Source organism: Cupressus sempervirens, chromosome 3 (assembly GCF_028749045.1).
Source record: "Cupressus sempervirens isolate cs-2001-9-10 chromosome 3, ASM2874904v1, whole genome shotgun sequence".
NCBI classification, from domain to species: Eukaryota; Viridiplantae; Streptophyta; class Pinopsida; order Cupressales; family Cupressaceae; genus Cupressus; species Cupressus sempervirens.
This window is the reverse complement of record NC_143120.1, coordinates 576,740,874-576,812,962: the sequence shown is the minus strand read 5'-3', so window position 1 is coordinate 576,812,962 and position 72,089 is coordinate 576,740,874. Positions and strand designations below refer to the sequence as shown.

At 35.2% G+C, this 72,089-nt stretch overlaps 1 protein-coding gene across 1 annotated transcript; it reads right to left on the bottom strand.

Moving 5' to 3' along the window:
• Positions 1-11,879: 11,879 nt before the first annotated feature.
• On the bottom strand, positions 11,880-69,402 carry LOC149567736 (protein-lysine N-methyltransferase EFM3-like). Its single transcript, XM_089820998.1, has 4 exons — positions 68,705-69,402; positions 45,914-46,387; positions 43,836-43,934; positions 11,880-12,261 (listed from the first exon to the last, which is right to left on the bottom strand). The coding sequence occupies exons 1-4, from the start codon at positions 69,071-69,073 to the stop codon at positions 11,980-11,982; spliced, it is 1,224 nt and encodes a 407-aa protein (XP_089677124.1). The 5' UTR covers positions 69,074-69,402; the 3' UTR covers positions 11,880-11,979.
• Positions 69,403-72,089: the final 2,687 nt, after the last annotated feature.

The following is a 72,089-nucleotide window of genomic DNA, read 5'->3' as shown; positions in this document are numbered from 1 at the left end:
AGGAATACATATCAAACTATGTGCAAATGATAGAAAGTATAAGCATCTCAAAGACTTGGAAGGGGTAGAAAAGAGGCTTGAGCTTGTGAAGGCTGATATTCTTAACTATGGCAGTTTGATAATGACTATGAGAGGGTGAAAAGGAGTTTTTCACACAACTTGCCCTATGACTGAAGATCTGGTACGTATGTTTATTCAACTAATTATAAAGTTTTGTAAGAGGAGATTTAATGTGTGGGCAAAGGTACTTTTACAGGTACAAGTGGTGGAAGGAGCTATGAATGGCACTCTGAATGTATTGAAGGCCTCCAAAGAAGTGGGAGTGAAGCATGTGATACTTAAGTCCAAAATTAGAGTTTTTTACATAAACCCTAACATAAATCAACAAGACATAGTTGATGAAAATTGTTGGAGTGATCTTGATTACTACTTTTAGACCAGGACAAACTAATTTTTATGACTCAAATTTTCATGGAAATATTTGTAAACTATTTATCCAACATTGTTAAAAAAAATTATCTTTCTCTTTTGGTGCTCAAAATTGGTATTTCTATGCAAAGACTGTGGCTAAGAAATTAGCCTGGGCATATACAGAAGAGGTGGGTTTGGATTTGATCGGGAGTAATCTCTATATTGTATTGGGTCATCTCCTCCAGCCAACTATGAATGCCACCATTGTTCATGTTTTGAAATATTTAACTAGTGAGATAATGTTATTATTACTATCTTCATAAATTCATTTCTGCTTTCTCCTTTCCCATCGATGGAAATGAGATCACTAACTATTTTTCTTTCAATTCTTCTAGGGTCGGCCAAGATGTATGTCAATGCAACTTACGTTTATGTGGATGTGAGAGATGTAGAGAGAGAACATATATTGCTCTATGAAACACCCTCTGCCTCTAGTCGATATTTGTGTGTAGAGAGAAGCCTTTACAGAGGAGAGTTCATGGATATGTTAGCAAAAACGTTCCCAAAATACCCACTTCCTACCAAGTATGGATTTTATGAATTTTAACTTATTATTGCATACTTCTTATTAATTCTGAAGAATTATGAAATGAGTTACAATTTCACATTGATTGAGTAATGTTAGAATTAATTCACCTTCATTGTAGGAGCTCAAATGAGGAGAATCCAAGAAAAGTGGCATATATGTTTAGCAATCAAAAACTAAAGAAATTGGGGTTTTCATTCACACCTATAGAAGATTGTGTGGGGTACCTTTGAATTCGTTGCCCTAGCTCTTCGCCACCCTAGCTCCATAAATTTGCCACCCTAGCTCTTCACCCTATCTCTACATATAACAAATGAGAAAATATTGTTCTTTGTTTTTGTTTATAGTCACACAGGCATTGCAATTACAAAGACACTATCAGTATTACAACGATGTCGAGAACATTTGCAAAAAAGCATAAAAAATACACAAATTGCACTCCCGTTGCAAATTGTCTTTGTAATTTGCACCCACATGTTGTAGTGCCAGCTTAAATTCAACTTTAATAACCAATAATGTGAATAGTGCCAAGAGAAAACAGGCATAGTGACCCAATGATTTGTTGACTAGGGAAAACCTCGATCAGAGGTGTATAGGGGGGAATGTGAAGCAACGAAGTAAACCTAAGTTCATCACATTACCAAACACCTCAAAAGGGGAATAAAGCAAAGTGATTCTTTCAAATCCAATTCTAAGGTGATTAGATCCAAGGAAATTAATGTCAAACAAATGGTGAAGGGTTACTAATGCAAACGAAATTCTAATGTATATAGAATTAGAGAAAGAATACAACGAGTCCTTAAAACTCTAGTGTAGAAAGAGCTATAAAATGAAATTAAAGCTCTAGATTTAGGAAATAGATGTTATAAAATAAAGAAGGTAATTAGAGAACTCATCTTAAGAGTGAAAAACTTCGAATCTATTTTTTTTTTTTTTACATAACTCCAATCGACAAATAATTAGAGCTCTAAACTAAAATTTGTGAGATCTCTAAAACCCAAAAATCATTTGGTTGTTTGGAAGGGTCAACTTTCTGAACAGGGACAACTTTAGGTAGTAGGCATGTAGTACATCCCTACTCTACACTCTACAATCTTTGAATTCAAAACAATTTCTGAATCTTTGAATATTAACAAAAAGGGTGTCCAAATCCACAACATGATCTTCCTTCCAAAATCTACAACCTATGACAAAAATGTTTTTTTAATGGGAGTTTTCCTTGGTCAAACCTCGGGTTAGGAATTAACCTTGAAATTAAAATAATTGAAATGGTAGAAATATAAAGTAAATGCATGAATTATACTTACAATGGTAGAATCTCTCAAAAAAAATGTAATGTGCTTACTCTACCAATTGAATTAGATCAAGAGGATGAGAATATTGAAGAATTATGCAAGCAAGAACCTTCTCTTGATGAAAAGTTGCACTATCAGCAAGAAAGGAAGCTAGATCTTGAAAAGTTATGGTATGAATATGAAAGATGGTATTGGAAACTACACTTGGAACAGTTTTATGTTAAAACATTGATGTCAAACCTTACTGGTAAGACATTTGCTGATAGTGTAGAAATCCATATACTTTGATTGATGAAGATGATTTGAAAAGAGAAGATAACAAGATGAACTAGTAAGGTCATTGAGTGAAGAGAAGTGTGATGGAATTACAAAAGGACTTGATTGGTTAGTATTTGACAAGATAATGTGTTATTTGATGATTGTATTAAGTGAAAAAGACAAATGAGTTAGAGTATAGATGAGATGTTTGATGAAAGACAAGATGTTGTGTAAAAAACTAAGCTTGACCGAGTGATAGGTTACTAGGTCAATAAAGAAGTTGAAGTAGAAGATTAAGGAACTTAAGTAATAGCTAAGAAAAATAGTATTAGTTGAGTGATGATAATGACTGAGCAAGATGAATAAAAAATTGTAGTACGACTGAGCAAAGTGAAGGTTGAGCAAGCCAATGTAAGTTGAGTGAGACAATAGTGACTGAGCTATCCAGTGATGACTGAGCTGAATAACATAGTGATGATCGAGTGGTAGCAAAATAATAGTTTGTGGAAGAGTCAAGACTTGAGGCCGACATTGTTGAATTTATGGATTAGTCAAAATACATAAGAGATAAGGATTGATGAGTTGGCATATGCATAAATTGAATTTGTTAAGCGATTTAAGGTGTGGATTCAATGATAAGTTTCTATAAGTTTCAAGAAAGAAGAAGGGGAAAATGATGAATAGATTCAATGAATTTGATCAAACCCTAAGATCTGCAGTTATGTTTAAACAATAAAAGATCAAACCCGTCTATTTAAGGAAGCATGAGAGATGTTTTAAAATTGGTTGTTGGACTAGAAAATTTGTGAAGAACAAAGTTGCAAGAGGAAAAGTGAGAAGTTGATAGCAAGATTACTTGAAGTGTTTATAAACAAATTAGATACGAAGAACGATGAAGTCTAGTCAATGAACCGAATGGAGATCTGAACTTGCAAAGTGAGTTGTATTTTATTAGATCAACCTATTTATTACTTTCTAACCATTGTGGTAGTAAAATCCTTTAATCAAGGTTGACCTAATAGTCATATTTTAAATCTTTTAACCAAGGTGACATTCTAATGGGATGTTTTAAATACATCTAACAAGGCCACTCCTAGCAGGGTGATTAAATCCTTTAATAGGGTCACACCTAATAGTGTGTTTTATAACCTTTAATAAGGTTGGCTCTTAATGGAGACCACTTCAAAAGAGTGAAAAGTGGTAGCATGTTGGTGGTTTTTTCCCAAATTGGGTTTCCATGTTAAATCCTAGTGTCATACTTTTGTCAATGTTGTTTTCATGTTTCATGCTATTTACTACTATATATTTTTATTATTTGACATATATGAAATAGAGAGCTAAGTGATGAGATGAATAAGCTGGATTACGGATTAATTTATATATTAGTCGAGTGGATTTATGAGTTTGATCTGGACCTAAGGATAACTAATTCACACCCCCCCCCCCCCCCCCCCCCCCACCATTCCCTACTCCACTCAATTATTCTAATCATTCTAACAGATGGATGAAGCCCCCAAATGAACTTCTTGAAGCTCCTTGAAAGAACCTTGAAAAAAAGAGATATCTCCAAAGACTTACAAAAGATCTCCTTGAATGTACTTGAAAATGAGTTGAATGTTTGATCACTTGAATGGTTGAATACTTGAAGACATGAGTGCTTGAAGGCTTAAATACTTGAAAGAGAGAGAGTGTGTTATAAGAGATATGGGATGTCCAAAATGGGTAAATGGATGGATTTATAAAGGGCTTGAAATAAATTTTCATTTGCAGGCTGACTGTACCTTGAAATTAACTTCTTGGATGAATCTGGATATACGATGCAAGAAGTGGACCCAAAATAGGTCCCAAGTAGGGATGGACTACATCCCTAATTGGGCATTGTAGGGGTGCACTACCTCCCTTCAGGCCCCAAAATACTTGAGATTTCTTTAGGGTCCTCAAATAGGTCTCAATCTTCAAAAATCAAATGCAATATTTGAGAGAAATCTATTACAATGTATGACACAAAGCAGGGTTACTTCAAGGTGAAACCCCAAGCTACCCTTGCTAAGAGTAACACACAAAAGCTTAATCAAATACACAAAAGGGAACATGAGGCCATATGCAACAATTAAATACATCTAATTATTCAACTTCGTATATAAAACTAGCAACATGTCCGACTATGAGGCCTTTTGGGTTGTGGCCTTATACAAAAGAAGAATTACAACTTACAGTCTCATCTCACATCTTCTATCTTCTAGATCTAAAATTTGATATCTGAATCTATCTTCCTACATAAGATCAAAATATAGCTAGTTAAGCCACAAGTCAACTAGTCAAGCCTTTAATACATAATAGGTCTAGTCTTGGAAGAGTAAACCAAAACCCAAGAAAATGACAACATAAAACCACACACACTTAATGATAGGTCTAAAAAGGGGTTAGGAGTTGGCTATCAACTGCACAAGATGCCACATCATCACCAAATGTTATGTGAACTGAAACTACATGCCTCATTGAATAAAAACTACAGGAAATAGAACTCAAGAGATACAAACAATAGACTCATTTAAAAATAAAAAATAAAAACCCTAGTTTTTAAGAAGTAAAAACTCAACAGATACATGCAACCAATGGATGAATGAATATGATTTACACTCATTTTTCCTTTCTGTATAAACAAGCTTTTAGAGCTAGCTTAATAAACTATATTTAAAAACTAAAAAATGGATACTATGCTTCCAAAGGCAAAGTTGCAAATTGTAGTAGGATTTAAACTCTAGACATATCCATTGGGAGGGGAGGTAGGGTTAACCCATTGTAGTGGTCATGGAAAAGTTTCAAGGAACCTCTTAGGCAATAAAGCTCAAGCAGCCTATTCAAGGGTATCATAAGGCCCTAGTCAAATTTTTTCTCGAGATTTCCACATTCTTACTTCTGAAATCCATTTTCTTGTTTCACATATCAATAATCTTAATTATTTTATTAATGTAAGAGATAATACATAAATAATGAACAATGATATTGTAAAAAAATCATTGTTTATAGCTCTTGTTCTAGGAAGTCTAAAGCATGAACTTGCCCCCAATTCACTATTTGAAATTTTTAGAGGCTTGAACAATGAAAAAAATCACTACCAACTAGTCAATCTAGAATTTCCTACCATAAATCTTTTAAAAAGATTGCTACTCAATTTTTCATTTAATTTTTTTTTGAAACATTGTGTATAAAAATTTGTCAAGTGGTTCATAGTCTAGAAAGCAAGAACTTGAATTAAAAATTATGTTGTATGTGGATAGGGAAGAGTTATGTTTACCAAGGGCCAAAAGTCTTGACAATAACAGGCATCAACAAAATTTTACTTGTTAAAAAGCTTCCAGTTGTTTGAAATGTCAAAATGTTATCCTCCTTGTATGCCAAAAACTAGATATCTGGCTCAATGAGACAACATAGCAAATCCTAAAACTGGACAAAATAAGGAAAGTTCACATTAATTATGGCTCAAAATGTTGCAAAGAATTGGCATAAATAAAGATGCACACAAGTCAATTATAATTAATTTGTTATTGGACCATCGCCTTCATATTTATTTATTTTTCTATTTTTCTATTCAGAAATATATAAACCCCAACAAATTAAGTGCAAACCAATTAGAAAATTGCAAATAACACATTAAAATTGATTTATAAAATCTAACCATCAAAAGTTTGGACAATTCGATTAGTTTTACTAAAAATAAAACTAAATAAAGAACAAATGAAAACATAAGTTTCATAACTTATATAAATTGCCTCATATATGACAAACTAATAAATCAACTTTTAGAATTATAAAAGAACTATTCCAATTATAAAGAAATGGTCAAAGTTTGAAACAAAATGCACATCAATATCATTTTGAGATATTATTAACTTTGAATAGTTTTTTAATCTCAAGTTTTTGTCTTCAGAATTTACCCTTTCTTAGCAAAACTACTCTCTTAACAAGGACCACTTAGTGGCTAAGTACTTCCCTCTAGTTATGTAGTTATGTAGGTAAGTATAGTTATTAGAATTATTTTAATGAATATTGAATATAGTATCATTATAATCCAATTGGTAATATGTTAACAAACTCTACTTATATAGATAAAGTGTCTATCAATCTACATATCACTAAGTGTATATTAATGTTAATTATATTTTTAAAATGAGATTCAAATTCTTTATATTAGAAACATGGAAAAAAAAATTTAATTGAATGACATTTAATTCTATTTATATATAATATATCTTAATATTCTATATCATATGCATTATTACATTATTAAATATTTATATATAACAAATAAATTATAATTATTATATAATTACTTTTTAAAATATCAATTAAAATATTGGCATACTTTGAAGACAGGTGCGATGTTGGTAAAGAGGGGTCTGTTTTGGATATGTAAAGGAGGTTCTCAGGCTTTGTTTTGGTCTGATGCTTGAGATGAATTCCCTTCCATTTTATCCATATACCCTCATCTTCAGCCTCTTTGTGACTCTTTTCTTGCCGCTGGATGGGATAAAGTGGCTCATTACAAGACTCCTTATCAATTGGGACCTGTTGTTGGTTACAGATGGAAGCATTCTTCTGATTGGCCTCTTGGAGGTACAGACATGGATCGTCAAGAGCTTTCTCAAATTTTGGCCTCTAGAGAGTGTTCTTCTTTGCTTGGTCCAGATGTTTTGGCTTGGGGCGATACCTTGTCTAGTAAATATCATGTCTCTGTGGGGTATCAGGAGATAACTAGACAATTATTTGGGGATGTTGAGGTCCCTTGGTGGAAGCAAGTTTGGAATAAAGTTTCTTGGTCCAAGTGCAATTTTTTCATGTGGCTAGTGGCTCACAACCATTGTCTTACCTGGGATAATCTTTGTAAACGTTGATTTCAGGGCCCCTCTTATTGTGTTTTGTGTGGTAATGGAGAGGAGTCTGTCTCCCACCTGTTCTTCCATTGCTCCTATTCTACTCAGATATGGCACCTTTGGTGGCGCGCTTGGGGTTTCTCTTGTCGGCATGCTTCCTCTTTGCCTGAGTTCTGGGCTTGCTTGGGTACTGCTCCCTCCAAGTCTTCTTTTCTCCATGCTGCTTGGATTGCTGGCCCATCTTTCATGCTTTGGCATATCCGGTTGGAGAGGAATCGTCGCATATTCCAAGATGTTCGGCTTGGTGTTTTGCATCTTTGGTGGAAAATATCACATTCTCTTTAGGAAACTATTCTTGTGAAGTGTGAGCTTGATGGGGGTATGGATCCGGTTGATCTTGCTATCTGTAATCGCCTCAATTTTCATTTGCAGGATGGGGCTACAGCTCATAGGTTTCCTTCTATGTCCAAGCAACTTCATCATCAGAGGAAGGGTCGGGTTAACTGGGATGGGCACTGGACTCCTCCTCCCTGTGGAGTTCTGAAAATTAACACTGATGGTTCTTCCCGTGGGAATCCTGGTCCGGCTGGTATTGGCAGAGTGGCTCGATGTAGTTCTGGGGATGTTAAATTTTTCTTCTCAGTTCATAAGGATGATTATACTAACAATCTCATGGAAGCTCAGGCTATTTTATATGTTGTGGAACAGTGTTGCTTGCGGGGATGGAGTAAGATTATCTGTGAGTCTGATTCCCAGGTAGTGGTGAACATGCTTTCTTCGCAAGAGCTTGAGGATGTTAGTTGGCAGCTGGCTACTGTTTTTAAGCAAATTCTTTTCTTCTCTTCCTCTTTTCAGTTCATTAGGTTCACGTATATTCCTCGTGAATGGAATAGAATTGCTGATTGTTTAGCCAAATGGGCATCTAGTCATGATCCGGGTTGGAATATTAGGGATAGGAGGCAACTGTCCTTTGAGATGGTGCAAGAATTTGATGATCTTGTTGCTCAGGATCGAGCTCCTTGTTGAGCTCTCCTTGTTGTATTCCTTTTTGTCTTAATAAATTTTTACCCCTCTTTTTGCACCAAAAATATCAATTAAAATATATATTAGAATTAATTATATAGTTAAAACTAAACATTGATCATTATCTTAATTCATTATGCCTCTTTCATTCGGGTTCTTTTTATTTAGTGACATTTAATTGGTTAATTTTTTCACATTGTGTACAATGAATATATATAAATAGATGGATAATAATGACATTATAAATGAGGGATGATATGGTAAATTTTTTTATTTAGGATAAAAAAATTAGTTGAAAAAAATAATGGCGATAACAATGGAGTATGGCGTAACACTTAAAGTATTATTTTATAAAAATCATATTTCAACAACACACGATTCCGCATATAAGACATCAAATCATTCAACCAATTGGATCATAGAAAAATAATAAATAAAAATTAAAAAAGTTAAAAAATGGTCATGCAGCTTTTAAGCACGTGATATGTATTTAAAATAATCAATTGAAACGAATTTTAATTGGTACATTAAAACCTATTTAATAACTAGTTAATTTGAGAAATTCAAAAAATGTCACAATAGTACTTAGTCTATAGACAAGTACTAATAAGAAAAATAATGTCCTTTTAGATGTAGGTATACCTCTCATCACTAAAAGATTTTTTTTGAAAGAAACTAGAAAAAATATCAAACACTTACCTATTATTTCTCCCTAACACACCCCTAATACTACCTTCGATGAAAGTCATGAACCCCACTTTTAAGGAAGAATGGAAGCTCAACTAGTCCAACCATTTAAAAATAGACCTGTAAAACTCTTATAAAACTCCTAATTTTAATAATGTTACATATCAATTCAATTAAAATATTATTCTTTTCTCATCTCCATATGACTTTTTTAAGTTTATATTACTAAGACGACTTTAAAATGTCAAATAATTTTGGTTAGAGAAAATTACCATTACCATTATCATTATCCGATAAGTGTATGTATTATTAGTCCATGGAACACACTGGCTGAGGCTATACGTTCCAAGTGATCCTTTTGGGGGTCATCTAAAACGCAACCCATTTTAGATTTATGTACAAATAAATGACTTGAGCCATTCCAAAGCATAGATTAGGTCCTCTTAATATGGAGAGATAAAGTATCACTCATAAGCAATTACCAGACAAACATAACAGATTCATGGAGAACATAGGTGCAGGAAGGGTAACGTCCACGTCGATTTCCTTCCTGGTAATGGTGATGATGCTTGCGAGTCATGGTGGTGATAAGGACGGAGACGTGGAGAGAAAATACAAGTCCCCGAGACGTGAAGGGATCTTAAAAAAATTAAAACAAATTTATAATATTTTCAAAGTTTGTATCTGTTTTATTAGTTCTCTTGTATCACCAACCATTTTCTTTATATTTGTAAAACCTTCATTTTTCTTCTAACCATACTTGTGTATTTTTTAAGTTTTAAAATTTTCAAAATTATTTATCGACACAGTGATTTTTTTGAGAAGATGCACATAATTTTTGGGGTTTCTTTTTCCTCTGTTTTATAGGGTTCTTCACTCTTTACAATTGAAACTAATTGAAAATTACAATCATAAATCTTTTATTTTACTATATATACAAATTTTATATTTTAAAAAATAAGCATTTCAGAACAATGCTTTATTGTACAACTTTTTTTTGTTTTAACTTACAATTATAATAATTTTTGTTAGTGTGATTAGATTAGCCATACATTTGAATTAAAAATATTGTTATCTTGTATCTTCATTATTTTCTTTTAATTTTTAATTTTTATTCTCTTTTATTTTAGATCTATTATTACTCTTTATTAGTAAATCCCCTAAGAATTTACCCTACTATTTTCTCTAGAATCATAATTGCAATGAATTAGAGTTAGTGTTACATCTTACCAAGTTAAATCTCTCTTTAACTAAAGTGATCCAAAATTTGAATCTTACAATAATAATCAGAGAAACATGTACATATATATACTTCCAACTATTAGTGGCAGATGATCACATCATTATTCATATAATATCAATAATATTATACAAGTGCATTTGGGTTTAGAGGGAGAAGCATGATAGGTTCACCCAAAGCCATATCATAATAAGCCCAAGAACAAAGTGAATGCCACAGACCTCTTGGCCCTAGTGGGCAATCAATATGAAAATCCATTAAGGTGCCTAAAGTGAGTTGCCTTTACCTTAAGTCCCTATCAATGCCTCATCTCCCTACAGACAAGTGCCATCATTATAGAGTCGGGTGGAGTTCGTAAGTTTAATTTTTGTTTCTTTTATCTAAGCCTAAGAGTGGATGACGCAAGAGTCCTAATAGTCCTACGAACTAGTTATGTGGACATCTCTAGGGTGGGCTTACAATAAATCATAGGACATTAAAATAAATTAGTCAAGCTTTGGATTCAATGATAATTGAGTGATTGCATATGCAAGTGGCTTGCTTCAAGATGGTAGTCAGTCTTCTTAGCATAAAGGGGCTAGGCTTAAAGGTTATATCTTTTTGTTGCAGCGTGTTTTAACTAAGCTACATATACAATGAAATATGCCTATATAACTTTACTTTAAAATAGCTTATATAAATTTGGAAAATTTGAAAGATACATTTTTTTTTTTGGCAAAAAAAATTTTTTGGCAAATTGATGTTCTAACTCCTTGCACTTGTTAACTTAGCTCTTTTCAATGACAAAATGTACTTTTAGAAACAATAATAAGTCAAGTATAATTATGAATATTAATATTAAATGATATATTCATAATTGAATATTCTAGTAAATAATTTTGGATGTATTGTTATAAGTTGCAACTAGAAACAAACAAAAATAGTTTAAGAATTGTACCTAATCTTGCTAGCACATATATTATATCTTATGTTGAGTTAATAGCAAACACAATTAACTTTTTGATTGAAGAAGGTAAACAACTCAACAAGAAGAGGGATAAAAGAGAGCTGAAAATGAGAATAATGTGTATTCATGTGAGGATGATGTATTCGAAGAGAATGACTTAAGCATGGAAAGGAATGCATTCAAAGCAAGCATGTCAAGACAAGCCACTTTTACCACCAAGACATATCTCAAACCAAGAAAACAATCGTAGAGAGGGGTTTTTTTTACATTGATTTCCTGTATGACTTCCCTATGGCAGCCTTGAAGGGAATAGCCACTCCATTTGGTTCATATGTTCATTTAAATGTAAACTTCAAAAAATCTACAAATAGTATTTACTTTATTTTCAATTTTCAATATTTCAATGTTGACCAATGTTTGTTAGATAGCTCTTATTTTCTTGTCCATTCAAGGGTCAGAGACCTTTCAAAACTTATGTTTACCTTAACCAAAACTTTTTTCTTGAAATATCTGTTTTTAATCTGACGTAGCAATTCTCCACAATGTAAAGAAATACCAGTTTAATCTCAAGGTTAAATATTTAACAAATGAAAGATACACTGGATATTCCAAATATGCGTGGACCTTATTTTAAAAAATAACATCCATTAAATTTGTTTTCAACAAATAGACTTTTGTGTTATGTATAGAGTCACTATTCCCCCCTCATAGTGCTCCATATCATACATTGTACAATCTTCATCAAGGGAACCATCTCCATCTAGTGTGCATGATGCAAGCTTACACTTATTCCACTCTTGCTGATCCACCACTTCTACTTTTGTTGACATGCCTAATCTGTCTACTTCTTTCAAAAATAGATCTAGTATTTCTTTTTCTCGAACTGGAGTTACAAGGAGAGCCTTACCATCATATGTTGATAGACGATGCTGAATTATTTGCTGGTTTATAAGAAAGAAAGCATGGCATAAACATGTAAATAGCAAACGGTAGATTTTTCTAAAAGAAAGCATACAAAAGAAATAGATTCTAAAAAACAATTAGAAGATACACAAACTTTCTATTAATATTGAATTAACATAAAATAGTTTTCAGCATAAATTATAAGAGCTTTGGAGATTGCACATCTCATTAGCTTAAGGCACGATGTTTCATTGGTTCAAGTCTATTACTTTAAACGCAGTTATTGGTTGCTGGTTACAAACTAATCATCTCCCACAAACATATGGACTAATTAATGAGGACAGCATTTTGTAATTCTGAAGATAATAGACTTATTTGTATGTCAAGATTTATCAGACTTAAAATGTGCTTTGATACGTAAAATGTATTTTTTATTAAGACAGACACTTTTAATAATTGTGAATCGGATTGGATTTCGAAAGGACCCCAGAATGTTGTAAAAAACCCAACAATAAACTTCATGAGTTCTCAAATTTAGATGCATTGAAGTCCGAACACTGAGATATGACATCAGGTATTTCTTTGTATGTTAAAGCTTTTATGTGTAATACTACTCTCCGAGTAATTGCACTTAACAATAACTAAGTTGTACCTATGCTTGTGTCCCCAGAATGTATAGCTTTAAAATGAATCAACTGAAAACCACGAGTAGACAACAGAGATCTTTCTTCTGTGTTTCACTAAAACAGTTAATGAAAGATAATGAATATTGAATAGTAATTTTCTTGGATAGTTGTAAGTTTCAATTGCATTCCTGGATCTATATATATGGCAATGTATTGTAAGAATGTAACAGAACAAGAATGCAATCAAATAATTTGAGGTTGATATATTCTTTGTATTGTATATTATGCATTTTCCAGTTTTATTACTGGTTTTGTAATTCTTCAATGATAATTCCCTTGGTGGGGGAAACCTATAAGATGGGGACGGTGGTGAGAGAAAGATCTCAAACATTATCATGAGTATTGTTTACACGGCCAAAGGCTACTCTGTATTTCAACCTTTCTACTCCTTGCTCAAATTATGTATCGTGATCTCTGGAAGAATCTACAACGTTCAATTCTGAAAAGTCATATATAGGCACGACATGAATTAAAAATGGTCCTTCTAATCATATGTTTATGTTTTCTAAATATCTTTATAGATATAGAGTGTAAACAAGTCCTTTTTTTTTTTTCAAATATTTTCATCGATACAGTATTACAGAGCATTTGCATGCTCCCACTACTATGATGTATAATGCTATTTTTTAATATGTGGCGTTCACTGATAATCAAAGACAACAAAAGGAACTCCAAAAGTAAAATAAAGTTGGTAATGATGGGATGGCTTAATGCTGATTAGAAGAATACAAGTTAAAACCATCGAAGTACAAAATATTTAAATATGTGAAATGCAAGCTGTAAAAGAAATACAGTTGAGCATAAGAGATGCCAACTAAAGAGAGGGTACTAAAAGAATCCTTAAAGAAAAATTTCAAACTAAGTGTAGAATATAGAGTCAATTAGTAGCTCTCTTTTTTCCAAGCTTATGAATTTTACGAGTACAGCCAATTGGTTACTATGTATAAGCTCATTACTGATTGAGCACTATCCTGTTTTAGCATGGCTACCTGGACTCTTGCAGCATGAATCATTCAAAATCTAAAATCGGAAGAAACAAGTCTAGAGATTGTAATATAAGAGGTATGCATGATGAAACTAGAGCTAAAAATATATGAAGTATTAACAACAATGAAATTTTGGTCAACAATTCAGCAACTTGCATAAATTAGGGTAGAAAGACACCTTTTGTCTTTAAAATATTAGTAACTCCTAAAGAACTCATGTAAGTCTCTCAACAAAGAAACTGGCCATGGATGCTATAAAAAAGGGCAATTTGAAATTATATGTTCCTTAGGCTTGGGATTAACCCTTCAAACTCCTCAACAATATTGCTGTCTCTGAAGATATAATTTGTTTCTACATAGCTGATGCAAATATACATAAATTTGTGGTGGAGTAACCAAGCTCTATGGTACCTGCATCCTGTTGTGTAGTTTATGGGAGGGTTTGTCAAAAAGGGCATACAGTAATAGCAGTGAAGACGTTTCATTGTTTGGGATGCATTCAGCTTGATGCATGTCACCTTTAAGGATGTTTAGCAGAACTCTATTTTTAATAAAAGATTATTATAGCAGTATAAAAAGGGAGAATAGTACAATGCCCATTTTCAAGCAAGAATAAAGCCCTAAAGAGGGGAGAACCTTCTCAAGAGGGGAGGAAAGCTACTAGGCTGAAGGAATAGAGCATATGATGGTTACTGAATATAAAAGTTATTAACTTGTTTCATGAACATAGCATCATCATGCTTATCAGACACAAAACACCAGGCTTTTCTCTGAGAAAGAATCATTTCATATTTCATTGGCTTGAGTATGGAGACAGTTTGACATAGTGGAGGTGGATGCAGAGCCCCGACCCATTCCTTAATATGGCACAGTTGATTCTACTGTGGAGCAGATCCCATAAGTTTTAGTCAAAATAAATGGGATTGTCATTCTTCCACTTGTCGGACAATATTTGTTTGGCATTGGAAGTATTCAGCAGTGTGGTTTTTGGCATTTACTTGCTGACTATGTTGATGGATTACCTTAGCTAGCTATGCTTGACTTTTTCATTTGACCTTGTCTTCTCAATTTTTTCCAGTACAATTTTGTAGATGGAGGAAATTTTGACCAAGGAGCTGAATACATTTCATTTGATGTTGGAGGTATAAAACACTTTCAATTTTCTTTTTCATATTGTATATGAGAAAAGAGGAACACTGCTGAAATAGTGCGTTGTCAATGGCTTTGGAATCTAATCTTTGAGAAACACCCTGATACTGTCATTGATGGCAGTCAGTGCACGTGTACAGTAGAGATTTTTTTTTCTAATTTTGGCATTAGAGTCACAACAATGGAAGATTATGGGTAAGGTGAGAGCATACAGAGATTAGAACGAGGATAGAAAAATTACATTAAAATATCGGTGGCTAGCCATCCTATTTGGAAACATTGTGTAGATGTAAAAGTCACTGGAAAATTGTGGAATCTGCTCAAGCCAAAATGGTTGATTGCATGTGGATCTGATCAAACCTCAATAGGCTAACAACTGAATGCCAAAATGGAAAACAATGAATGCAATGGATATAATGGTTAACCAACCACGAACTCACAACTAAAGTGGGATCCAAAACGAAGGGTCTAGACTCTACAATCATCAACAATATAAAATAGTACAAGTGGTAAATCATCTAGTATACTGTATTACAGTGTTAGAAGGGAAACTTATTTAATTTCAATAATTAATCCCAAATAATTTCCTAACAATTATTCAACTTTCAAGAAGGCATTTTTTCAAACAGTTGGGTGTAAAACTAAACTTTCAAATATTTAAACAAATTAGGAACAAGCCTCTATTCGTTAATTAATAGTGAAATTATCACATATCATTGTTGCTTCATGTTATAATAATTGGTTTTAATCCAGATAATAATGAAAACTATACCTAGTCCATTATGGAATTAAAATTGTCCATTCCCAATATGGTACAACATGGTAAGAATGACTTGTTAGAGAAATAATGGGTCTGGAATAATCATAATGGCAAATCACAACCTTGCTCTCTAATTAACATCAATTATTAACTTTGCCAACCAATCATATTCCATTTAACTTAAAAGTGGGCTTTTAAAACCCCTTTGTCACCCTGGTGGCAACAACTCAATTTTCACTATATATATACTTGATAGTGTTTAGCGTCCATAGTTAGGGTCATCTCTAGACCTTGACCTAAGCCTCAAGGGTTCACTCTTGATGACCCTACTACGGAAATTAAAGTTAAATGGATGGTTCAACTACATGCCACACCACTTCTACAAGTGCAAGGTTAGGTACAAGTTTGAAAGTATGTCAATGAGGAAATTTCAAGACTAGGACATCGTTAACACAACGAGGTATCAAGTACAAGAAAATTCATGAACAAATTCAATAAGAAAGTTTCTAAGGGTAGAGAAGACAACGTGAAGGTGAAACAACTTGAAAATAGGAACCATCACAATGGAGATTTGATAATGTTGAGATATTTTCTCGTCATCAAGAGGTATTTATTAAGCCTGTACGATAAGTGTGTTGAGGTTGCACCCATTTCATCAACTACTTAGATCATGCCAAGTCTCTCAGTAGAAGACGTCAACAATATTATGTCTAGATTCATTGAATTTTCCAAAAGGCGAAAAGCCAAAGAAAATTAGTTTCTAAAGGAAGATTTGTTGCAAGCCCATCTGGCATTTTATTATTGGGTCATTGATTGGTGGTTTCTTCTATGAGCTTAGACCTAAAAAAATTTCTTATTGACCCTCTAAAGCAAGGTACTTTTTCTATTGGCCCATAAGATGACGCTTAATTGTAACTGGGCAAGCATTTTTGTAGCTGTTAGGTAGATTAGGACTTTGTTGGCAAGATCTTCACCCTTGATTTTGAGCCAACCTTGGCCACTAATTATAATTGAACAACTTTATAAGGCTTATAATGAGATTAGAATTAAGATTAGATTAGCTAAGAGAGACTTGGAGAAATTGTTGCCATAATACTACCAAAATTATTCCTTCTTCCTTGTTGGTTTTCATGGTGAATTTGATGGCATTTGTAGTATTGCATGGTTTCTAAATTTCCTTAGATTAGGATTTTATTTAATGTTGAGTAGAAGTAGATAAATGGAAGATATTGTCGAATGGTGATTAGTAGTGAAGTTAGTGTCCATATCTTTTGGTGCTTGCGGATTGTAAGTAACAATGCAAGGTTAGTTTGGGCCTAGATTGCAAGTAGCTAAATTCTGTTGGAAATATCATTTAGATTGTGTCGTCATAGGGTATTTGAATGAGCATTGACAAAGTGAAAACCATTTCTGCATCCATTTAAGACAACATCCTCATATGCCTCGTTAACATGGTGAACCAAAGACTGGTTAGAGGCTCACCCTATCATCAACATTCTCTTACATTTTTTGAGTTAGATTGGTTGAAAATAGTTGAAGTGATTATATCCATTGAATGGACAACTTAAGTCCCTTTGTGGTACCCATCATATCACATTATTATATCTGAGTGAAAGTCTGCAATAAGAGGAACCTTGGAGTTGATTCATTTGATCACACAATCCAAATACATTGGTTAACATATAAGCATCCTTATTCAAGAGAACTGGAAATTTGATATTTCATCCTAGGTTATGCAGTCAATGTTGGAGAAGTTCCCAAAAGGAGATGTCCAATCTAGCAAAACAAGAAACACTATAGAAGAAATAACAACACAAAGCAATAATAAAGACATCTCATAAGGAAACAAAACTTCAATCATCATCAAGTTAGCCTACAAATGCAGAATATAGATTTAGGCTATAAGCCTTCTTACATTCCTAGCATACAAGCCTGATTATTTATTAAATTAGATGCTAGTCTACCAACTATACTCTATCTTCTTCCTTTACTAGCACTGCCTAAAACAAGGACTACTACTCTACTTATATTAAAAAATTGCCATCCACAAGTCGACTTATCCAATCAACAATCTCCAAGAAAACGGAGAAGTATTACAAACATATAGGTCAGGACCTAAATACATAAGAACACCCTCAAATAGATACATCATGTTGTGTGAACACACAAAAGGTTTGGCTACATGTATAAAAACATAGAACACTGCACCAATTAGTATTGCATGTCATGAAACTCCATCACAAGCTAGATCTCACCACCTTCGCTGTTAGAATAGGAAACCAAATATAAGACCAAGTGCATCATAAGATAACTTCATCTGAAAACCTCAGAACAAGTTGTGAAGCTAAATATAGGATCTCCATGATGCCTAGACCATGCCAAAATGATCACGTAAGATAACGACCCAACTGGGACAATTACTACTTAAAACAACATGAAATTTTCCAATTGGAACAATAAACAAACATTTTAAAAGGAAATAGTTTTGGGTGATACAAGATTGCCAATGATCCAAGGATGCTCTTGCATCACTGGAATATTAATTATTTGATTTTGCATGTTGTGGTGGCATAAAACTCACATCAACAATACCTAAGATCTACCAAAATATGTCCATTATACTCATTAGATCCAAAAATATTCCGATGAGAGTTATTGCCTCCATTAGTGCCTACAATCAATTTCAGAGGATTATGTTATTGATATTCGTTATTTAGGTGATGTTGCTATAGGAGCCAATGGTGTGCGACAACGATATTGTATAGTTTCACCCTTGGAATCGAGGTGGAGAGTGGTGTGCTTTTTGCTCTGGGATTGCTTGTTAGGGAGAGAGGATTGTAGTGTGCCCATTTTTAGCAAGTTCCTATAGTTGACTTGGTTAGTTCATCATCACGACCCACGTGAGCTAGCAATGGGATTTGATGGTTTTAGTTGTGGAGTTATTAGGCTTTACAATGGCCTATGGCAAGTTTTGGCTCTGTTTTGAGGGACTTGATATTTCTAGTAAGTCAATAGTTGGTTCAAATGAGCTCAGTTGAGTTAGCGGAGTAGAGTCATGCTCTCAATTTTTTTTTTGGCTTTCGGTTTGGGCTCCAAGATTCTTTGAGGTAGCAGCTATTTTTAGTAAGTCACCTTGTCAAGTTCATTCATCATTTTTCTTCATCAAGATCACTCCAGTGTTGTCAGATTTTGATTTTGATGCTTCTTCAGTCATTTTTACAAGAAAGATGAATTATTATAATCATAGTTTATAATAAATGTGATATCTCGCTAATATCGCAAGATCTTGCGAGCAAAACTGCCAGCCAATATAATCACCAAATAAATCGCCAACAATATTTTGAAAAAATCACACGTATTTGGGATGAAAAATCACGGTTTTTATGATTTTTGGGTCAAACAATCGTTAAGTCAACTTGAAAAACAATAAAGCTTTCTAAAAAATGTTTAGAGTTTTTTCATTTTCCCACAGGCTATGACAGCTAACAAAAGGGCTGCGATGGCTACTGAAGAAAGGTGTGATTACTAAGGACTATTAAGGCACATAGATTCAGACTGTTGAGAAAACGTAAAAGCACATATTCAGACACAGGAACTATTTTGACGATATGCCTCAAAGATGTCATCACATGGAGTGTTGATTGTAGGATAAACACATAATGGTTTTGCTCTTCAATAGGTTACAAAAAAGATTTCTGAAAATTTAATGTAAATTTGTCTAAGTATGCCAAATTTCATCCCCAATGAATGACTTCGAAAGTCAACGCATAGTAGTCAAATCTCCTCATATACACATCACTATTATGCTCCTATGTACACATCAACATCACTACATATTTTTTTGTAGAGCTATAAGTTGTAAATTTATATAACTATAAGTTGTGAATTGATGATCATGAGTTTATAGATAAGTTTATAATATACAAATTTTAATTTATTTGAACTGGTTTTGTAAATTTATAATACTGTATAATACAGAATACTATATAATAAGATTTATAATACTATATATTAATACTAAAGTAGTATAGTATTGTATATTTATAAATTCATCATAGAGAGTTATAAATTACTATAAACTAATAACTATATGTCTAATAAATTATAATATTGTATATTTATTCTCAGTGCTACCATGCATATGCCTTGTTTATTAACAACATTTATAAGTTTATAGTTTTTATAATTTATAAATTCAATATAGAGAACAAATATATGTATTTATAGTCTTCATAATTATTTACTAATATATATCTCTAAAATTATATATTTTCAAATGTTCGATAAAAGTGTCGATTTATTGTTGAGTTTTTGGCGATTCTGAGTTTTTCAAAAAAATTGAGCTAGCTGAGATATTGTCAAAACCAAGTTTTTCAACTATGATTATTATTATTCAACTAAATATGCTCAGGTTTCTATTTTTGTTGGTATTCTATGTTGGTCACCTTAGTATCACAACTCGTTGGAACCAAGTTGAAAAGTTTTAAATCTTGAGGAAAAGAAACATTGACCTCGCATGTCAGAATATCATGATATGGTTGAAAAGGTCATTTTTGGGAGTCAAAAGGAAATTAATGAATTATATTATGGGCCAAGTATAAAAAAAAAAGCCTTTTAAGTGAAAGGTGTGCAGTTAAAGCTAAGTTGCACAATGGAGATTATAAATATGGCTCCCATTATGAGAATTCATCATCCATTTGTCTATTGCTTTTATTATTTCTTGGAGAGGGTTTTGACTTAGTTTGGTGAATTCAATCCATTGTTGAAGTATAATGGATTTGTTCTAAGATTCTTGGTATGAATTTGAAAGGCTTGAGTGTTCCTTTAGAATATTCTACCAAAGCTTATGAGAACAGTATGACCGGGTGCTTATTCTCATAAGTATCACCAATATGAGACACCGACCCACATAAACCGCATGGCTGGCTATCAATAAAATTTGTGTCCCATAGAATAGTAGGGCCCTTCCTCTCACAACCGAACCTTCCTAATAATCAATGGGAATGGCCCTATGCAAATATAATTGCCCGGATACCCAGAAAGTTAGCATTTAACTGCAAGTATTTAGATGCCCAAGCAACAGTGATTACAGACACCTAGAATGCAAGAGAAATAATACCCAACAAGAAGAAATATGGGCGCAGTATGCTCAATCTTAATGATGTCAAAATGCAAGAACCCTTGGTGTTCAAGCTGTAAATCTAACACTCCAATTCTGATGCAAATCAAACAAATTGGGATACTTAGAATTACCACATTCTTTAGCACCAAACTCCAATTTGCATCTAAACCCTCACCCAACAATAGAACTAATTGTGCACAAATTAATACTAAATTCTTCATCAAGCCAATCACTTCTTAGCCACAGTAGACATGCATAAACAGTCGTTGTATAATATATTTGAGTGTTTGACAATTCTGATTTTGGAGATGGCATTGTTTGTTATTCATGGCTTGTTGTTTCATAGTTTCAATCACCGTTGGGCAGCCAACAATATTGGCAATTTTTTGGTGAAGGCAACATTCAAACTCTAGGGCAGTGAATTAGTTGAGCCTCTGGGTTATAATCCAGAGCAACTTATACCATTGTAAGTCTAGTCGTGGGTCAAGTGTTGTGCGGGTTATTACAATGGTATCAGAGCAATGTTGTCCCAGGACCAACCGAAATAAATCTATTGGCCTGGGTTTTTCTGCACTATGAAGTCAGAGTTTTAGCAGTGTATTAATGTCCTCATTATTAGCAGGTTCCTGAAGTTGGCCTGGTCTCGGTTGTAGAGTTATTCTTATAGAGAGCATGACCCAACTCTTTGGACCTCATGCATTCGAGAGAAACAAGCTCCTTGAAAAAGCTGGTTTATGTTTGAAGTATATTAGGGACCAGTACAGAAAAAATTTACGGGATAACCCCAGGTACGAGCGTCCGCCCTATGTTCCTGAGGCTGAGTGGCAGGCTCTGATTTTGGATGGAAAGTATAAAGCTAACAAGAAAAATAATATTACACCAGTGGAGAGTACAGCAAGGTATGTGATACTGTTGAGAATCTAATTATGTACTAATTAACCTCTATATTTATAGTATCTAACATATTTCAAACTTTTCATAGATTGCCTAACACATCAAAGGAAACAAAGGCAAGACTAGAAAAGCACGGGACACACAAGCTCGGCTCTGGTGGTTTTTTGAAACTTCAAGCAAGAGTTGTAAGTATTAGTAAATGAAAAATTGTATCAATTTTTTTATATAATGTGATGGGAAATGCTAGGATAGACTAGCTTGTCTATGCTCCTAATACTCAACTTGGATCTCAATGTTCCTCCACACCAATATATGATGCAGAGTAACATGCTTTGGAAGCACTGGTGTAAGATAAAACTCCTAGGCTTAGTTTTCCACTTCCACCAAGAGATTTCTCTTATCTCCTAGTATCCTATGCTTCTATAGGATCTCCTAATAGGATTAGATCATTAACTAAATCCTATTTACTCTTTACTACAAGAGTCACACCTTGAAAACTCCACCTTGGATGATCCACACCTTAATTTTGGTTCTCTTTCTCACTTTCACTTAGATGGATCTAAGTGCCAAATCCACTAAAACATCACAAATTTCAAACTTCATTGTGGGGACCTTCTTCACATTGAATTCATTCATATTCCATCCCATTTTACTGATTTGGGAAGGTTCTTGGCTCTTAGGTTTATCATATTCAAGATTTCATCCAAACCCTTAACACATAACATGAAAAAGTCTTCAAAATGACTATAGAACACGTCTCAACCACTGTATCAACACGTTTTAGGCTTCAAGTATGACTGTTCCTTCAAAAACCGAAATATCACTTCAAAAATAGAGTTTTCCAGCCACTTCATTAACTCAAACTTTTTACAATATGCAACCAATGCTTGGAGATTCAAGACATCACTCCATTAGGTGTCTTCTCCACCATTCTAGGGCCTATTTGGTCGAAAATAACCTCCCACAATCAACGGAATCCAAGGCTATCCATGTTGCATGGAATATTTGCAATAAGTGCAAAATGTTGTTATGACAATATTCTTACAACACTTGGCAACTTTGATAGATGCCCTAACTCCTAACATTAAGAATTTAAATAACAACTAACAAAGGCTATTTGTGTGACCTTAGTCTTAGTGACTAATTCACCTAGCCAACATAAAACAAGACCTTCTAAGGTCCTCAACCAAATTACACTAACTTCTTGACGTGGCTAGAGTCAAGTACAAGCCAAAATTGACTAACTAGTAGAGGTTAGCCTAGGTGCTCCTGCACCAAGCACCAACAAACTCCTAGCACCTTGGAACAACTAAGCAATTCAAGTTATCACCCCAATCCTCTGTTCTCCACAAGAACATTCAAGGCTTGATTCACCTTCAAACAAGGAACTAATCTGCTGTTACAATGTCTGCTCCTTTAATTCATGGACCCAACTCATCACATAAGGCTGCATACTAGTTACTTCTCCCTTGTACCATTCAAGGCCTCATACATCCAACCTTGACACCAAGTGTTTTGGACAACTCCAACCCTCTAACATAAATGAAAACCAAAACAAACATCAACACAACCCAAAACAAATCAGGTCTAAGGCAAACTTGCTGTTACCAGTGACAAGGCAGATTGCAGCACTTGACCTTTATTCTACACACCCAACCAAGAGTGAAATTGGATCCTCTAGGACTCCCAAAGACCAAAGACAGTTTAGAACAACTCCAACATGACCAAAATAAGGTGTAACAAGGGTTGGAAACCCTGCTAACTATTTACCATTTCCTTTTGATATTTTAACTACCCTCCATTGGTTGATGAAACAATGCAAGTAAAATTCACCGTACCACGCAAAAATGCAGGGCTCAAAGTTCAAGAGATGCCTCATAGAAGAGGATAAGAGAATTGGCTTCCAACAAGGCTATAGAGCCGTGGCTGAACGGCTATGAGCTGAAATCAGTGTGGAAGGTTCTAATAATGATACATCTGAGCCACAGGTAAATAAGCTAAATGAAATTTATTTCAAATTGAATACTTTACCAATTAGTCTATTTGATGTTAAGTTCCAATATAAAGTGAGTATATCTGTTTTAAGCAAGCAATGATAACAATGCGTAGGATGTTGGAATGCAGCCTGACAATCCTTCTACACAATCTATGGATGGTGAAGGTTCGCATGATGTGCATCCCAATGGTGGAGGTATACATTTGCTATTAAATTTTTTATATGTAATTGCAATTGGTGTTTGGATTAACGTAAAATTTTGTATAGCAGCTGTAGAGGATCGAGGGGTCAATGTTCATGACCGTGTTGACGTTGAGTCCAGACAAAATGATGTGGTCAGATCAGGTAAAGAGCGCCACAGTTATGTTATTTAAAATAATTAAATACTTGTAACAATTATAATAAATTATTTTTAATTTAACTCTTTTATTTGTTATTGCAGAGGACCCCCTTTTGCAACAGCATAGGAATTTGAGATCATCAAGAACAGAGAACAGAACAACTGATGAGGGGGGAATTGATGATGACACTGATGCTCCTCTTAGAGCTTACATAGAAAAAAGAAATAGAAAGAAAAAAAAGAAATGATTGTCATCTACATACCTTAATTGATAATGACTGAATTTTATGTCTCAATGAATTTAATTATGTGCTAATGAATGTTCATGAATTATGTGTTAATGCAGAATATTGATGAATGTTGCATGTTAACGAATCTAATGTGTTAATGAATGTTATCATGTGATATTGATTGAATGTTACATTTTATTAATGGTTGAAAGAATGAATGAATGTTAGATGTTAACGGGGAATGTAAAGTGATGTTAGGGGGAGGGGGCTGGGGCCAAATGAGCTTCCACCTTCACGTGGTTGGCCCTATTTAGTAGAGAATATTAAACTATTCTCAAAACAAAGTGAAGTTCAATAAGATACTAAATATTTCTCTATTTTGTCCTATGTTTAGACTGTTGTCCTATGCATCTAAGGCTTCATGCTTTGACAAGCTAGAGAAAGCTTACAGCTAATTGAGTATAAAGATGCCCTGAACAAATAATATACCAATTTTCAATGGAACCAAAGAAATATCAGCCAGGCCGTGGGTTCATAAATAAGAATCTTTCTTGGCACTCAAGCCTATAGAAGAGAAGGCAATACAATTTTCTACCATGCTCTTGATGTTGAAGTCACACCTCCTTCTGAACAATACAATAAGAACTTCAGGAATCAAAAATCAGATGATGAATCAGATGTGAAGGCTCCTAATCAGCCTAAAGTCACATCTCCTAAGTTAGGAAAAGAATCAAGTAATGAGTTAAGAAGAATGAATCTTTGTTTTCATTGCAAAGAAAATTGGAAACCAGACATAGGTCTCTTGGTAAGGGTAAGGCATACCTTATTGAGGTGAATTCTGATGCCGGCAGCGATGAGGATAAATGGGTGGTTTTATTGGCTTCATTGTCATGGAAAACCTTTGGTCATTGAGTTTCTCCTAGATTCCAAGTGAATTTAGACATTCCTATTATTTGATGGTAAATATATGTAGACATAGCAGATAATAAGTCAAGTTAGTTCAATTCATATGTATCTACAAATGACCTTTTTGATGAAATGATTGCTCCTCTAAATGTCTCTTCACTTGTTGAGAAGTGGTGGCGAGCCCATGATTTGTGACAAGACTAGACAAAAGGAATTTCTGTGCCAATTTGGAGAACTTCTTGGAAGCTGTCAAGGATGAATGATATCTTAAAGATGCCTATGATGATTGCTACATTCAATGGTGCAACTGCAATTAGAACATTACTAGCTGACCTGTGTGTGAAGTTGGGCGCATTTGAGTTAGAGCAGTTGGTAGTTCTCAAATGTTCCAGCTGCTTGTTCCCATTCATTCGATTAAAATTAAAGCTATGCTATAGATTATCATTGAGGAGTCGACACTTTTGGGCAAACAAGACAAATTTACTCATGCCAAATATTGGTAAGTGGTGTAAAAAGTACAAATCTAACTGCCACTCCAATGCATAGTGCTATGTACAAAAGACCGATTCATGCATATGTAGAAGCAAAGGGTTTCCATTAGCTAGAGGTGGAGAATTTAAATCCTAAAGCTACTTGTCTCCATACAACAACCACAACATTTAAACCAAGAAAGAGGAAAAACTGAAGCCTCACTTGAAAAAGGAAGAATGAGAAAAAACCAAGTTAGGAAGTGAATGGGAGGAAGATTTTCAGAATCTAACCTTAATAGACCACCAAAAATAGTGGTAACAAGATACAAGGAGAGAAAATAGTTTTTGACACTTGGAAGGAATAGAAGCAGTTAATTTTTTGAGTCCTCCTTTTGTCACAAATGAAATGAGTACATGGATTGATGATGATTATGAGATTGTTCTTACTGCATCTCAACGTCATACATTGAGGATGACATAGTAGGGATTGAATCTAGGGGTCATCATTCAGATTATGTGAAGCTGCTTGGAGATAAGGATGTTGATCAAAATTATCCTTCACCTTTTAAAAAGTACATGACATTGACTAGCATGTCAGTGTTTGTGCATGAGAAGAGTAATATTTCTAATGTCAGTCAATCGAAAAATACATTGTGTGTCAAATCTAATCACCTCGAGGATGATAGACAAAGAGATGTGATAGTGAAGGATAGGAACAAGTAGGTGAGAAAATGCTTTGATGAAACTATGGCAAGCGAAGAACTAGGGAAATTAAGGGATCGTGCTGAAGATGTTGAAAGAGCTCTATGATATCTAGGCATGCCTAGACGATAGCTTCACAAGAAAGAGAGAAGTTGCAGAAAATTAAATAGGAGAGATTGTTCAGACTAAGTATTGTAATTCAAATATTGCTTCAAGAACTTCACTCACATTTACCTTGTCAAAAATCTCAACATATAGCATTGAAGTCCTTTAAGGATGAGGTAACAAGACAGTAAGCAAGAATAGATCAACAGCTATATATCGTAGGACCTTGGATTGATATAAGTGAAAAAATGATAAGTTGATAGATGTTCATGAAAACATAAAAAACAAAAAATCAAGGTGTAGGAACAAAACACTTCAAGGAACCAAAAGAAAAAGGAAGAAATGATAAAGTGGACAACCTAGCTGAGACCTATGACCTAAAACGTTGTCTAGAGAAATCAGACAAGGAAAGTTTGGAAGAAGAGAGATTTGACTTCAGAAACAAGTATAACTTTCAGCTTGTTAATAATCCCTTATTTGAGGTTAGAGCTAATGTTTGATGTTCCCTTATATGACTCCTAAGGGTCTGTGACTAAATCCTTATATTTTAAATCACAATAAACTTCTTTCTATTATTACTTATACTCAATTATTTATTTTGCCACAAATAAATGTTAGGTATTAATAACAATATTTTTTCGGGGTAGATATATCAATGCAATTGTGCATGTATCTTGATGTTATGTACAAGTAATATCACCCATGCTTCTGATATATTCTTTAATTCATTGCTAGAGAGATGCAACAGATCTTTGGTAAAGAATATAGACGAACAATATGCAAATGTCTTTTTAAGTAGTTCTGATATCTTCAATCAAACTTTGATAACCAAAAACACTTCCAATAATGATGGAAATGACTTTGTGAAAATTCCCAATCCAATCAATATCAAAGACTAAACAAGGATTATATATATTGAAGTTGGAAGTATAGTGATAGTCAACTAAATGACCTAATGTCATAGATCCTGACGATCTAATGTTGATTACTGATCTGCAATAAGTATCATTAGAATTTCTGTAGAGCAATTTGCAAGACCAAGTAATCACTGTTACAGATTTATCATAATGTAAAAGTGATATGTACCATACTGGTATGAAGTTATTCACTGTTTCTGATATCTGCCTTATTGAAATGTGATATGATTGATTCTGTTTGGTTTTTAAAGACGTTGGATATTTATTTGATCTCTGTCTGATATAATATCTTTGTAATGGTGATGACCCAATGATGGGTGCTCTGTACTGTTGCAATTTCTGATGTAACTCTTGTTACTTATGGGATATATATGTCACTATTCCTGATCTTAATCGTTGTACTCATGGGATCTGGCTTTCTAATGTCTAGTGGATTACTACCACTTATGTCTGTATAGAATATAAAGTAATCTTCTATCTGAATAATGTCCTTGGACTGGTTATTAATGCCTTTTTAATATCATTTGAAGAATTGCAACTCTTCATTGCATCTTTTAGTATTTGGCTCCTCTGTCATTATTGCACCCTTTTGGATAACTAATCTGTGATTAGTATTTGTGATCAGCATGATATAATTTAAAGAGAAAACACTTACATTTTAGTATCAAGCTTGTTTTTTGAATGAATGGAGAAAAACTAGCGACATATCCATTTCAGCTTTGTGTTTTTTACTGTTAGTATTTGATTATTAGAACATAACTGTACATCCTTGTGAATTGGAGTTTCAGTAAAGATTTAATATTATTTGGATTTCTTTCTTATTGTAGCAAAGGTTATGGAGGCCCTGAACATTCCAAGAGGTGTCCGGCGTGTGCTTTTTTGAACACTTAATACTGACAGGTATTTTAAGTTTTAATAATATGGATCTGTATAATTCTAGAATTAATACAATCTTATTGCAGGTTGATAGATTTTCTTAACAAGTTTTCAAAGTGTTTTCTGTAAAGTCATTGTTCACTCCAGTTCGATCATCCTGACTTTTAGCTACAGGTGCCTTGCCTTTGGTCAAGCATAAAGCTTTCCTTAGGCCCATGTAATATGGTCGGTAATTTGTTGGGTTTCTCCTTACCAATGAAAACTTTGATGTGACACTTACTGTATGCTTTTGCCATGCATAACATGAATAAAAAACTAGCAATACTACATTGATGTGCAATGGGTACACTGAAGAGGTAGAAAATCAAATAGAAAAAATACATTGTTCTATGTTTTGCATGTATTTATGTAATACATGATTACTAGGCACCATTACGAATATCCTCCTTATTTGTCCAATGAGAAAGGACTCTAATTGAAAAATTTAGGAGCATATCTCATGATTTCTGTCTTCCTCTTGCTACCTCTCCCTATCTCCATCTCTGCTTTAGCTCTCTCTACTTATTTTATAACCTATTTATCCCTCTATCCCTATCACCCTCTTTCTATATCTCCTTATATCTTTCTCTCTCATTCACCATCTATATATCTCTTTATTGTCCCTTCTCCTTATTCCTCCATATCTCTTTATCTGTTCCTCTCTATCTTTCCCACTTTATCTCCTTGAACATCTCAGCTTTTAGAGAAGCAAAAAGCTTTTGCTAGTCAGGATCAAGTGAAGCGAAGGCACTGCAGATTGAGAGCATGTGGGCACGAGTAGAAGAAATGGAGAAGGTTGCCAGGGGTACCAGTGGTGTCCTCAAGGAAATGCAGCAGAAGCTTGAAGATATGGAACAGGAAACATCAAGACAAAGACAACGTGCAACAGAAAATGAGCAGGAGCTCTGCAAAGTTAGGCATGATTTTGAGGTTCTAAGGTCTAGTATTGATAATTTAGTTGGTGCACGGGAGTCTCTCTTGTCCTCTGAGAAGCGAATCTAAGAAATGGAGAAAATTTTGGAGGGTAAGCCTGCTCATCATCTGTTATATATGTTTTATTTGGGCCAACTATCATGCTTTTTTGAAGCTGACTTTTGACTGATCTAAATTTACTAGGTACAGGTTTTCATTGAATGTTCTCATTTTTAAAGAAATCTTAATGTTTTCTTATTGTATTTTATTCGCCGTCATCATTTTATCAAATGTCAAATAAGCTATATCTTCGTAGGGTAGACATCATGCAATACAAATGAGAATGTGTAGTAGGAATTTAGAATTTAATGATATGTACAAGCCATCAACCAATTCTAAATACCATGTTATTGCTTTCTATTTTAATATAAAATGGTATGTTCAAAAGAAATAGAATTATAGTGAGGAGCACTACTCTTGATTGATTTAAAGCAGTGTTTACAATGAATATGGTCCATATAGTTTTTTAGTCACGAAAGTTAGCCACATTTTTAAGATATCAAAATATGTAAATATAGGTCATGGAAGATATTAATTTATTAAAAGAACACTAAGCATTCATTTTTACATGTGAAACAACATTTATTTTCTCTAGATTTTCATTACCCGGATTTATCAAAAGTTCTAGGTCAAAAAAATTCATGGAGGGGAAATAGACTTTGCTGATTATTTATTTATGAAATTCAGGCATGATTGAGTGAATGCTGCAAGTCTATCCAACAACACCAGAATATGAGATATTGATCTTGTACAGAATGAGATGCATGATGTAGAATTACATTTTTATACATTTGCTAAACAATTATTTACTCAAATGCCAGGTTAATTTCATTTCTCAGGTTGAACTAACATATTTTTGTTTTTATAATTTCAGTTTTATGCATGTACTTATTAAAATTAGTAAAAGGCTATTGAAATATCCCAGAAATCGCACTTTTTTTTGAGAATTACAAGCTTATATTATTTGCCCATTCTTTTTTCATTATGCCAGGCCGGCTCAATTCTGTATTACAACATTACATTTGTTATATGCCCAGCTAAATTTTTGAAGCAGTTGAATTTCATCTCTTTAGCCATTTTGTTTCTTAAATGATTAATCTGGATTGCTCTGCATCCTAACATATTACATATGATAAGAGGAAGCTTTGTGAAAGCTTTATATACTAATAGAAGTCAAGTCACAGAGTTTGCTGTATATTCTAGTTCAACACTGGAAACAATTTTTGTGACTGGTAACAATATTCACTTTGTTTTCACCAATCAGAATCATCCACAAATAGAATGACGCACTACATGATAAACAAAATAAAAAGATGTTAGAAAATGATTGATTATGGTGTTCTTGTTCATGATGGCTGGAGCACACATTCTGGTCATTATTTCTGCTTTTTTGAGTCACTTAAACCTTTCAAAATTATTTTTATGCTGGGAACTCTAGGTTATAGTCTTAGAAAAGTATTTTATTCATTAACAATTGCTTCAATCTGGCTTGTAGGTGAAGTGCACACAATGTTCTTATTGCTCAAATAAATTTGATCCTTTCTTAGATTTGAGCCTAGAGATCATTCGAGCAGATTCCTTGTTGAAAGCATTATCCCATTACACGGCAGTGGAGCAGTTAGATGGGGGTGTGAAAAGATATCAATGTGAACGATGCAAAGTAAAAGTGAAGGCTCTAGAATGACTCAAAATTGATAAAGCACCACATGTTCTTGCAATTCATCTCAAACGCTTAAGTGTAGTTGGATTTGGAGGAAAAATTGACAAAAAAGTAGACTTTGGTTGTACGTTGGATCTCAAACCATTTGTTAGCAGTTCACATGTAAGTAGCCCTTACAATATTATTTGCCAGTGGATCACATTTTCAGTGGAATCTAATAACATAGTTTTTGTAATATCTACTGGTTTTATAATAAATTTTGCACATTTGAACGATATTCTAGTTTCTTTGTCTATTGATCAATCACAGGAGGGCAATTTTAAGTACACTCTTTATGGTGTTCTTGTTCATGATGGCTGAAGCACACATTCTAGTCATTATTTCTACTTTATTCGTTCATCCACAGGCATCTGGCATGCTTTAGATGATAATCGGGTATACATTTGCTACAGTTGTGAAGACATGTTTAATTTTGTGGAGCAAGCTCATTATAATTTGTGTATAACAGAATACACAAAAGAACTACAATTTTATGTAGAACCTTTTCTTTATATGGTAACACTAATTATACTGAAGTTGCTTAGACTGATTGAAGTTATTCTTATGACATTTTGTACTCTAGGTCTATTCAGTCAGTGAGAAAAGTGTGCTTTCCCAGAAAGCTTACATGCTATTCTATATACGAGATAAGAAAACTAGCATTCAAACAGCAGGTCGGTCTGAATCTCAGTATAATGGCTCTAAACTAAAGAAGAGGGTGTCATTGAACATTGGACATCCAAAGGAAAACCACTTACAAGATTCATATGCCCCCCAGGTGACAGAAAACATGCATTCTTTCCAAACGACAGCAATCTCTTTTAGTGTTGCAAGTGTAAACAAGATACCCCAACAGGTAGAAAATTTGTCAAATGTCAATTTCATTTCAGAAAGTCTAGACAAGAACACAAGTTCTGGCCAGTCATGCAGTAAATCCAGATCATCAGTAGATCATGATGCTACATTACAGATGGTGCCTCCAAGAACCAATGGTATTCAAACAAATAATGTCTTCTAGTCAAGTCATACCATAAGTAATGGATGCACGTCGAATGGGTCTAGTAATAATGTTAAGAAGCAGGAATCTAAAATAAAGGGAACTGATTCTGTGGGTAATTTTAATATTATGGTTGTTAGACATTCTCGAAACTGTGATGTGAGCAATGATAATGAGAACTATATTGGTAGAAATTTTGAAGCTTATTAAAAAATTAATGGTAACAGATCATGAGAATGTCAAACATTCTACAAATGGTTTGACAGGTATTATTACTCGGCATCATGCTACTAAACTTCCAAAAAATGATTCAAATGGTAAACTTGTAGCTGGTGAGAATCTAGAGAATGGTAGTGTGGTCTACAATTCTATAGATAATGAGAGTGAGGCTGCTAAGCTCCTATCCCTGGAAGATGGTTCCTTATTTCAGGTGCTTGTTTTTTGTATTGATGCTGCAGTGTATATGTTTGTTTTTGAGAAAATTGCTTTTAGTCCTAATGAATCTTTATATGTTCCTTTTGGCAGGGAGACAAAAATGGTACTTTGCTCTGTAAGGGAAGGGAAATGAATGGGTCATGTGTAAAAGCTATGCATCCACATAGGTTGCAGAAATATAGTCAAGAAACTAAATGTATTTCCAGCCAAAAGTACCACATTGCTAATGCTTGTGACCGAAGCAGCAGGCTGAATATGCTTGCAGCGGGGTCGCTGTGGCGGCGACGGCAGTTGGCGTCGCCGCCACAGCGGCCCTGTCGCAATGCTTGCCGTAGACGTCGCAATTGTGATGTCCACAGGACCATTGCGATGGCCCTTGCATCGCAGCCATTGCGGCGCTGTCGCCATGCTAGCGGCATACGTCGCAATTGCGACGTCCAACCCATGCATTGCGATGTGGCCGCTGTGGCGGCGACGCCAACTGTCATCGCCAGATGCCGACCCCCGTCGCAATTTCCCATGGACGTCACAATTGCGACGTTTAGGGCAAGTATTGGGACGGCCGCCGCCACAGCAACCCTGTCGCCAAATGCCGTCACTTCCCCATCGCAAACCTCGTGGCAGACGTCGCAATTGCGACGTACGCTGTAAGCATTGCGACGGGATTCTTGCCATAGTAAAGTGGTTTCATAGTGACGAATGGGAGTCACCATTGCGATGGCAGAGGACAGATGTCGTAATTTGCGACTAAAAAACGTCTATTACTGTCACAGTGGCGACACATTGCGGTCGTAATTGCGACACTTGGCTGTTGCAAATCGATGCCAAATGTATTAGTGCATAAACAGTCGCTGTATAATATATTTGAGTGTTTGACAATTCTGATTTTGGAGATGGCATTGTTTGTTATTCATGGCTTGTTGTTTCATAGTTTCAATCACCGTTGGGCAGCCAACAATATTGGCAATTTTTTGGTGAAGGCAACATTCAAACATTTTTTGGTGAATTAGTTGAGCATCTAGGTTATAATCCAGAGCAACTTATACCATTGTAAAAGTCTAGTCGTGGGTCAAGTGTTGTGCGGGTTATTACAATGGTATCAAAGCAATGTTGTCCCAGGACCAACTGAAATAAATCTGTTGGCCTGGGTTTTTCTGCACTATGAAGTCAAAGTTTTAGCAGTGTATTAATGTCCTCATTATTAGCAGGTTCCTGAAGTTGGCCTGGTCAGTTCATCATCACGACCCTCGTGAGCTGACAGTGGATTTGCGGGTCTCGGTTGTAGAGTTATTAGGCTTTTCAATGGTCTATGGCAAGTTTTGGCTCCGTTTTGAGGGACTTAATATTTCTAGTGAGTCAATAGTTGGTTCATGTGAGCCCAATTCAGTTAGAGGAGTTGAGTGATGTTCTCAATTTTTATTTCTAGCTTCTGGTTCAGTTCCAGGAATCTTGGAGGGAGCATCTATATTTAGTAAGTCACTATGTCAAGTTCATTCATCAATTTTCTTCATCAGGGTCACTCCTGTTGTTAGATTTTGATTCTGATGCTTCTTCAATCATTTTCACAAAACGGGTGAATTATTATTATTATTCACTAAATATGTTGAGGTTGCTATTTTTGCTAGTATTGTATGTTGGCCACCTTAGTGTCATAGCTTGTTGGAACCGGGTTGAAAAGTTTTATATCTTGGGCACAAAAAACAATGATCTTGCGTGTCAGAATATCATGATATGGTTGAAAAGGTTGTTTTTGGGAGCCAAAAGGAAATTAATAAATTATATTATGTGCCTAAGTACAAAGCAAAAAGACTTTTAAGTAGAAGGTTTGTAGTTGAAGCTAAGTTGCACAATGGAGATTATAAATATGGCTCCCATTAGGAGAATTGATGATCCAATTTGTCTATTTTCTTTTTCATTGTTTCTTGAGAGGATTTTCAAGTTGTGAATTTAATCGCCTTGCTAAGGTATAAGGATTTGATCTGAAGGTTATCCTGGCACTTCCTCTTTCTATATTTACTGTAGCTCAGGAGCGACTATTCCTCGAGGGAAATTGACAATACATCTCTTGTGTTTTATCATTTTCAAATTATCTGCACAGTAGGTGACTTCCTTACTGTTCTGCCTGTGGCTGGGAGACCGATTTGAGTGGGAAATTTAATGTTTGTGATTTGTGGACTAGGAGCACCATTCTTACTGCTGTTGATGTGGTTTCACATTGCAATTTGGCTTGTAATTATCTGCAGTTAACGCTCTATCACTCTTCTGTTAGATGTTAATCAAATCTGCATATTCAGGCATTTATCTGGAGAGTTTGAATTGCATATAGAGAGGGCTGTTTATCCACTTGGGGCTGAGGCGTTTACTACTGTGTTTATCACACATTGAAGGCACTTTGAATTCAGATTTAGGCGCCCAAATTCATCAGCTGTTGGGCAATTATAATTCAGGCATATTGTCATAACTACAAGCCTGCTAATGGCTGCAAATTGGCATGCATATTAAGGACACCTGCAGCAAGCCAGTCATAGCTGGGAATTTCAGGTTTTATATTTCTTGTTAAGACTCTTGAAATTATATAAATAAAGTTGCAATGGAATCTCATTTCTGAACTGGCTGCTAGTCATTTGCTCAATATTCAGAATTGCCATTTTTCATTTTTCAAACAATTTAAAGAAACCCCCCAAAAAAACTTGAAATCGGAAAGAGCTGGTTTTGGTTCATTTCAGTGTATCAAGTTTGCTTGTCAAGTGTTAGTGTATCAAGTTTGCTTGCCAAGTGTTTGACGAAATGTCAAACAATTGAATAGTTAGGAAATTGGAATTAGACAAGACTACAGCTGGTTGGGATTATTACATTTGAATGTGTACTTTTGCAATTAAGTTTTGTTTTTCACTGTTTATTGGTTAATTTGGAGCCAAGAAGTTTATAGAAGCATCAATGGCATGCTATGTTGAAAAAAAAATGATTGAAAAAATGATTGGAAATTTCTTTTTAGATTGTTGGACCTGCTAAAGTCATCCATCGTATCAATTTGGTTTGTTTAAAATATCTTAACAAACTAGATATAATGTTCCTTATATATTTAAATGACTCAATTCAAATTATTGATTAAGTGGTCCCAAATTTTAAAATATCCTATAGACCCTTTAATTAATTAATTGAATTATAAAATAAAAATTAATAAGACTAATGTCAGCCTATTTATAACTCTTTTAGGGAACTTCCTGGAGCCCTTCATAAGGCCGTGATTGACATCGTATGAAAGCATTGCGAGTTCAAGTTTCTTGTATTTACAATTCCAATTGGAATTTTGTGTTCGTCATTTCGAAGATGCAAGACCCTTTCTAATCTGGCATTCTTAGTTTCAGTGAGAGTCACTCCTCACCTTATTCTGCCTGTTGGGCTGAAGTTTTGAAGTCTTCACTAGAAGGCAAGTTTGTATAAGGATATTCATACTATATAAAGTACAATTACTCTGTTGATGACAACTCATTACTATTATATTCCTATGTTGATTCATTGTTCTACACAATACTATTGGCAATACTATTTTGTGCAATTGTGATATTCCAACAAAGATCAAACTTGACGCAATGCGATCAATCATGAAAGCCTTTTAGTCTTCACAGAAAAAGATATTTGTGCATGAAGAAGTGACGGGTTCTACACAAACTAACCGTATAGGTGGAGTCCACTATACAATTGGGCACTATACAGGTGGCCCCATACAGAGGGGCAATTTGTTGTATGGTGTGACTATGTGGTTGTCCAATATATTTTGCACAGGCATTGTCATTTTTGTACAAGTGAGAATTGAGGAGCATGGCTACTATTGCACAAGTGAGGAGTTGTTAGACGAGCAGAGGTGGTGGACAAACTAGTTGTATGAGGTTGTACAGGTGCAGAGAAACTACTGTATACATGTGGAGGAGGTGATCAATCCCAACCACTGGTGAAAGGTGTGCAATGTTGCTTCCTAGCCTGGCATGCATCACAAACTCCAAGCTGTTGAGTCTGACTCTCTGGCAAACCGAGGATGGGCTCTTCCCAAGCAAGCTAAGAGAGATAATGCACATTTAAGTGTCTGTATCGCTGATGCCAAAGTGTGCTAACAAAAGACTGTCTAGTAGCCATAGCTAAGTCCCAAGAATTACTAGTATCAGTAAGGCAGAAAAGACCATGATCCTCAAGACCCATTGCAACAATAGACTGAGTCTACCTATCAGTGATGGTACATTGATATGAACTAAAGGTGACATCCAAGTGTGGAGGCTATCGCAGTGACTAACTGACTGAGAGTAGATTTAGTTTCATCCCTGGAACATAGTACACATCAAGGAAAATGAGATTCCTCCCGACAAACTGAATCTGAATGTTGTCTTTAACGACAATAGTGTACTCTTCTCTGCCACCTAAAATCACAGAATCTGAATAAGGCTGGTAGTCAATGAACCAATCTCGGTGGTGGATGATGTGACAAGAGGCACTTGAATCAATGTACCAAGCAGACAGCTTCACATGATCTGCAAGTCTTTTAGCCATGAAGGCGTAAAAGGAAGATTTTGTCTGCTTAGTGTGCTCTACACTGTTTGCTTTGGGCTGCGAACTTGATTGCTTAGATTGCGCAGCTAAGCATTTCTGACATTCAACCTTCATGACCAAACTTGTGGCAATAGTTGCATTGAATGTTCTTCTTTTGGGAGCCTTCTGAAGCTGGAGCAAAGGACTTCTACTAAGAAAACTACTGAGACTTGTCTTTATCCTTCTAAAAGGATTTAGCAACAAATGTTTGCTCTGTAGAGGTGGAGTTGGGACTGCCACCGAATTGTTGTTTTGACCGATCTTGCTAAAGCAAAAGTGTGCAGAGATCGGTGAACTTCAAATCAACACCAGAAGACATGATGTTGAGTCTCAATAAAATGCTCGTAGGACTTTGGTAAACTCCAGAAAGTGATAACCACAATGTTCTCTTCCTCCATCTTGTGACCAATGGCAAGCAACTAATTACAAATTTCCTAAATCCTATTCAGATGAGCCTAGAGCAATATTCGTTCATCCATGATAAGAAAACAGAGTGTTCTTCAAGAAGAAAGCTCTGCTTATGTCAGAAGTCTCATGAAGGTTTTTGAGGTGTGCCCATATCTAGGCAGTTGTCTTGTCAGATGGAATCTGAGAAAGTTGATCATCAGCTACAGCTAATTTGAGAAACATCACCACCTCGCGATTATTCCCATGTATCTTGATCAGTACCAAGGGCAGTCGGACGCTGTGTAACACCTAGAACAATTTGATTGGTATTCCGATATTCAAAAATTGCTATGATTTGCTACTTCCAAGTGTCACAATTCTGACCATTGAATTTCGAATTGCTCTCAAGCAGAATATTAGTCAAGGAAGCCATAGCACGTTTTTCAAGGAAAAGGCGTGAAAATTTGTGAAGGCGTGTTCTTCAAGAAAAAAAATGGAAGACCTAGAAAATTTGAAGGGATACCAAGAAGAGAGCTTGAAAAACCCAGAAAGTATATGTTGCTAGTTTTTGGATCCATTGGCTCAAAAACTAAGGCACCCAAAAAAACTGATGACAACCCAGTTGAGCTCTCGAAAAACCCACCAAGAATATGTAAAAATATTTTGGATATGGTACAGAAAATTAGGGTTTCAAGCAAAACCCTAGCCGGCTGCAAAAAAACTCCAAATAACGGCGGATTTGGACAAAATAATTGCAAAACTGGACCAGAAAAATGGTGGATTCAATAGGCGACCATTGTTGGATGAAGGTCGCAGCAGCATGCAGAGAAAAAACAAGAAAAAAATGCAGCATTCGCCCTCCAGATCTGAGGAAAAAATTGCGAATTTTGCAGACCGCAATTTTCAGGGAAAAAAAAAGACACGATTTGGACGCGATTTTGTCAAAAAAACATGAATCCTCAAACAAAACCCTAGTTCGAAAGTCTCAGGGCTTTGATTTTACGAAGCAAGTATCATAGAATAATTACGAAAATAGGGTTTGATAATTTCGGAAAAGAACTTATGATTTTCGAAAATATTTAAAATATTGGCTTTGATACCATTTACGAAGTAATTGGTAAAATACTTGCTTGATATTAACAGAGACCAAGAGGTCAATATATACAAAAGAATAAAATGATGATCATAAAGAATAGAAATATTTTATTCTAGCTAAAAGAGAGCTAACAGAAAACTACAGCTAACTAATATTAGAAACATTCTAATATTTACAATAGATTACAAACAGATAACCATTAACTAATAATAGAAGCTTATCTATTATCCTTATCGTAATAGCATGGTGGAGCAACTTCCTTGAGGTTGATAGGGGACCCAAGCATTTGGTCATAGCATGCAGATGCAGTTTGCTTGAGGGAAAGCGATCTCTGGGAAGGGAGGACTATAATGTCCCCTTTTTCTAGCCATTATTCTTTGATGTGTTGTTAGTCCTTTTCATCATGGTCTGGTGACCTTACCAAGACTTTGCAGGGATCAGTGTGACTTTTAAGATAGACTTGCAATTTCAGGCAAATCAGAGTCGAGATAGCAGGGTTTCCAAATACTTACCATTTGTAGTAAGTCAATAGGGGTCAGTATCTGTGATTTTGCACTATCGGATTTGGAGCGTCTTGCCGAAAGTGTTCCAATAAAACTATAAACTATTACGCAGTTTTTTGAGTTCAACATGATATTTATTTTAATGCTAGAAAATTCAATAATCTATTTATTATGCCACTTTATTATTTAAAAGGGATACATTAATTAAAAGTGGAATAAGGCACAAAAAGATATAAAGAGACCAGTAGAAGAAAATGACGAGACACGGAGATGGCTACAAAGGACCTTTAGGGACTCATTCTCTTCGTGCTTGGATATTGGTTTGGATTTGAGATTTCTTCTCCTGAAGAATTGGAAGTGCAGCTTCAACCAGCTTGAGGACGGAAACCCTCTAGCCAAAGAAGGTGGACGAAAGCCCATTGTCAATGAAGACATCATATCAGGTGTCTCACTTCTGTTTGAACTTCATTTCTTATTCTCCAAGCTGAGTGTTATTTTCTCTATGTATGATTGCAGCTGAATGTTAATCTGCTGAAGATTTTATTGTAATATTCATTTTGGAAATTCATGTTGTTGTTAGTTATTATATACTGCTGGAAATTGGAATTGAACAATATTTTTGAAGACTCATTTGCTGAAATTTATTGCATGAATTAATTGTTTACATTTTTGAAACATGTGTGAGAAATTTGGGAAAAATTCTGGACCGGATATTACACATAGGCCTACATTATTTTATAATTTTATTATTTAGGCCCCCTTTATTTAATAATTAAGTCCTAATATTATTTATATTTGAGTACCACTTAATTAATTAACTTAATCAAAACTCTTTATAAAAGTTGGGGATTACACTAAGGTTATCAATACTATAAAAGATTTCAGTCACATTTGAAATATCCCAAATGGATATTTGCTCTGCTGCTGCTATAACATATAATTATATAAATTATATTTTTCTATAGATCTTTCTTTGATTTTATAGAGCTAGACAAAAGTTGCAGAAGAAGGTTGTTTCTTTTTGTATTTTTCAAAATATAGGTATTACAATGAATAAATAACAATAACTGATAAAATAGAAGTGATAGAAATCATATGCAGCAATACATACTAATTTGGAAATGATTCTAAAACCATACTAGTAGAATTTGATTTATTTCATAATAGTAAATACAGATATACTTCGGACAAGGTTGACACTAGCTGAAGATGGGAACCAACTACAACGAAACAAGTTCAAATGATAAAGCCCAAGCTGCTGCAATAAAACAACTCCAGTCTGCTGCAAATAAACACTCTAGAATTCGTCATGCGAGCTGCTATAAGGAAACGCCAAGTTGAACCAAAGTGGCCGCCTTCCCTATAAATCCACTGCCTACAAAGTGTGACTGCAATACTAGAAATCAATCCCCTATCGTGATCAAACTATATGCATAAGAACCTTCAACTCTGATCTTGTTGAGGGTTGCGTCCCAACAAATCTGCTCTCAGCACTAGGGTTTGCATCCTAGGTGAGCAATGCTCTTCCAGAGCAATGGCGTCCAAAATAGGTTGACAAAATGATAAAAAGATAATCACCTTTAGTTTGCCTTCTCCTTATATCCCCTCTCCAAGGCAATTTGAACCCTAAAAGAACCCTAAAGTGGAATTCTTTTGAACTTTATAATATAACATTATTTTCCCCAATAAAGGCGTTCAAATAGAAAAAATCATTACTTTATTAATGACAAATAGCTTCAAGCATCAAATAGGTCCCGGTAAGTGATAATCAAATAGTAGAGACCAAGCTCTTTCCAACGAGCTATCACACATAGGCAAATTGATCCAAATGGAACTAGAAAACTCCTTATTACTCCAAAATGGCTAAACACGGCCTTATTTAAATTATTAAAATGCTAACTTAACAGAATATTTAAATATATTAAAATATTTCCCAAGTAGCGAAGGAACAGCCCAAACACTTCTAAAACATGAAACTAAGCTTGTCACCTACCTGTGACTGATGTTGGACAACCTAGGCCAACTGGCAGTCTCACCCTCAAATCTAGGGATACTCCTAAAAAATAGGGAACACACCCAAATCTCCTAAAATTGAGACCAGGGGCTGATCTCATAAAACCTCAACTCTGAAAAACATCACCACCTCCTAAAAAGTAGGAATCTCCTCCTACAATCAAGGATTTGCCTCCTAAAATTAAGGAACTGCTCTCAACTGATCTACTACTGCCTGTAATACTAAATCTGGATGCTGAAAACCTTGATTGAGTCTCTAATCACCATTGCCAACCTACGAGACTCCATAATAAGCTAACTCCCATGTCACTGCTAGACAGAGCTAAAGAGGGGACATGACAACATTAACCTAAAAAACAAAGCTCACTGTTCTACAGCCAGCAAGCTTGTGGCATTCACAAAAAAAGTTCTCATTTCTAGATATGTAAAGTGCAGATTTATTCAAGTGAGTTTGGAGGGTGTTTCATACAACTTGGACCATTGTGTGTGGAGGTGCTCCTATCTGTCTTGCTACCTGGATAACTTTCAAAGGTTGCCATGAATAGGCGAATTCTTGCATATTCAAATGCTATGATTGCAGGGGATTCAGATAAGTATTAATAATCTTTAATTCTACCTAGGTTAAAATCAAGACCTGTTGAATATTCATTATATTTGTATGGGATTTTTACGAGAGAATTGTAATGTTTTGAGGGTTTATTTTATTTTACTTCATCATTGAAAGTTACTTTAAAATAAATTTTGTGAAGGGGTTTGTTAAAGTTATAGCTAAGGGCCCATTTGGTTGTTGGAATAGGAATAGGAAATTAGAAATACGTTTTCTATTTTTTGTTTGGTGCGTCAATAGGAATAGGTTTTCTATTTTTCGTTTTCACATTTTGCCTCTAAAATGAGCTTATGTCCACTCTAAAAAAGAGTTGTTATTAGAATAGTCATTCCTATTCCCAATATGCATTACTATTCTCAATTCCTATGAATGCAACCAAACAGGCCCTTAGTTCAAGCATTTGTTTGGAACATAGACATGTAAGGCTTAAAACCCTTTGGATCATTTCTTGCAAAAAACTTTGTATGGGTTTCTTGCTTAGAGAGAAGTTTGTCAAAGAACATTATTGTAACTCTTTACATCATTAGATACCCTATTTATGATGGGCCTTATATGTGAAAAATGAGATGCACCATAGAGGTAATTGTGGTCTCAAAGGCCTTAGTTTGGGCTGCCCTTAAATCCCATTTAGGTTTGCCATCTTGAAACTGCTGCTCTAGCTTTAACAAATAAAATATAAAAATTGTTTTGGGCTGTATCATTCTGGAAAAGCAGAATTCCTGCTGCCTTATTTGGCTCGAGATAACAAAAATGATATTTTGAATTTTCCCATATTTTTATGAATGTTCCAACACTTTTTAGGTTTCCAAAGTAGTTGAATTTCATTTGTCCTTCTAAATTACAAAGTAAATCTTAATTTTGGGCAATGCTAGCATAATCAAAATAGAATTACATGTTCTCTAAATTCATTCTTTATGCTTCTCATTCATTATTTAAATTTGTCTAATAAAATCATATGTTTATTGAATGTGCCAAGTTTTTACAGAATTCTGCCAAGCTCCAAGTTTGAGTCAAATTCAGGCTTTATGAGTTAAAAGTTTTTGAGCTATGGTCCATATCGTTGGGTAAAAGGAGACATCTTTGTAAAAACTAAACTTTCACATTCAGAAAAATTTCAGAAAGTAGCAATTGTTATAGTCTTTCATGTGATCATCATTAAACATAGAGAATTACTCAAGTATTACTTGCCCAAATTAATACCTGCACCAGAATTTTTCATATAATTAATACATCCTTTATTTTCTACCAAGTTGAGTAAAAACATTAACTTTTAAGTGAATAATCAAGAAGTTCAAGAAAAACTGAACTAAAATTATAGAAAAACAGATATAGTTATTACAAAAATGGCTCGAGGAGAAATCATCAAAATTATTGCTTTAAACTGCAATGCATAGACTGCTAAATGCTGCTGTTGGTGATACGTGATTAACAGGGTTTCATTTCAGGCATCTGTTTCCTCTCTTTTCACATCATCAATTATTTTTTTTAATTTGTAGTAGCAACATGCTTCTTCAATCCAACTTCTACCAGAAGGAAAATGGAAAGCAAAATTCATATACATTGATGTATTTTCTTTCAATTCTATGACAGCTTTACATTGAACGCTGCTTAGTTGGTGAGAACACAGAATTTTATTTTTCTGTGATTCCCCTGCAAAGATTTTTCTTGTCACGTTAAAAAAATGCCTGAATACTGAAGGGTTTGATAGTCAAGATGCATTATAAGAATTTTAATTTTTTTTAACTCAATTTAATTTCTAAGCATCCATTTTTGTGTACTTTAATTCAGGAATGTTTTGTTTCATAAGACTGATTCACGAAGCTACTTCGCAACTTAGCATTTAGAATGGATATCATAATATGCAGACAGAATTGTAAGAAGCAAGTGGGTGGTTTAATATAGAGTAATCTTGGCTGGCAATGCTTCCTAAATAATATGAATTCCAAGAGATAAGATGACGTACAAAAGGTGGTTTCTTAAATGTTCCTAATGTTGTTTGAATAGAATATTATTACAAATTCAAGGTGACTTTTAATGTGTCTGTTGTTTTAACTATATTTCAATCAGAGACTTTCTTCATAATTAAGGGAAAATACCATGCAGCGTGGGAACATGAAAATACAGATGAAAAGAGTTGTACATACAGCTAATGCAAGTGAGCATTTTTTATCATAAAGTAAGTCACTTCCAACTATCCAATCAAATTTTTCATTCACTGCCACCCGAGGAAATTTATCTGGCGCCTGCCACAAACAACACAATATTAAGATCCTAGAACTAAATGAAGTAAAATGAAATGGCCCAGCATGTTACAGTTCCTTCCATATTCTAAAAAACTATAGATTTGAAACAATCAGATTCAATTTTAATATATTCACACACAAGGGACACAGGCTAATCCTCAAACTGGACAGACAACTAGCTTACCCTAGACTTACCTTCGGTCAACTCCTTAAAATCACATGTCGATCAAAATATGCCTCTAAACAGCCTTTCTACACAGAAGATCTCGCTATTCTACATTTCCATTCATCTGAGCCCCTCCTATTTATGAGTTTAACTGAGCAAAGGTGTTGCTCTTGCGGCAGCTCAAACTCAGGTTGTAGAACCATCATGTGTGCTATAGGAATCTATGCATGCTGTAAAGTGGCAAACATTAGATTCTCTATCTATATCTATGACAGTTTGTCAGATATCTGCTACTACGATCAACCATTAATACCACCAGATCACTCACACTAAAGTGTGACAGTTATGACACATTTGAACATTACACCAACAACAATCCTTAACTAGCTTACAAAATACAATCAGTTTTATGACTAGAGCCGCAATACCCAGAGGGAGATCAGGAATTCCACCAACAACTCAAACATGACCAAAAGATAAAATTACGTTTGCAGCATACATTGTTTATCACATTCATATAAAAACTCAAATAAATTAGGATGGCCTTCCAAACGGTTATGGATCTAACTTCAGGTAGGGTAATGCATAGATTAGTCCAATGGTATGATGGGTAGGGTACAACTCAAGCTCACACTCAGTTCAATAAGTTTGATGCTCAAACAATCAGGTCATATTGTGGACGAAATAAAAACACATTCCAGCAGGGGTATTGTTCAACTAGAGGTTCAGTTCAGCAGCCAAAAGGTTCACTAATACAAATCAGTATATCATTAAATATGGGAAGAAGTTAGTTGTACTAGAAGCAGAATTGATTCAGGATCTGAAAGTGGTCATACTTTTTGAACCCCTAAGTTCTTAACTATACAAAGCACATTGAATTTATTTGTGGAGGCTGTATCCATTTTGAGGAGGATACTGCTACTAAAATTGTTGTAGATGAGAGGTCATTTCAGATAAAGAACTTATACATAGGTGTCAGATATTAAGAAGGCCTAGCTTGCTGCAAACTGTCACACTGTCAATGATTGAGGGTTTTGTGCTGTACATGTCAATTTGTTGTCAATATGCAAGTTGTATATCCTGTCACATTATATCAGCATTCCCTAATGCCAAAGCTATTGCTATATCTATCATATTTATTGCAAAAGAGTTTTCATAATTAAGTTTCTGCTATTTATTATTGTGGACCACCAATTAGTTAAGAAGTGTTTGCAGTCTATATATCATATTTGTTAACATTATTCAATTTTTAAAAAACAGAAAATACAAAAAGATTGCAAAAAATCTAGCCAGACAAATTACAGAGCATTAGGTTGAAATTTCTTTCTTTTTCTTCAAATTACGCTATGTCTGTTTTGGGCCATAACAACTTCCCAAATCTAAGAAAGTTTTTGTACCTAAGGTCCCATTTCACAAATTGAAAATGCTATCACAAAATTGAAAATATAGAAGTGAACATGAATTTATCATGTTTAATGTCCTAGAAAGCAAAGTTACAAGAAAGGAAAAATATCTTATTAAATTGGAACTGCACAATAACCACACAAGGAAATAAAATCTGAAAGTATAAGCAGCTATGCAAAAAAACTATAAACCAACCATGCGAAATAGCTAAAAAAATAATACAAACTAATAAATGGCGATAGGTGTGCATAATGTAAAAGAGCGTAGACTGTTCAAAAAATATATTCTCTAATGGCCACAGAAAAGATCATCTTCTTAACAAGAAATAGAAGATTAAGTAAATAAGCATCATTAACAATTTCACACAGTTGCATTCTTCACTTGAATGGAAAATGTGGTGAAAGCTTACCTGAATCTTACTAAATGAATCGTGTGATGCTATAGCAGCATCCTCCATCCAATCTAGCTTCCGTACACTTAAAATACAAGAACAAGAATCTTCTCCTGCTGCACTTTTCTCATATATATAATCTGGAAAAAGGTTCTCTTGGGGATGGCCAACCATAAATTGCTCTGTATTAGAAAGAAATTTCTCCTGGTCTACTTGTACATATGGCTTCAATTCACTGTGGTCATTTATGATAAGTCTAGATATATTTTTTCTGAGGTTGATTAAAATATCTGTAACATTGTCAGTCAAGACCACCTTTGCAGTACCCAGGTTTGCAAGTAGTAATCCACAAAGACCACAACCACTTCCAAGTTCTAGGACATTCTTTCCACGAACAATATCCTTCAATGCTAAAAGGCGCCAAGACAGAATCAGAGCTGCACCCCACACTTTCCAGCCCAACCCGCCTTGTATGTAATCCATCTCATTAATCTGAGTCATGAAAAATATAAGTCAATTGCTGGGACCAGATAACTAGTCATTCAAAATTTGGTACAAGTAACAAAGACATCAAAATAATTCAGGAGTTTAATAGGTGTAAAATACAAGTTGCTACACCTTAATAAGACATTCTATTTCAGTCAAGCTTCAAGAATGTTCATATCTGTCATAAATATTTGGAACAGAACCACAGGCCCTGAAACACCGAAGCAACATTGGACAGGTGGACAAAGCATCACCCATATAAATATCTGAGCTGACTCCTCAAATTTTACTGTAAAAATAACTTTTATAGGCACAATGTATGAACAAAAACCTCAACTACACATATTGAACATTATCTATTATTAAGAGTAAGACAACTTTTTTACCAAGATATTTCCTCCAACTGCTGATTTAAGAAGTAAGGAGGATGTTACAATGAAATAAAAAGTCCACACAGCCAATCTTGAGAAATTGCCCGGTCAACAAGTTAATGTGAAGCAGGCTGTTCAAGGGCTTACATTTGAGAATAAATTGAAATTTGTTATGTACTAAAATCTTTTTTATCAGGCTCCTGCAGTTGGCTTCGTCAATTCACCATTGCAACTCTCGTGAGCTGATAGTGGGATTTGAGGGTCTCAATTGTGGGATTATAGACGTTCCAGCAACCTATGGTGTGTTTTGACTCTGTTTGAGAGACTTACCATTTATAGTAAGTCAAACTGTTGATTCCGATGAGCTCAGTTGAGTTAGAAGAGTTGAGTGATGCTCTCAGTTTTTATTTCGGGCTTCTAGTTTGGACTCCAAGAATCTTAGAGGGAGCGTTTATTTATAGTAAGTCACCATGTCAAATTCATTTATCGTCTTTTTCATCAGGACCACTCTAGTGTTGTCAAATTTTGATACTGATACTTCTTTAGTTGTTTTCGCAAAACAAGTGAATTATTATTATTCATCTAAATATGTTGAGGTGGTTATTTTTGTTGGTGTTGTATGTTGGTCATCTCAATATCATAGCTCGTTGGAACCGAGTTGAAAAGTTTTAAATTGTGGGCACAAGAAATAGTGGCCTTGTGTATCAGAATATTATGTTATGGCAGAAATGGTCATTTTTGGGAGCCAAAAGGAATTAATAAATTATCTTATAATAACACTTTATTATATTTTAATGTTGTGTTGAGGAAGCTTCTTAAGTGGAGTTCATCTGGGAAACTTGTGTCATTTGGAGATTATAAAATAGAGCCCATTTGATGAGAAAAGGATCCATTTGATTATTTGTTTTTGTTACCTATGAAGGGTTTTCTGAGTTTTTTGGTTTATGTGCCCTTCCTAAGGTATAAGGGTTGATGGTTATGTTTTTCCACTGCTGAGGTATGGTGGACTAATTCTGAGAATTGTTTAATTTTAATTGTGGAGTCTTTTCCCCTACTGTTGTATTCGATGTTTGGGAAGCTGATTAGGGTTGGAGAAATTGAGATTATATATCTGTTGAGCATTGATATTATATTGCTCTAGTTGAAAGATTACTTCCGGAATTTTTGGAGGCTGTTGTCACTGATTCTGGGCCGCATTTGGGGTGTCTTTGAAAGTCAGAAATTGATCTGTGGTTACAAGTTAGAGATCTGTGTTTCAGATTATGAAGCCTGCGATCAAGATTATAGGGTTTGAGTTCCAGCTTGAAGGTGATGGAGTGATTTGGTGGAGATTGTTGTAGCTGCATATGGAGCTGGGAAGATTCAGCTGGGTAAATTTTTGCATTTCTGGCTTACAATATCAACATTATAGTAGGTGTCATGTTTGACTGCTGTAGCATATCATTCCAGAGCTGCAATCTGTGGTGAACCTGAATGTTTATTGTGCATACCATTTTCAAGTTCCATGTTCTTTTTTTAAAAAATGAAATGTAATTTGTAATTGCTTTTAAGCAAACAGTGAATGGTAGAAGAAATTTTTATTGTTAAGCAAAGGCATTGGAAGTAATTGTAAATGATTGCTAGCTGAAAATACATAAATTGTTGATTAGATCAGACTAGAGCAATTTACTTATATATCCAGTAACACTAGCTGGTATGGGAAATGCTTGCCAGGTGTTTGACGAAATGTCAAACCATCGAATTGTGAAAGCAAATGATGTCTGATTAAGCTATAACCGGTTGAGGGTTATTATATGTACAAAAAGATATAATATTACTTATAGGTGTATGTAGATGTTGACATGCGGGGCTCATACCTTTTATTGCACTGTGAATTACATTAGGTGTGTTAAATTTGAACCAGAAGTAACATAATGCAACAATATTAAATTAAAGCTTTGAAAAAACATTCAGACACCAAGAAAATTTTATCCTGGGAAAAATCCTCCTCGAGGGAAACAAACTAGCCCACCACAAAGATAATCTTTATTTGATTTGAAGAGTTCAAGTACAAAATGTTGTTCTCTCCTATTAATGTCTTCCACACAAACTGATCAAAAAGATGATAAAAATAAAATCAGTCTGAGAGACTCCAAAATAAAATATGCTCTTACAAATAATACAGAGGTAATCGGCTAATACACCATTCTAAGAGTATCACTTATATGCAAAATAAAATAGCTGGTCTTCTTCACAATACAAAACACTGAATGCTCAAAACCATTGTCACCGAGCCCAAAAACACAAAAACAATAAATTATGCACCACTGAATAATGAATAGTCCATCCTCATAAAAGGAAGCAAAAATTAATATAGATCGACAATGGTTACAAAAGAACAAGCCTATGAAATAAGAACCGTCAAGTCATAGAAAATGTGGTGACCATGAATATGAGAATGGAACTTTTAGTGATAATAACTGGCAACCCCAGATATCATTGCTCATTTCCAACAAAAAAAAAAACATTTCAACCAATCTGAGTCAGCGAAAGAGACACACAACGTTGCTGAGTCAACATAGATTAATAGCCATGTAGGAAGAGAGTGAGATAACAAATGGAGGCCCAACAGAGAAGAAACAAGAACCAACACAGCAGGATTCATAAACAATCCCGATAACAACTCTTGTCATAGATGAAGAACCTTGTATGATGCCAATACACAAAGAAGAACATCAGATGTGCTGAAGAATAATACAAAGTTTGCAATAACCAGTGAACACGACAAGAGGAGATATAATATCCACAACCAACTCGAACAAAGAGCCAACAAGCTAATGAGGTATGAACGGAACTTTTATAAGTTGTAAGAGCAGAAATATGATGGTTGAAGATCTATATTGCTGCTACTGTTCTCAGCACTCACTCTTAGCAATAGAGAGATCTTCAGAGTACCTTCTCATGACAAGAGCACATAGCTGCAACCAAAGATACAGTAAACAAAAATCTCATCATAGATTCTCTTAATAGAATTGTTATTTCAGCATAACAAAAACTAATTGTTATCTCATCATTATAGTATACAAATTTATCTCATATCCACCATAGCTACTCTTAGAGGGTGAAAGAAAAGATGCACATGACTTCCACCATGCCTACTTGCAGAGAGTGAAACGAGGGCTTGCACCTCAATCTTCTCCTAGAGAAGAATGCACTTCCACCATGCCTATTCACAGCAAGTGGAATGAGGGCTCATGCCTCATAATTCTCCCAGAGAAGTATGTATTTCCACCATACCTACTCACAGAGGGTGGAACAAGGGATCTGACTTCGAAGTTCTCTCACAAAGAACTCATTAAGCGTGAAATGAATGACTAGAGCCAAGACTCTCTCTTAGCAAGCACATCATTCTCCACAATAAACAAGCTTATCCCTAAAGTAGCAAAACTTCACCCTTGGAAGTGACTTGATGAGACTATCTGCAACCTTCTCTTTTGTAGAAATATGCTTAATCTCAGTAGCCTTTCTTTGAACCATTTCCCTCAAATAATGGTAGTTCAATTTCTGCATGTTTTGACGTGTCATGAAAAGTTGGGATGACTAAAAGTTTCACACAACTTTGATTATCACCCATAATCATAATAGGTTTTGTAAGTTGACCAAATAAACTAGCAAGTAATTTGCAAAGCCACATAGCTTCTTTTGCATCCATACATGTTGCAGCATACTCTACTTGCAGTACTCTGTGCTACACAAGTTTGTTTACTGTTACACCAGGAAACCATTGTTGAACCCAAGCTAAACAACCTAAAGTACTCTTCTTGTCAGCTGCATACCCTACCTAATCTCAATAAGAGATGCCATGTAGAGTTAGCTCAATATCTGATGAATATTTTAATCCATATCTCATTGTCCCATGAATATATCTCATAATATGTTTGGCTGCAACAAGATGAATTTGCCTTGGTGCACACATAAATTGACTCAATGTACTTACTGCTTAACAAATATCAGGCCTTGTATTAACTAAATACATTAAGGCTCCGATTAGCTGCCTACACATAGTAGGATCAACCAAATCTGAAACAGTTGCATTCTCATGTTATTTTTTTAGATTTGCTTCCATAGGAGCAACCATAGATTTACGAATCCAGCATTCCAAATCTTTTCAAGATATCTATTACCTATTTACCTTGACTTAAATAACTCTGTTTGAGCTTTGTCATACGGATACCTCAAGCCCAAGGAAATAATGCAATAATCCAAGATCTTTCATGTCAAATTCTGAAGAAATTCTGAAGTAAGTTCACTCTTACTTTTAATGATAAGATCATCATCACTAGTTAGAAATAAATCATTAACATAAAGCTCAAGGATTAACACTTTGTTACCATTTACTTGAAAATACAAATTTGGATCTACATCATTCTTTTCAAAACCCAAACTTAGGAGAAAGTTATCAATTCTCGCATACCACACTCAAATAGCTTACTTGAGGCCATACAAGGCCTTTTTAAGCTTGCATACATGCGATTCTCTAACATTGACAAATCCTTCAGGTTGTTCAATGTAACTTCCTCTTCAATGACTCCATTTAAAAATGTTGTTTTAACATCCATTTGGTGAAGTTTCCAACCCTTCATTGTTGCAATAGCTATGGTTGTTCTAATAAAAAAATAACAAGCTAAGGGTGCAAAGGTTTCCTCATAATCTATGACTTCATTTTGTAACAAGCCTCTAGCAACAAATCTAGCCTTTGGTTTATCTATACTACCATCACCAACATGTTTAATTTTAAATAACCATTTAGAGGAAACCACAGATTTACTGGTCTTTGAACAAGATCCCAAACATCATTTTTAAAAATAGACTGATATTCTTCCATCATTGCATCATTCCATACTTGTTAATTAGAAGCTTCTTCAACACTAGAAGGTTTTGTACAATTACATAATGCATTAATGCAATGTAACCAACAAACTTTTGAGGTTTCTTACTTTCTCTAAAAGTACTGCAAGGAGATGCATAGTTTCATCTTCTTCGATTATGTTTCTAGCCCATAAAGGTCTTTTCTTATTGGCTGGAGGAGCACTAGGACTTGCTGAAAAATCAATGAGATCAGGTGGATTAGATGGACCAGCATGAAAATTTGAATCTGCAAACACCTTTGAATCTCCAAAGGGGATTCTGGGTCAGCCATAACAAAATCTTGAGAATTCTCAGCATTTTCTCTATCATTTTCAGAGTTAGAATCTTTAGATAATTTGCAAGCTATAATTCAATCAAATTGACATCCTTGTTGATCTCAATTTGTTTTTGTCCTAGAATATAAATCCTATATGCTTTTGAAGAATCACTATAGCCAACAAATACCCCTTTCTTTCCTAAAGGTTCCAACTTTGTTCTTTTTTCTTTAGGAATGTGAATATATACAGGGCAGCCAAAATTCTGGAATAACTAATGTGTGGTTGGATACCTAAGAAAGCTTCTTCTGGAGTCATGTTGTCAAAAATCTGATGTGGACAACGATCCTGAATGTGTATTGTTGTTTTGCAAGCTTCATTACATACAAAAGTAGGAAGAATTTGATCATGAATCATTGACTTTGTCGCCTCAACAACAGTCCTATTCTTTCTCTCAACCACACCATTTTGTTGAGGACTATTGGGAACATAGAACTCCCTCTTAATTCCAGCTTCAACAGAAAAATTATGAAAATTTTTGGATACACACTCTCCATCATTATCAGATCTTAAAATCTTAATTCTCTTGTTAGATATATTTTCAACCAATGATTTGAATTCTTTGAAACGAGATAACACTTTATCGAATTGCTTAGACTTAAGAAAATAGATTCAACACTAACTAGAGAAATCATCAATGAAGGAAATATAATACCAATATCCACTAAGAGATGCAATAAACATGAAACCACATAGATCCAAATGAATTAATTCTAGAATTTCTTTAGTTCTAGATTCACTATTATGAAAGGTGCTCTTAATATTCTTACCTATAGCATACTCCGCGATATTCTAATTTAGTTTATGAAGATCAACAATAGCTTTTTCCATAGAAGCTAAAGTCTAAAATTAGAATGCCCAAACCTCTTGTGCCATAATTCACTTGAATCAGATGAATTTAGAGCTAGTGCATGAAGTGGACGAGCTAAAAGTTTGTAGAGGTTGTCATGACGAACTCCAATTTCACGAGCAGTTTTAAAATCACAAATATTTTTCTATGCCAAAACTTTACCATCAGTGGAAGCCATATGATAGCCTTCATCTTCTAAGGTTGATATTGAAATCAGAATTCTTTATATACTCGGAAGAAATAACACATCACTTAAGTCCAGAGGAATACCCAAATCCAATTTAAAAGATGTAGAGCCAATACAGCATGACCAATCATTATAGACAGTAACTAATTCCCTTGGCCGTCTCTCATTCTATTTTTCCTTTCTTTTCATGTTATGAATTTTCGTAGAATAGAGATAGATATCAGTAGAATAGAGGCTACTCTCACAACCAACTGTGTGAGAGGCGTTTATATTCAACACTTCATTTCATTTCAGCTTTGTAAATATGAGTTGTATCTATTATGATGAATAATACAAAGGACATTTCTTTATTATTCTTTTGTTCGGAATGAAATATGATTTTTCAATAAATATGAGCTAAATGTAAAAATGTGTACCTTACTTTCACTTGCACATTGTTTAGGACTGAATTTTGACATGTGTGAAAATTTAGTAACAGTACCATGGGTTAGTACCATTGCACCATGATTGGATAGTCTCCAAACAGGAGTTTGTCAATAGACTAGTAGAGAGATTTGACAGGAAAGACCTTGAGACTTATTTCCATGAGCTGGCACATTTAAGCTAGCCAAGGGGTCTTGAAACATTAATCAGCGAGTTTTAGCGCTTATCTATGATGGTGGATGACATTTCAGAGAGGAGATGGATTATGTTATTTATAGAGGGACTAGTTGAGCCTATCAAGCTCTTAGAGGGTGGGTTAAGTCCTTGGATCCACCTACCTTGCAAGAAGTTGTGAAGAAAACAAGGAATCTAGAGATGTCTACCCTATGAAGTCATTTTTCTTCCAAACCTTCTACTTCATCATATGACAATAAGGCAGCCCATAAGAAGGATGAAAGATCTGATTCTAAGAGACCAATGGTAGCTTCTTTAGATCAGGAGACTCTTAATGGATTGGTTCTATGATGAGGAAGAGAATTCTAATTTTTTGGGAACAACCAGTTGATAATGAGCAAGAGACACGTGAGGGAGTAGGAAATAGTGATGAAGTGATTGATGATTCTAATCTTACAGGATATCTTTCTAGTATGATAAAGGAAGGAGCATTTAGGCTGCGTGATCTCTTGGTAGGGCAGCACGTTATCGCTTTTCTTAATACAAGTGCTACTCACAATTTTATTGACTCGTAGTTAGTCTCCAAGAGGGGAATTAAGACGGGGCAGTTTGAGGTCCTTAGAGTGTAGTTGGTTGATGGTTGCACTTTTAAGTATAACAAGTTGATTTCTAAGCTTCCATGAAGCTGACTAACTATTCATTTAAGACAGATTTTGATGTTATGGGCCTGGGGAGTACTGATGTGGTTCTTGGTATGAGCTGGTTACACACCATAGAACACATTTATCTCGGCACCAAGAAGATGGAGATGAGGTTCGTTAAGGATGGTAAAATCAAATCCTTAAGGCTATTACGAATAGCAATCAGAAGTTGATTTCTTTTAGATGTATGTATCATATTGTTGAGAATGATACAATTGATTGGGCAGCAAAGTGTAGGATGTTGCCTACATTTAATGGGACAGAAAAACCAGCTTACCATCTTGATATACAGCAACTTAAAACTAAACACTCTAAAGTGTTTAGTGACGACTTACCATGTGGTAGACCACTTAATAGAGGCATACAACACATCATTGAGCTACAAGAGGGCACTAAGCCTGTTATGATCTCTCCTTACCAGCACCCTAAGCGGCTCAAAGATGAGATCGAGAAGACTATTCAAGAGTTGCTCACTATGGGACATATTAGGCCAAGTCCCCTTTTGCTTCATTAGTTGTTTTGGTGAAGAAAAAGGATGGTATAATAAGGATGTGCGTTGACTATCAGATGCCGAATAAAAGGACTACTAAGAACCAGTATCCCATCCCACGCATTGATGAGCTTATAGATGAGCTATTTAAGGCATGCTACTTTTCCAAGATTGAATTAAGATTCGAGGATCAGCAAATCACAATTAGAGAGCAAGATGTGGAGAAGACAACATTCAGGCATCACTATTGTCACTTTGAGCTCTTAGTCATGACATTTGGTTTGACTAATGTCCTAGCGACATTCCAATCTACTATGAACAAATTCTTCCATAGCCAGCTAAGGAGGTTTGTTTTGGTTTTCTTTGATGATATACTTGTATACAGTAAGACATGGAGACATGGGATGATCATGTGGCACACTTGGATACAATGTTGGACATTTGGATAGGGCTTCCTTGTATGCCAAGAAGTCCAAATGCGCCTGAGGTATGACATAGTTACTCTATCTTGGGCATATTATCAGTGCAAAGGGAGATCACATGGATCATGATAAGGTTTGTACTATATTAGATTGGTCTACACTAGAGAACCTGATACAGCTTAGACGCTCCATTGATTTGGGTGCATTCTACCGCAGATTTGTGGTAGGTTTCTCTATCATGGAGCTCCCACTTACTGATCTGACCCTTAAGGGTGCTTTTGAGTAGACTTGTCAAGCACAATCGAAGTTCAAACAAATTATGACATCATGCCCAGTGTTAGCATTGCCATATATTTTGAGGCCATTTGAGTTGCATTGTGATGCCTCAAGTGAGGGCATTGGTGTCATGCTTTCCCACGATCACCATCCTATTGCATTTGAAAGAAGGAAGCTCAGGGGTCCTAAGGGATCTTCCATTGTGTATGAGAAGGAGATGTTGGTCATTACACATGCTTCAACCAAATTCAGGCAGTACATGGTTGGCAGTAAGTTTTGCATCAAAACCAACCATAATAGCCTGAGGCATTTCCTCGAGCAACGAAATCTTAGTGAGAGGCAGTAGAAGTGGGTCAACAAATTTTAGTCATGATTTTGATATTTCGTATATGATGGGTTACATAATGTAATTGTTGACTCACTCTCATAGAGACCCCACTTGTATGTTATCACGGAGATTTCTGAAGATTGGAGACACTTGATCATTGCTGAGTATGCAAGGGATAGTAGGTAGCTAGTATTGTTGACGGCAATATTTAAGACAATAGGTATACTCTTGTAAATGAGTTGATCTTTTAAAAGGAGAGGATTTATTTGGTCCCATGATCGAGTGTCAGGCATATTGCGTTGCGGGCCTTTCATGATTCTCCATTGGTTGGACATCCCGGGTTCTTTAGGACCTATAGACAGATTCAAGAGAGGTTGGAAGGGCCAAAAGTCTGATGTTCAGCAGTCTGTCAGGGAGTGCTCTATTTGTTAGCAGAACAAACAGGAGCATACTTATCCAATCAGTTTACTTCAGCCACTTTCCATTCCTGAGAGGAAGTGGGAGTGTTCATCTATGGACTTTACTGTGGGCTTGTTGAAAGCCCAAGGCAAAGATTGTATATTTGTAGTGGTGGATCACCTCACCAAATATGTGCACTTCTTTCCTATCCCACTACATTTTCAGCGACACAGATAGCTGAGTTGTTCTTCCGAGAGGTATTCAGGTTGCACAGTTTTCCCTGAAGCATTGTTACTGACCATGATAGCTATTTTATGAGTCACTTCTAGGAGGGGTTGTTCAGATTGTACGAGACAAAGTTGACTCCTAGCACTAGTTGCCACTCTCAAACTAGTGGCTAGACTAAGATTGTTAATAAATGGTTGGAGGGCTATCTACGAAACTGTGTCAACATAGCAGTGAGCCTGAGTGAAGTGGATATACTTGTGCAAGTATTGTTATAATTCCACTCACCATATGTCTATTCAGATGTCCCATTTTCGAGCCTTGTATGGGTACGAGCCCCTGAGCTTCATCGATGTTTTATTCAATGACAGTAGGGTACTCAGAGCAGAGGATTTATTGTTGGACAGTCAGGATGTGATGAGGACTCTAAGAGATGACATTCAAAGGGCCCAGAATCAGCAGAAGCAACATGTTGATGAATGGAGGAGTGCTCGTTCTTTCCAGGTGGGTGACATGGTGTATCTAATGTTGTAGCCTTATAGGTAGTCATCTATCAAAAAGAGTGGAACTGAGAAGCTCAAGCCTCACTACTATGGTCCCTTCTGTGTGGTTAGATGCATGGGTGAGGTAGCCTACGAGCTCGATTTGCTAGAGGACAACAAAGTGCATAATGTGTTTATGTCCCGCGCCTCAAGAAGGTGCTAGGTAGACAAGTTGTCCCATCTTCTACTTTACCCCCACTAGATGATGAGCAGAGATTGGAATTGATACCTGAGGCAATGGTGGATACCAAGGAGAGGCACTTGCGCTAGCTGATCATTAGAGATCTTTTGGTGAAGTGACAAGGTCTTCCAGATGAGGATGCCACTTGGGAGCCTGAGGATATACTTCAAGACCCAGGATTGTGACTGATTTGGGACAAACAATCTTGGGGAGGGAGGATTTTAATGTTCCCAATTTAGCAGGTTCCAAAAGTTTGGCCATGTTAGTTCATCATCGTGACCTCATGAGCGGACACTTAGATTTAAGGGTCTCAGTGGAGTGAATTTCTATTTATAGTAAGTTGGATATGTTGAGTTTGTATTTTTGGTAGTGTAGTTGTGGCACCCTGGGTCTTGGCTTCACCAATGCTAAACTGTTTGGGGAACTCTGAATTTTCCTCATTGTTGTTGCACTTTGAGTTGGACGGTTCGCCAATGAATTGTGCTTGTGCTTACTGCTGAATAGAAGGTAATAATCAAGAGGTTGAACTTCTGAAATTTGTATGCGTTTGGGTGTTTGGTAGTGCTGCGAATCGCTGCTATACCTGGAGGCAGCATTTGGTATTAATTCATCTTCTGAAGAGTCTGAAAGTGACGTGGGAAGCAGCTAGCAAAGCCTGCAATAATTTCCTGAGACAAAACACAAGGATGACAACCAGTTATGGCATTCATAGCTGTATCAATACAGAACCTGCGATCTGAAATTCAAGGCTGTGATCTTTTTGGTTTGCATTTTCCAGTCAGGGAGTTGCGCTTGGCTCTGCCGTAATGTGGGAAATTAAAGTACTGCTGCAAAGTGGTAAGCAACATCGTCAACAATTTCAGGTTATTTATTATTTAAGTTATTGCACATGTGTGAGAATTTGTAAATATTTTATCATTGTTCAATTGCAAACAAAGTTGGAGCAAATTGTTATCAATTTCTTGCATTCAAGTGTATGCATTTATCTTTTTAAAAAAATAAAAATAAACACATATATCCCCAAAAACCAAAAACATTGCAAAACTCCAAAACACCAAAAATATTTCTTCAGCATAATTTGAAGAGAGCTAGCAGGGCTCATTAAAAAGAGTCTGCATAACATCTACAATATTCGAAACCATTTCATATTTTGTATTTATAGAATTAAATACTAAAATGTTGTATGCAAATTCAACAAGTTACTAGTTCTTCAACTGAGTGGAATTGCAGAACATAACATTTCATTCACTTGGTTAACACAACTAACTGAGTGCAGAAAAATAGGATTTGGTCTAGATTGTCGAAGTTTCTACGGATAAGGTAGCTTTTGTATGTGACATAGCCAATGGGAGTGGCACTCTAAATGATTGTGGTTCAAACGAAATTGAACCAACTATTGACTTTAATGATTTTAATGAACAATATGAAGAGTATCAAAAATTAATTGTAATTTTAAAATTTTATTGTGCAAGGATAGTTGGATATGACAATGATTGAATTATGAATTTATGAGTGATTTCATTTTCGCTAGTTATGAATATAAGGCATTTAAATAATCATCACCAAGAGCTAAAAACCAAAATTGTCTATTTGTAGACTAGTTACTTTTTAGATTATCTTCTAGAAGGTCTATTTGTAGTTTATAATTATCTAGCTCAAACTTCCAACTAAAGATTGTTTAAGGGTTTAGTATTAGTGGACAAAATTCTGCAATATGATTGGTTTGCATGGGAACAATTTAATAGTGTAGGGGTAAGTGTTAGCTTTTGATTTAATCTTGTAATGTCTCCTTTTTGTAATTTTTAGAAATTTGGAAGCTTATGTATTTTACTAATTCCTGGAATAATATAGATTATAGAATATTAACAACAGACAATAGCCCAAACCCACATAGTTGAAGTTCTAGATACTTCAAAATAATACCAACAACGTTATTATATTTTCTGATTTCTTTGCTATGCTAACCCTCCTAAATTTATGTATTTCAATTTTCAAACAACAAGAGACTTACTCAGAAATAGATGTAAACCAATTAATGTCAATAGTGCAAGTTTCATGCAGCCACCAATTTTAAAATAGCTAACCAATCAGCTAATCCTATGCTCCACGGAGTTTTTGAGGTAGGGACTTTTTGACGTATTTCTAGTAAGGGTACAGGTCAAAGCCAATATTTAGGGTACGAGACCTCATCGATTAAAAACATAGGGGATTTTTTTTATATAGAGGCAAAATTCAAATATGCACATCATAACATTGATAAACAATTCACCATAGTATAGACATTTTAGAAGATCAATACATGGAAATTGAAAACTATCAAGATTCAAATGACAATATGATATATGATATATCTAAATATCACATACATATAGCAAAAATGCCCAAAGGCTCCAAGCATCAATGTATCATGCATGAAATCAAAATGACATAATGATAAAGTAAATACTAGCAGTCTAAATGAGATGTTCAACTCTATAATAATCAAAAGCAAAAATGTATCTAAGTATTTGCAAAGTGGAAAGCCAAATATATAGTTGTCCTCTAGGAATCTAAATCAAAACAAGCCTCTCCCTCTGAATCACTAGTAGGGGTAGGTAGAAGGTCCTCATCCAATGGACACCAAGCAGCTCTAGAGGTGTGTCATCCTCATCAATCTGCAATGCATCCTCGGGATTAACATCTCAACGTAGTCCTGGAGTCTATCGATACTCAAGACTTTGCCGCTCCTCTAGTTGCAATGTACTATGAATAGCCATAAGCTTCTCCAATCATCTAGAGGTAAGGTTGTTCCTCTTGACTGATTGGATAAAGCTATATGTAGACCAATTCCTCTATGCACCAAAGGAACTCACAACCTATGAAAGAAGACAAATGCCAAGAGCTATCAGCTCAGGTGCATCTTCACCATACCATGTCCACCATCCAATCGAATCCCTTTGACATAATGTAGCTCTTTCAGCCCTAGCCTCTGGTCTACCAAAAGTTGGATCACGAAGATTGGCAAAGTCAAGCCATTGCCACTGGATTTTTGTTATACATTTTTGAAAGGGCCTTGAAGAAGCCCTTCTTCACCTATATTGAACAAACAGCTGTTTTGAAGTTAGAATTTAGAAACTTTACAAATAAATTCTAAAAAAACATATTAGAAAATCAGAAATTCAAATCTTACACTATTAAAAACTTAAAACTTAAACATAAATTGGACTCACCTCCTCATCAGCAAATGAGGAGGCACTCTCCCAGGCATTGGTGCATACCATTTAGGATTGACTGCGTAGGCTGCCATATGAAGTGGTTGTTCATAGTGTTCCACATTTTCATCGCAATAGGCTTAACATGCTCCTCAGAACTCTATAGTAGATTCCTTGTTTTTAATAGCTTGCTTGACCTACTCAAGCATGCTAACAAAGGTATCATAAATCTCTCCAAGGCTAGGAGAGTCAGTATCAGCATATCTAATGGCCTACACAATAGGGTCAATGAAGGAGCATATGTTTCTACAAATGGAAGCAAATTGCAAGTGAGAAACATCATAATTTTAAAAAAATCAGCGAATGCAAAAATTAGAAATATTTTTATTAAATCAGCAATAAGAATTATTTAAGTTTCTTACCTCATTGTGGTCCACCAGTTATCATCCAAGATTTTTTGTTTCACACTTCTACTATTCGAGGTGTTTGATTCATGCCATCTATTTCGCTCTACATTGACCACCATGGATTGTAAGGCCTCTTGGACCTCAAGCATCCTCTTCAACAAAATGAAGTAGCTAGCATATCTAGTGTCCACAGGCTTGAAGAATTATTTCTTGGAAAATCTCCTAAATAATGCGAGAGGTGTGATGATTGCAAATAAACATTTGCACATCTCTAGCCTCGGACACTATAGCCTTTATCCAATCAATTTTTCCAATGTCCTTCAAGGTGTTATTCAATGCATGTACACAACACGGGGTCAAAAAATGTGTCTATAGGTGCTCTCTACTATCAATCCAACTGATTTACACACCCGGGCTAAATCAATGACTACTTGCACAACATTTGAAGGCCCTAAAATCTGAAATTGGAAGGATGCATCCTTCGTTTTTCCTAAACAATCAATGGCTCTAAGAAAATAGGCCCCTGTTGTACTAGTGACAATAAGATTGATGAGTGGTCGATGTTTGATATCGGTCCACCCATCCATGATTATAGAGCATCCACAACTCATCCACGCTTGTCTCACATCCTCCAACAAAATGCTTACTTTTGAGTACTCTTTATCAAGGACAGTGGTGCATAATTTAGTCTCTCCTAGTGGTGTAAATGAGGGACCAACAACATATATATCTTTGCACGTTTGTTTATAGAATGAGAAATGAAAAACATGGAATGGTATACTATGAGCAAAAAATAAATCTACCAATGGACTCTTCAGCTTTCTCTTTTGCTTGTATGTTAAATAATAGAGCCACATTTGTATCTGTCTTGGCCTTTCCCTTCCCTTTACCGGTAGTGCTAGTGAGAGTTAGTGTGGGTGTGGGTGCGGTGCAGGTGTGCGACCTATTGGACCCCCTACTTTTAATGACTCCCCCTCCACATGCAACTTATTGGCCTCAAGTTTTTCTTCAACTGTAATTTTTTTGCAACCTTTCACCCCTTGCCTGCCTATCCATAAAAGATGACAACAGACTCTTGTGTAGCACCCAAATGTGAGGCCTCACCCCGACCCTTCGTAGCATAGTTGATACCTTACTATTATTTTGATACTCACGACTCGAGATGTCGAGACATTTTCTGATGCTTTGAACATATTATATTATTTCATGTTGTGTGATGTTTACTTTCAGATATTTGAGTTCGTCATTTAATGCTTTATGAACATGTATGTTGACAAAATAAGTAAATGCAGGATTAACACTTTGATTAAGAGATTTTAATGATTAAGAATATGAGTAGGACGAGAGAAACCCTGATTGATTTGGAAGATGTATGTTTTAACTTATGTGACTTCCTGATACGTATATACATATGTGCATGTGATTTTTTGGGACTACTGATGTGTGCAATGAGTGTGCAGGATATTTTAGCCGAGAAACCCGACGGAGGAACGGAACTAATCCCTATGTGCCATTTGTGGAAACCTTGTTGTTCGTAACTTAATTGTTTTGTGAGATGTATAAATGTATCTTTCCGTGATCAGTAAATGTTATGTTTCGTAACTTTGTTCTTTAGTGTCGCTTGACACTCGTGAATTTGCATATGCATTCCAGCAAGCTAGTTAGGCTTATCTGTGTAACCTTTGAACCTAAGTCGGATTTAGTTAGTGTCTTTTTGCTAATTTGTTTCTTAATCGAGTTTAGTCACCCCTAATCCGGATTAGTGCTTCATCTGCATTTTGGAGTTGTTCGATGTTCCTAAATATTCCTAGCTTTTGTTTGGTCCCAAATCTATTCCTAAGGCTTTAAAACATGAAATATTTATACCCAAGGGGTATGGGTATGGGTTGGGGGTCTTTTCCAACCCCTAAGCCCCTTTTATTGACTTTTGAGGTCACTCAAAAAGTCTATTTTTGCCTTTGTGCGAAAATTGCAAGTGGCTACCATGAGTTGCATCACCTCAACTCCACTTAGTGGTTAACCTTAGTATGGGTTGAGTTAGAAACTTCTAGATTTGTACATGGGTGGGAGAAGTTATTGCTCTTTTTGGTGCTTGAGTTTGAGGCTTATTTAGAGGTCCTTCTTGGAGTAGTTTAAGTTGTTACCCAATCTCTACTTTTAGAGAAAAGTCTTGGAAGAGTGAAGGAAGGAAGGGAAAAACTCTACTCAAATTTGTTCATTTGCCATTACCTCTTTGTGAAGGTAGGAGTTCTTCATCTCCCTTGTTTAGATTTTCATGCTTGTTTCATGCTTATGCTATGGTGTTGTTATTTGGATGCTTGTATGTATGTTGGGTATGTTGGGAAGGATTGCAACCATGTATTTTTTAATGTTTTCCTTTCATGTTTATGTTTGAATTTTGATGTTTTCTTGTATGGGTGTGTTTTGGTACTACTCACCCTTGGATAGGGCAGAAGTGACCAATTTTGGGAAAGGTCTTTTTAGTTGGACTCCAACAAGTGTAGAGTCTCTTCTCAGGATGAGAAGAGGGAGAGAGAGTAGGGTGCTATGGGCCCCTACCTGTCAGCACAAACCTCGTATGAGTTTGGTATGGTAAAATGGAAGAACAGAAGTTCTTGGTTTATAGCCCCAATTGGGCATCTATTTTGGTATTGTCTCTGACTTCTCCTGTTGGAAGAATCCACCTTTCCCTAATGTTGATTCATTGTGAATCATATTGTGAAAACCTTGTATGAATATGCATGTTTGATTTGTTTCTTGGTCATGCTTGTTGACACTTGATCAGATTTTGTTCTCTCCACGGTTCTTAGAAATATGTTGCAGAAAATGATGTTGATCCTTTGATAAGGGACTTGCAGGAAATTTATTTGATTGTTGTAAATTTGGGATTGGAATCCTATGTAATTTGTATTTCAAAACCTTGTTGTAATGGCAACAACGCCGGGTTTTCTTCCTGGTTCTTTCCCGGCTGAGCCTTTGAATCAGGTTTGCCAATAAAATGGTGTTTGAGTAATATTGCTTATCATGAGATTTAATCGTAATTTTCAGTTATTTGGATGCACATCAAAAATAGGATGAAATGATGATGGTTTAGTTAAGCAAAATTTTCAAGTTTCCTTATATGTTAAAAATGAAAGTTATGTTAAGGAAAGAAAAATGGTTATGGTTGATATTTCAATTCAAGTTTGTTTAGGAGATCAAATAAATCATGTATTATTGTGACACAACTATTAAATCCATGTTTTAAATCCATTCAATAAAATACCCCTTTTTGTCAAAAAAAAATATAGTGGCTTGAAAATGTATACTTAGAAAAATTATGACTTCAAAAAAAAATGTGTTCCAAGAGAGTAAAAACTCTTTGGTTTTTGTAAGGGGAGACAATTTAAATCCCCTCTCGGCAATAGAGAATCTAAAAGATTCCCTAAATATCCTTTTTGCTTTATTGAAATTATATTTAAAATTAAAAATAGTAATAGAATAAACATCAAAAAAGAAAAGAAATTATAACATACCCTCTAAAATATCCAAGACTTTACCTATTTAACTTTTGCATTTACTTCTCCATGGTGGGCATCAGATTTGGTTTGTTTTTAAAAAGTTTTTTTTTTTTGTTTTAGCAAAGTCAATTGCCATTATGGGAGGGTGACATCACTCTGTCCCCACATCCCATCCCATCCCTTCTCTCCAACTTGGGCACTCGCCTCATGGTGGAATGGAAATTTTATTGTTTTTATACAACAAACAAGCATATTAATTTGTCTGAATCTTTTGCACCCCCCTTGCAACTTGGTCACCCACCTTTTTAGGGAGGCCTGCGCATGTTTTATGGGGCAGAGTGTTGTACCTCGGCCAGCACTTGGGAAGCGCTTGGCCTTGGGAAGCGCTGCCCTTGGTGTAGATAGGGTGTAGGGGGAGCATAGGGGGGAAAGTTAGTAATAGGTGTTAGTTAGTAAGTAGGTTAGTGTTAGTATTAGTGTTAGGTTAGTTTAGTATATGTTATGTTATGTTATGTTATGTTATGTTAGTTATTTTTTTTGTTTTTTGTTAATAGTTTTTAGTTAGTTGTTATTTTCATATAGGTTTGTTTAAATTTTGTAATGTAAATTTAGTTAGTTTTTATATTAATGTTAATTTAGTTTTTTTTTAATATTATTTAGTTATTTTTGAGCATTAAGTAGTTTTAATTTTAAAGGTTAATTGGCTATTTAAATAAGTTTAAATGTAGATTTTATTTGATTAGATATTTACAAATTAATCTAACTCGAATTCATTTACATTATTCTTTAAATAATTTTAATATATTGTTAAGAAATTAATGTACTAACGTATCTAATGATCGATATCAATCTAATAACGGAAGTTTCAAAATCTTAACGATGTATTCCTCCACAAGAGTTTATAAACTTAAGACGTAATGTAGAGAACCTTTACTTAAATTGTGATCACAACCATATCGAACTTAGGGTATTTTAATTATTAATTTAAAAAAAAATTGTGTTTTTGCCTCGTAGTTTGGGCATGACACCAAAATAATGTTTCTTACATATATGACACTCCCATTCTTTACTACCCCCAAATTTTTTTTCTTATCGTTGTCTACTTTGTGGAAAATTGTAGGGAGAGGTTACTTAGGTTTGTATGGGCCTTTGGCATATTTTTTTCGCACTTTGGAAGGGCACTCAAATGGATTAGACATTGTTGCATCTTCCATAGGGACATCTATATCAGCTGAAGAATCATCCATGGCTGCCCTAGATCCTTTTCTTTGTCTTGACATTTGAGTTTCTTACATGGCAACATCCATGCTATCACTACTTCCCTCACCCTTGCTGTTGCTGATGCTTTTGGATTTTGTAGTGTATTATACTACAGCAAGTTATGGGGGAAAATAATATTTCAATGTTTCATTCAACATGCCTTCTCTATGTGATGAAAAGGATAAAAATGACAACAAATAACAATAAAGTTTGAATCAAACAAGAAGAAAATAAAATACATAACTGGAATGAAGAAGAAGTGAAGGCAAAACCTCCTCTTGCACCTCCAAAATGCACTCTTCTCTTGCTGCTGTTGTTTTTCTCTTTCTCTTCACAACTTGCAAAAAACTCCAAATGAACAAAAGACTTCAGCCTTTCTTTTCTAAAGCAAAAACAAGGTTTGAGTATTTTATTATACTGAGTCCGTGCGGGGGTGAGAGAAAGTTAAAAATAATTTTTTCTTGCCTTTTTTAATGTCATCGTCGTTCTGGAAAATCGGGGACAAGAATGTGTATCAGGTACAGTTGAGGGACAGGAATGCAACCCCCGGTACGGAATTCTATACCCTTGTTTCCTACCCAAATTGAAATGTCATTTCGAGGACGGTACCGAATTTTTTTGTTTTGGCATGGCACAAGGTACAACAAAAAATGGTACCCATGTCCTCTTTTCGTACCCGATACAGGTACGAGGCAAAAAAGCGAGGGAATGCATCCCCATGTAACACAGGCTAAATCCCATTAATAAGATTCATTAGACATAAATCAGTTCACAATAACATGCTCCTGAATATAGCTACTATGGCTGCCCAAAGATGTGCGACAGCTCAAAGATTCTTTCCAATATGTACAATTAGTCTTGACAACCTGTTTGTTGTACAAAAAGTGGGTTTTGCAACTCCAAGCCCCACTCACCAAACTTTGTCCGGACAGAAATCGTTAGCAAGTGGGAAGAAGGATACATAAGAAACTATGTAGTGGGACATCAAAGAGCTTGGGTCAAATAGTTGTATTTGGGAGCACTACTACAATGCCACTCATCAAACAATAGGCACAACAGCTTCCAAGACATTGTATGGGTATACAACTACATCTTTTGTAAACCTACTTATTGTTGATAAGAGAGCACAACATGCTAGAGATTGGATGCATGAAAATCAAAATTATATGAATGCTTTGAAGGAAAACATCCAACAATCTCAAAATCAACAAAAGATGTATGCCAATAGACATAGGAAAATGAATATGCTTGAGGTTGGAGGCTTGGCGTTCTTATGGTCGCAGCCTTCTAGACAATCCTCACTTAAGAGGAGTGGTGTAGAAAAGCTAGAACCAAGGTTTCATGAACCATATAGGATCATTCTGAAGGATTTGGGAAGTTACTTATGAGCTTCAACTTTTAGAACATAGTAAAATTCATAACATATTTCATGTGTCATGCCTTAAAATGGCCCTAGGACAGCACATTTCTTTTGCAAAGTTACCACCATTGGATGAAGGTGAGTTGATCCCGATTTTAAAGGTTTCTATTGATTTAAGGAGAAGTTGTTATTGGTGCTTCATGTAAAACTCTGAAAATCTTCTTCTTCGATTATAATTCTAAGATTAGGAAGATTATATTTTGGTGTAGAATAAAAAAACATATTCTACTGAAATTCATCACCTTTGATATTCCCATCGAAGATTTTAATAGAAAATATGTTTTATTCTATGATAATAGAGACATTCCAATCGAAAAAAATAAAAAAGTGGAGCAGAAAGAAGCCATTCTAGAGAGAACATTAGCCCTTACACTATTTTTACATTTCACAAACTCTATATCAAAATCGTAAGTTTGAAGCTCACTCACCCATTTTTATTAGCCAAGCAACAACTTCAAATCGCTGTGATCATTCTTAGCAACAAACCTTCCACAAAATAAATCTTGTCAAAATTGGTCAAAACATGCACATTTAAAAAAACTGTATAAAGAATCTTCTTTTCTGATATTTTCTATTTTACGCTTTCAAAATGCTACGGGAATCCCTACTACACTAAAACTACCACAATTCCCTCTCATGAAACATCAGTCCATTAAAATATGGCTATAAAAAATATAGAATAGTAGTTATAGGGGATAAATTCTTTACCTCTTTGAACTTTTCAAAAGCTTCCTAAAAAATGTCACGCCATGAGAAAGCTCCCTTTCAGTCTTTGTTAAGGGTGCTACCAATTGTCAAAAGCCCCAAACAAACCTCCTGTAGTAACTACCAAAGTCAAAGAACCCTCTTAAATATGTCAGTGTAGTAGAAGGCCAATACAAGATGCCTTGGATCTCTTGTCAATCCACCTAGACGCCTCAAGCACTAATGGCATGGCCCAAATACAAAATCTCTGTTACCTCAAAATTGCAATTCAATTCCTTTGCAAAGAGAGTTTGTTGGTCTAATATTCCAAGGAATGTATCGAAATGTTTCAAGTGTTCATCTCAGGTTGTGTTGCAAATCAATATGTTATCAAAGAAAACCAAACCAAATTTTCTTAATTGATTACTGAATACCTGATCCATATAGGACCAAAAAGTGGTAGAGCATCTGTCAAGCCAGAAGGCACGAACAAGTACTTTAAAGTGTCCAAATGACATATAAATATTGTCTCATGTGCATCCCAATCTTAAATCAATCTTTCAAAAATATAATCTCACCGACCTTGACAATCAAATATTTGTTCTTGATGGTCTTTCTAGAGCTATGTAAGTCTATACATGCACTTTCGATGGTTGGCCGCATAGATTACTGAAGTGGAACGTGGGCTTCGAACTCAGTTTCTCATTAGTTTTGAATCTTTATGCTAGGCAAAGCTTAGAGTTTTTACTGTACATGTCTCTGTGTACTCGGACAGTTTTAAAAAGCTCAGAAAATTGGGGTAAAAATTAAAAAAGTATAGAAAATTGTTAATCAATATTCAATCAATCGTATAATCTGAAATGATTGGTACCTATTTCTATATAACTAATAATATATATTAAATAGGGAAAACCCAAAAGACTTGAGAATAAATGGTAATATAGCTATGCCAAGCAGCTGAAGCAAGTAGTTTGCGGGTCGCTTAATTTCGTTAATCTATACTGAGTTACTTGTGGTGGATTATAGATGAATGATGAGGAGATAGAAAAGAGGTAGAGAGGAATAAATACATGAATAGTGAGAGTAGGAGAGAAGATGAAAAGGCGGAGGCGAGGAGGAGCGGCGCAGGGGCCAGAGCAGAGAGCCATTGTCTTTGCGACCAAGTCGACCACCTCGTCTGCCACATTTGCACTCCGCAGTACACCCAACAGAAAACCCATGACTACCCTGGGCTCCACAGTTGTTGCTATTTTCATAATCCTCTCTTCTGCCACTCTCCATCTTTCATCCTCCGTGCAAAAATCAGATGAGCCTACAATCTGCACTAATGTACCCATCAACCTCTCAATCTCCTCCATTTCCTTGTATGGATTTGACCGATGAAAATTAATCGGCTCCAACGGAATTGAACTGGTATACTTGACTTTCAAAATTGCCATTTTTTATTCTTATTCGCCCACCGCCTGAATTTTTAATCTTATTTATCCGCCATCTGCCATCTGAAGTCTTAACCAGCTTCGTTTCGTTAAATCGGACATCGCGTGACTTTTCACCGTGGCCCACTTGATGTCCAAACCACTTTTATTATTCGCTCATTTGGACTAGCATGTAACCCTCCTCCCCGAACAATTTGCTCCCTCTTCTATAGGTTCTGATTCACGAAAGTTTCATATTCTAAATCTTTGCCCTTGTTGTGTCGTTGGCCAAGAGAAAATAAGATGCTGACAGAACGAACAAACACCATGATTTCAGTCACATCCATGATAGTAAAAGAGGCCACTCGAGCTAAGAAGAATAGTCTAAATGAGCCCAAAATTGAATTGTACAGATGAAGAGTTCCTTTTACTTTTCCCCTGTCCAAGTTCTTTCTAAGGAGTCCTTTCAATGGGCATTTGGTTTAGTTGGAAGGTTATGTTGTAGGTTTTTAAATGATATTTAGTCTAAATCTTGTTTTAAAAAATGTATTTAATCATTATATAGTAATTTTTTATTCATTGAATTTTTTGAAGTGAATCTATTATTTAGTTATTTAAGTTTTGTGAAATAAATTTTAATTTGAATCAAGTCTAATATTTAGTCAGTTAAGAACAATTAATAGTGGATGTTTTTCATTTTTACAATATTTTGTATTCTATTTTATTATTATATCTCATTTAAGGCATCAATGTGCTCTAATCTTGGTAGAGAAGACATGTATTACATTCAAATTTAGTTTTTCCCCCTAAATATGTGTCCTTGCACTCAACTCAAACCTTGGCTTGTCTTTAAAAATAGGAACGACCCTAAGACTTATAGAAAGGAAAGAAATTTAAATGAATGGAGGAGATCCATTAGCCATTATGATGGAGCACCAACAATTCTAAGTACACATACATCAATAAAACTCTAATCACATACAAAACCAACAAAACTTACAATAGAGCTTTGAGTGTGATATTCATTTTTACCTTGACAATTCTTTCAAAAGTACATATGTTAACGCACCCAAAGCTTCATTAAATAGTTGAGCCAAACACTAGATAATCTAGCTAATGTGTTACCTAAAAATATGCTTTATCCCCTTTGTCTTTTACTTATAAATCAAGACTTATAAAAATTGCAAGTAGAGAGTGGGCTGATAGATGACACAACCACTAGAACATGAAGTAGACACTATTATGCCTAGATGAGAATGGTTTCGTTGTGTACACTCTTGCCCCACACATGAATGCCACAAAATATAATTCCAAAATCAAAATATTACAACACCCAAAATATCATGTCTTCTTAGTTGTCTTTGACTATTGTAATCTCAAAAATAAACATGTGCTCTCTCTCTCCAAATCCTCATTTATATCTCTATCTTTAAATGAGTAACATATTAGTAAATCTGACACAGTGCAAGGCAAGAGAATCCCCAAAGGAGATGTCCTAGCCCCCAGCAAATAACCACACAATAGAAAATAATACAACAATGCAAAATTTGATACCAATTACAACTCTTTATTCATAAAGTAACTGATTACATACAATGTATCGGACTGTAAGGCCTTCTTGGTTACAGCCAAATACAAAGCAAGTAATAGTTCTGCAAGATCCCTCAAGATCCAATCCAAACCCTAGCTAGTCCAAATCCACACTCTGGTAGAAACCTCCAAGCAAGATCTAAACTTGTGCTCACAAGCCGACCAAGCAATCTCCTTGTTTCTCAAGCCTCTGCTACTAACTCTTCAAAGTTTGCTTCATTGCCACATCCTCTTCTCCAAGTTGGATGATTATGACTAAAGACTCCACAAGACCTCATACTTATATCCAACTAATCCATAGGTCAACCTAGTATGTTGCAAATTAAATAAACTCTTGTATTAAATGCACATTTAAGCCATAAGTCAACTCACAATAGAAATTAAATACATATAACAAAATTAAATGCCAAGTCGAAGCTTACCATAGACAACTCAAGCAAAGCCAAAACCAAGACATGATTGAGCATTAGAAAGCACTACAAAGTATCAGCAAATCCACCAAGCATAACCAAGCTCACGCAAGCATTGTGGAGCACAAGTATGTGCCAAGTCCACCAACAACCGAGCCCCTTCATTGACTGAGTTACTCGGTCAACACAACAACCAAGCACAGCCAAGCCATGCAGTGTAACCTGAGCTCCTAGTGTGCATCGAGTACCTTCATCAATTGAGTACCACCAAGAAATGACAAAGTAATGCTACTCCAACTGAGCACCTCGGTTAACACTACAACCAAAGCTACTCAATAATGACCGAGCCACACATCTTCCTTTAACCGAGTCCCCTAAATCCAAGGCCAAAACACACCAACATGTAAGATTGCTAACAAGCCTAGGATGCTCTTGCATTAGACACCCTAGGTTCGAAAAGATATTCTTAGAAGCTAGAAGAACATCTTCTGAGGTTCAACACATAAATCCCAAATTGGTTCTTCACATACATATTCTCCAAGTCTTCAACTTGCATAATCTTTCCCTTGTCCCACTTTTGCTTCTTCACATCCATCCTCGGTGTGCTACAAGTTTGTTGTCCACACTAATCTCTAACCCTCTCAGAATCCTTCAGCTCAACTCAACTGCCAATAATCAAGTTCCTCCTATTGAGTTCTTCATTCTGCATAGGAATTAGGGAATGCTTTCTACCACCTTTCTCAATAGTAATCACATTCTTGACATAATCAAGCATAGCCCTGCAATCATACTGCCAAGGTCTACCAAGTAATATGTGAAAATTACTTATATCCACAATATCACACAACACTTGATCCTTATACTACCCAATCTCAAAATCAATAAGAGACATTCCTCCCTCACTTCTAATGCATGTTCATCTTGCAACTAGCCAATCTTGTAAGGATAAGGATGTCTTACTCTTCTCAAACCAAGTTTCTGAACCATCTCAGCAAGAAGGTTGTCAATACTACCACTATCCATAGTCACATTGCAGATTG

Bases quoted from the DNA above. Each gene is read 5' to 3' on its own strand.
- LOC149567736 (XM_089820998.1), bottom strand. From the start codon at position 69,073: ATGGCAATTTTGAAAGTCAAGTATACCAGTTCAATTCCGTTGGAGCCG. The intron at 46,388-68,704 runs GTATTTATTCCT...TTCATGACTCAG, and splicing joins CTCCTACTCTCACTATTCAT to ATTAATGAGATGGATTACAT. The intron at 12,262-43,835 runs GTATGTACAACT...CTTATAAACCAG, and splicing joins AATGCTCACTTGCATTAGCT to CAAATAATTCAGCATCGTCT.